This window comes from Monodelphis domestica, chromosome 2, assembly GCF_027887165.1.
Source record: "Monodelphis domestica isolate mMonDom1 chromosome 2, mMonDom1.pri, whole genome shotgun sequence".
Classification (NCBI taxonomy): Eukaryota; Metazoa; Chordata; class Mammalia; order Didelphimorphia; family Didelphidae; genus Monodelphis; species Monodelphis domestica.
Genome location: NC_077228.1, coordinates 461,176,486 through 461,248,574, shown reverse-complemented (window position 1 = coordinate 461,248,574; position 72,089 = coordinate 461,176,486). Strand labels below are relative to the sequence as shown.

The window sequence follows — 72,089 nt, the reverse complement described above, 5'->3', positions numbered from 1 at the left end:
AGAATGCATTGTTTTATGACCTTTTGGGAGAAATTCCAAATTGCTCTACAAAATGGATGTATTAGCTCACAACTCCAACAACTGTGTACTAGTGTTCCAGTTTCCCCATATCCCCTCTAATATTTATCATTTTACATTTTTATCATATAATCTAATCTTATAGGCTATATAATTCACAAATGTTTTTTTTTTTTCTGACCACTGTCTCCCTCAATTCACCTTCCATTTTGTCTATCCCTCCCTTCTTTTGTTACTCTTGCCACTCTTCTTTCCCATAGGCAGTTATGGTGAACCTTTTAGAGAACAAGTGCCCAAACTGTAATCCTCACACTGCATATGAACCCCCTGCCTTACCCTGGAGAGGAGAGGGAGGAAGTACTCCAATTGGTCTGCTTAAAAGAGGGGCAGATGATGTGAGAAATATCTCAGGCACACATGGAGAGGGGGAAGGGAGCAGCAATCTCCAGCATGGATGCCATCGGTTCACCAACACAGCTATAGGGTAAGACAGATTTCTATAGCAATATGTGTACATATTGCTGTACTGCTTTGGGCCAATTCTGATTTGAGTAAGTTGCCCTTTACCCCCTACCAATTTCTTCTCCATTGTACTGACTCTTATATTCCTCCTCATATAAGATAGTTTACTCCTCATTTGTCTCTCTTTTTCTCATCTCCTAGATTGTTCCTCTTTCTTACCCTTTAATTTTATTTTTCTGCATATCATCCCATAAAATTCAGCTTACTCCCCAAATTTTCTCTTTGAATACTCTATCTTTTTTCTTTTACTTTTTTTAAGAATATTTTTTATGGTTACATGATTCATGATTTTTCTCACCCCTCCCCACTCCCAGATCTGACAAGCAATTCTGCTGTGTTATATGTGTTTCATTGTTCAAAACCTATTTCCATGTTTTTTATATTTGGACTAGAGTGATCTTTTAATACCAAAATCTTAATCATATCCCCATCTATCCATGTGATCAATTATGTCTTTCTTCTTTGTTTCTACTCTCACAGTTCTTTTTCTGGATGTGGATAGTGTCCTTTCTCATAAGTTCCTTTGGATTGTCCTGGGTCTTTGCATTGCTGCTAATAGAGAAGTCCATTACATTCAATTGTGCCATTATGTATCATTCTCTGTGTACAATCTTCTTCTCCTGGTTCTGCTCTTCTTGTTCTGCAGCAATTACTGGAGATATTTCCAGTTCACATGGAATTCCTTTAATTCATTATTCTTTTCAGCACAATAATGTTCCATCACCATCAGATACAACAATTTGTTCAACCATTCTCCAATCGATGGACACCCCATCATTTTCCAATTTTTTGCCACTACAAAGATTGTAGCTATAAACATTTTTGTGCAGGCCTTTTTCCTTATTATCTCTTTGGAGAATAGACCCAGCAGTGGTATGGCTGAGTTTTGCATGCTCTTTCTACCTGTCTTATTATTGAAAATATTCTTAAGTATCAAATATTTTAATTACCTTAAACATCTCATAGTATAGATATCTTAAATATTCTAATTGTCACTTACCCATGTTGGAAAGTAATTAGTCTATCCAAATTGAGCCCTTTGAGTTTAATCTTTTCTGTTTATCTTTTTATGCTTCTCTTGAGTGTAGAATTTGATAATTGATTTTTTTTTCCTTTTCTGGTCCTTTCACTAGGAATGCCAGAAAGTCCTCTGTTTCATTAAATATCCTTTTCTTCTTAGTCTGGAGTATTATACTCTATTTTCCTTGTTAAATGATTCTTGGTTATAATCCTAGAGCCTTTACCTTGTGGAATATCATATTCCATACCTTCTAATATTTTAATGTAGGAGCTGTGAAGTCCTATGTAATTCTGACTATGGTTCTTCAATATTTGATTTTTTTTTGGCTGCTTAAAGGCTTTCCTCCTTGAACTGAGAGGTTTGGAATGACTATAATGGTGCTATAAGTTTTTTAGAATGTGATTGGTGGATTCCTTCAATTTCTATTTACCCTTTTCTTCTGAGAAAATCAGAGGAATTTCCCTAATGATTTTTTGCCTGTGGTGACCATGATGTCAAACCCAAAATGAACCCTGGAAGAGCTCCAAAAGAGGATAGAAAAACAAATAATAAGAAACTTAGAAAAATAGAAAGATAGAAAAAATAGAAAAAATTAGAAAAATGATAGAAAAAATTAATATCTTAGAACAAAAGCTTACTGAAGAAAAGAGTTTCCTAAAAAAGGAAATATAATACCTCAAGCAGGAAAACAACTCCCTAAGAAAGGAAGTTAAAAAAAAAACTCAAGGAAGAAAATGGTTCTCTAATGATTAGAAATGGAAAAACAGAAACCATTTACTTCATGAAACAGCAGAAAATTCCAAAAAAAATTCAAAAGAATGAAAAAAAAAAGAAAATTTGAAAACTCTTATTGGAAAAACAACTGACCTAGAAAATAGATCCAGGAGAGATAATCTAAGAATCATTGGATTGCCTGAAGGTCATTTTAAAAAGGACCTAAATACCATGTTGAAAGAAACTATCAGGGAAAATTTCCCTCCTGTTCTTGAAGAAGAGGGGGAAATACATTGGTCAATTAAGTGAATGGTTTTCCTAATATTGAACCATCCTTGCATTCCTGGCATAAATCCCACTTGATCATGATGAATAACCCTCATGATCACTTGCTGGAGTCTTTTTGTTAGTATTCTATTTAAAATTTTTGCATCTATGTTCATTAAAGAGATGGGTCTATAATTTTCTTTCTCTGTTTTTGACCTACCTGGCTTTGGAATCAGTACTATATTTATGTAACAAAAGGAATTTGGTAGAACTCCCTCTTTGCTTATTATGTCAAATAGTTTGTATAGTACTGGGATTAGTTCTTTGAATGTTTGATAAAATTCGCTTGTGAATCCATCAGGCCCTGGGGATTTTTTCTTAGGGAGTCCTTTGATGGCTTGTTCAATTTCTTTCTCTGATATGGAATTGTTTACGTATTCATTTTCTTCTTCTGTTAATCTAGACAACTTATATTTTTGTAAATATTCATCCATATCACCTAGATTGCCATATTTATTACCATATAATTGGGCAAAATAGTGTTTAATGATTTCCTTAATTTCCTCTTCATTAGAGATGAGGTCTCCCTTTTCATCTTTGATACTGTTGCTTGTTTTTTTTTTTTTAATCCTTACCATCCATCTTGGAATCAATACTGTGTATTGGTTTCAAGGCAAAAGGATGGTAAGGGCCAGGCAATGGGGACCAAGTGGCTTGCCCAGGCTCACACAGCTGGGAAGTGTCTGAGGCCAGATTTGAACCTAAGACCTCCTGTCTCTATGTCTGGCTCTCAATCCACTGAGCTATCCAGATGCCCCCTTTGATACTGTTAATTTGATTTTCTTCTTTCCTTTTTTCTAAATTATATTGACCAGTACTTTGTCTATTTTATTTGTTTTTTTTTCAAAATACCAGTTTCTAGTCTCATTTATCAATTCAATAGATCTTTTACTTTTGATTTTATTAATTTATGCTTTAATTTTTAGGATCTCTAATTAGTTTTCCTCTGGGGATTTTTAATTTGTTCACTTTCAAGTTTTTTTTAATTTGCATTCCCAATTCATTGACCTGACCTCTGCCCTCCCTAATTTTTATACATTTGTTAATATATGAACTCAAGGATATAAATTTCCTCCTGAGTACTATTTTGTATGCATTCTATAGATTTTTAAAGTATGTCTCATCATTGTCATTTTCTTCAATGAAATTATTAATCATTTCAATGATTTGTTCTTAACTAACTGATTTTGGAGAATCATATTATTAATTTCCAATTAATTTTTGATTTGCCTCTCCATGTACTCTTACTAACTATTATTTTTATTCCATTATGATCTGGAAAAGGTTGCATTTATTATTTCTGCTCTTTTGCACTTATTTGCCATATTTTTATACTCTAGTACATGGTCAATCTTTGTGAATATGCCATGTGCTGCTGAAAAGAAGGTGTATTCCTTTTTGTCCCTATTTATTTTTCTCCACATATCTATTAACTCTAATTTTTCTAAGATTTCATTCACATCTCTTACCTCTTTCTTAATTATTTTTTGGTTTGATTTATCTAGATCTGATAGAGGAAGGTTTGGTACTACCACTAGTATAGTTTTAATATCCATTTTCTCCTTCAACTCCACTAGTCTTTTCTTTAGAAATCTGGAAATAAGTTTTGCATGATCACAAATGTATAACCTAGACCAAATTGCTTACCATCACATGGAGGGGATGGTTAAATGGGTAAAGGGAAATAAACTGCCTCTTAAAATTTCTTAAAATGTATGTTGAAAATATTGTGATTTGTAATTTGGAAAATAAGGTACTTTTTAAAAAAGATTATTAGGTGAACATTTAAGAAATCAATGCACAGAGACTGATATACTGTGGTATAATCAAATGTAATGGACTTCTCTATTCATAGCAATGCAATGATCCAGAACAATTCAGAGGGATTTATGTGAAAGACCACTATCTACATTCAGAGGAAAATGACACAGAAAAAAAAAAACAGCTGATTGATCACATGGGTTGTTGGGGATATGATTGGGGATATAGACTCTAAATGATCACCCTAGTGCAAACATCAATAATATGGAAATAGGTTTTGATCAAGGACATGTAAATCAGTGGAATTGCACATTGTCTATGGGAGGAGGTGGGGCAAGGGGAGGAAAAGAACATGATTCTTGTAACCAAGGAAAAATATTCTAAATTGACTAAATAAATTTTTCAAAAAAAAGAAATCAATGATATAAATACCCAAGACAATTTCATCAAGATGAAGATACACCAAAAGGATCTAACTTCATCTGAATTACTTAATGAATTGATGTTATGGATATAGTTGCCAAATTTTAGTAAAGTTTTTGATAAAGTTTCTTGTGATCTTGGGGAGAAGAGGGAAGGCTAAGGTTGCCACAAAAATTTAGAATTTGAATTGTTTGGGATGTCAGACTTTATGAGTAGTAGCTAACAATTTAATAATGTCAGTGTAGCAAGAAGTGTCCAATGAAGTGTTCTAGGGATCCATGCACTCCTGTAGACCATTTAACAGCTGGAGAGCATCCAGATGAGGGGAAATGTGAAATAGGATAGTGAAAGTCCTTGAGCCTATGTGATATAAGGCTCAATCAAAGGAAGTGAGGACATTTTACATGGAAAAGAGAAGACAGAGGATGAGTGTGGGGATAGGTGAATTATAGCTATGTTAAAATATTTGAAGAACTATCATATCAAAGAGAAAATAAAGGTTCCACTCTAGACTCCAAGGATTTTTTCCCCCTCTATTCTCCAAGCTTCACTCTTTCTCATTTCAGGTATATTTGTTGTCTTCCCCCATGAAAATATGTAAGCTCCTTTAGGGCAGGGACTGCCTGCTTGTATTTATATTCTCAGCTTAGCACAGTGTTTGACATATAAGTGCTTAACATATATACTTGTTGATTTATTTTTCCCCAGAGAACAAAACCAGTAGGAATGACTGGAAATTGTAAAGAGATCAATTTAGGCTTCATGTCAGGAAAAAGATCCCTATGATTAAAGTTGTCTGTGAATGTAAGAGACCTCCTCAAGTGGTAACAGCTTTCCCCTCCATGAAGGATCTAGTAGAGTCTAGATGATCAACTATCAGTTATCCTATAATGGGGTCTTCTTTCATTTAGGGCTTAGATCAAATTGCTGAAAAGGTTCCTTTTAGCTTTCAGTTTCTTCAGTTCTGTGAAGAATGAAATTAGCCCCAAATCAGACACAATTTATTAGCTATTATGCTTTGATAGAGAGACCATTCTATCATATACCTGGATACTTGAAATCCCTCATCACTTGTGTATGATGCCTCTGGGCTAGGTTTTATTCTTTTTTTATGAACTCCTTCTATATTTCCTCCTCCTGTTGAGGAAGTCTGCATTAAACTTCCCAATCAATAATGTTTCTGTCTCCCTCCATTGACTTTTTCTGTTTGTCCTACACTATGTTTCAACAACTAAGATATTTGATTTCATTGGATGACTATCAATGAATAAATGAAAAATGCATTTTCTAAGTTGCTAATAATGGAAAGTAAAAATGGAATTACCAAAAAGAAAACAAGATAGCCTCTACTCTCAATGAAGAGGAAGTTAGATGGTACAATGGATATACTGCTGAGTTTGGAGTCAAGAAGACTCATCTTCTTGAGTTCAAATCTGGCCTCAGACATTTACAAGCTGTGTGACCCTGAGTAAATCAGTTAAATCCCTTTGCCTGATTTCTTCATCTGTGAAATGAGCTGGAGAAGTAAATGACAAATCACTCCAGGATCGCTGCGAAGAATACCCCAAATGGGTCAACAAAGGGTCAGATAAGACTAAAATAGCAAAATATTCTCAAAGAACTCACACTCTAATAGGAAGTGACAGCACATGCAGGCAGTTTCAACAGCTTAGGGTGTAGCAGCAAAGCAAATCTAGTCATGTATCTTCTATCATAGGATCCTGTACAATTGATGCCCTCTTTGGTAGTCTGTCCTTTTTAAATAAGGCATTTCCATCCAGAACCATATTCATATAATAATCTCATCCTTCTAAATCACATTTGCCTACTTGCATTACATCTAATTACCCACTAGTTGTGCCTTGTCATACAGAGGTAGGATGCCATTGGTTTTATTGCCAGCTCCCTTCTTATACTTTGTTTCCAGAGAATGATTAGCTTCTTTAGTGATAGTCTTCCTATACTCTAGCTAATACCTTCTGTGGTATCTGTTTTGGCAGATATAGGTAATTTCCACTCATACAAACCCTCCTCCTTCTCCCTCTTTTCATTTTAAAGATCTCTTGAAAAAATATGTGTGTGTGTGCATCTATTGGTATACATGCACAAGCATATCTACACATGCATTATATACATAATATTATACATAATGTACGTGCGAGTTAATTATTTAGGGGACTTGAATCTCCCAGGCACCCTAGTGGCAGGGCATAGGAGTCACAGAGTTGTGTGGCATGTCTGATGGCAAGACTTCTGTGTCCTCCAGCAGCATGCCAGAGCCAGCAGAACTTTGCCTGGGAGGAAGGAGAAAGTTTAGTTTAAAACCAGGATGGGAAGGGGAGTCATTCTCTTTGCTTCTGCACCAGTCTCTTGGCTGGTGTTTTCCTCTGAGCTCTCACCTTATCTCATGATCTTTGGAAAGCAGAAAACAGGCTGAAATAGAGGATTGGATTTTCCCCCTAAAGTTAGAAAGGCTGAAAAATCTCTCTCTATCTCTCTTTACTAATAGACTCCAGATTAATTTTATTTGTAATATGTATGTTACATACATTATCTACAACATACATTTTAGAAAGGAACAAGCATATATTATGTGTCTCCTTTGTGCCAGGCACTGTCTTAAGTGCTTTTTCAAATATTATCTTATTTTTATCCTCACAACCATCCTGGGAAATACATGTTATTATCTCCTTTTTACAGATGAGGAAACTGAGGCAAATAGAAAAAAATTTTTTGTAACTTCACAGAGTCACAAAGAATCTCAAACTACATTTTCACTCTGTTCTTCCTGATTCCAAGCCCAGATCCCTATCCATTAGCAAGGGATCTACCTAGCTGCCTGTAACATATACTCCTCAGATGACAGTCATGTTGTTATTTTTCAGGGATATAGTTTAAGCCTCTCCAGCTTAAGGGGACCTACCAAGGCTTGCAATGTGCCAAGATAACCTTTGAAAATTCAGAATCACTTTTATGCCATGGAAAGACACTAGTGAAGAAATTTGGAGGAAGCATTCGAATTGGCATATAGTGAAAGCAGGTAGGACTGTGATCTCACTGATACAGGGAATATCCAAATGAGGAAACTCTACCAAGACAAGTTCACCCCTTCTCTGCAATTTATAGGCTTAAAAGTTTGCCTAGAGAACTAAGAGGTTAAATGATTTGCCAAAACAAAAACAAAAACAAAAAACCAACAACCCCAAAACACTGGTATATAAAAGGCAGAACTTGAAAGTCACTATCTCCAAGACCAAATCTCTGTCCACCAAACCATCATTGCATTTCGATCAATATTAAGAATAATATGAAAAAGAGAGACACATTCAGGAGATGGACTTGCCATGTGGGTGTCCTATAACTGGTCAAAATAAAAAAGAATCATCTCTATAGATGGTGAATTTCTCCTGCTGCATTTGTTTCTGGGTGGCATTGTACTTATTACCATAAGCCCCAGGACCTTATAGGGACTATTCAGTGAGACAAGCGGTGACTAAAAAATCAGTTTAACTATCTATCCAGAATAATTAAATGGCTGAAGGATAAATATTCCTCAAAATAGGAATCCCACTTAGTCGGTCCATTGTCAGTCCACATATGTGTGTATATGTATGTGTGCGTGTGTGTGTGTAGACACACATATGCCAATTAATATAGAGGTAGATACAGATGGCACTGCAGATGGAAAATGAAGCCAGAATCAGAGGAGAATAGGTTTGAATACTTTTGGAAAACTGCTCATGAAGTGTTCCCAAACTGCCACAAAACCCCATATTAAGTCCAATATTCTCCCAGTTATTTACTTTGACTAAGATTAAATTGCCAACACAAACTTAGAAGAGTGAAAATTGCAGGCAAACCAAATGGCAATGGAAATACCCAAGGTCAGTGCAGGTAGACTATGGCATATTACCAGTGATTACTGGTATATAGATTTAGAATGAAAACAGAAAATGTTAAAAGAAAAAAATAGAGGAAAATTTTTCAGAATTATAGTGAAGCTATTGATTGAGAATTTATAGAAAGATTATAATATCATAGATCCAAAGATAGAAGGGACCTTACAGGTCATTTCATCCCACTCCCTGATTTTATAGAAACTGGGTCCTAGTAAGTTAAATGATTAACTCAAAGGTCATACATCTAGTAATAGGGTTAAGAGTTGCAATAAGGTGTGTGTGTGTGTGTGTGTGTGTGTGTGTGTTGGGGGTGTACAATACACACAAATCAAGGGGATATAGAAAATAATGTGATCAAAAATCCATCAAGGAATTTAATATAGCTGTTGTGGGAGTGGGAGTGGGGCTTCAGATGAGGTCCTGGATTTGGAATGGGTACCCTCTGCAAGAATGCAAGACTCCATAATTTAGAAATAAAAAGAGAAATTTATTAATTTGGTATTCATGTTGATATGGCTAGGAGGACAGCGTAGGTAGAGCACTGTCTCCTAAAGGAGATGGATTCTGGGCTTTATATATTCTTTTGACAACAGGGGCTCTGTGACCAGGGATGAGGGAATGGAATGAGATTAGGCAGGAGTGGGGGATGTTTGTTATCTGATCTGGGTTTGTGTCCCGAAGACACAGGGGGTGACTTTATAGTTATGAGCCAATAGTATCAAAGCATAGTCAGAAGGTGTATTTCTGTGTCCATCTCAAAATCTAGGGGAGAAGCCAAAGTGAACATTTCTCTTAGAGGTCTTGCCTTATTGTGAGTCTCTGATGTCCAGAATCATCTTTTTCTTCTCAGCATTACAAAAATGCAAGGAAGGAAAGGAATTTTCCTGCTATTCTGTTCCAACTGAAATACCTCTAGGATCTTGAGTGTCCAAAGGGAAGCCCACGGTCCCATGCCAAAACTACTAGCTTGAGCATAGAATATAGTTAAGAGGTCCAGTGGATTCAGTACTGGGTCAAAGGTATGACTCCAGGAAAGTCACTTAATCTGTTTGCAGTTTCCTCACATATAAAATGGGAATAATAATTATAATACCTACCTCCCAGGGTCATTGTAAGAATCAAATGAGATACTAATTATAAAGAACTTAATCACAGTTCCTGACATATAATAATATATCAGTGTTGCCATTATTATTATTAATGTACATTTACATTAAGGTAGCTTGGAGATAGGAATGTAGTGATTCAAAAAGCATGACAAGTGTAGCTCCTTTCATAGTCATAGCCATATAATTTCTTTTGTTTGTTTTCTAGAATATTCTAATTCCTATATTTATTAGAATATTTTATAAAAAATTGTATAAAGTACTCAAGCTTTTCTTTTAAAAAAAAAGTTTTGCTGATATCTTCTGTTGCTTACAACCTCTTCTTATCCATCCCTTACATCTTAAATCTGACAATTCATCACCCATTCATCACTTTCAGTCTCTCTACCTTTCTATTAAGAAGAAAGCATGTTTCATCTTCTGTCTTCTAAGACTAAAACTGGATAGGTTGCTTAATATAAAATCAGCTGCCTTTTAGTGATGTTTTCAGCTACATTATTACAGTAATTTCATTTATTATTCAATTTCTTTTCATTTCTTTATGTCAATTCATATATCTCTCCATGTATCTCTCAAATCTTTATATTCTCTGCCTTATGATCATCTAATATTCCTTTATGTCCATATACCATAATTTGTTCAGTGATGCTCCAATTTATTGTTACCTATATCCTTCTAATGTTTGAGTACCATAAAAATTAAAACTATATAAAATAATGAAAATAATATAAGCAGAACTAGGAGAGTTGAAACAGGAGGGATTTAAGAATGAATAACTGGACTTGTTAGTACATTATCTCAGAGTTAGGAATTCATTTCACAATATTATCACCAGTCCCTGATTAAAGGCTTCCAAAGGTGGGAAATTTGCTACCTTCCAGAATAGCCCATTCCATTTTTGGATAATTCTAAGGAAGATTTTCTTATCTCAAGTCTTAATCTCCCTCTATGTAACTGCCACCCATTATACCTGGTTCTACCCTCTTCAGGGCAAAAAAAAATGGTTCTAATTTTCCTTCCCAATTAGAGTTCTTAAAATTCTCAAAGATAATTATTAGGTTGGTATCCTTCTCCAAACTTCTTTTTTCTAAGCTAAAGATACTCAGTTCCTTCAACTGAGCTCTATATATACATTCCAAGTCCTTCACCATTGTCATAATCCACTTCTGGACACATACTAGCTTGTTGATATCCCTTTCAAAGCTTAGTGTTCAAGAATAAGCAAAATGCTCTGAGCAAAATAATAATTTTCCCAAGATTTCACAACCAGTAAGTGTCAGAGGCAGGTCTTGAATTTGTTTCCTTAGCTCTAAAGCTAGTTCTTTATCCACTTCATCATGACTACCAAGGCTAAAATGAAATAATCCCTACCCTCAAGGAAGTTATATTCTGTGAGAATGAAAATAAACTGGTACATAAATATGAATATATATATATATAATATATATGTATACATTCAATAAATGCAATCACAGTTAAGGAAATCACAAAAAGTCTCATGAAGAAAGAGGTTAGACTAAGCTTAAAAGGAAACTAGAGATTCTAAACCATGGAATCAGAAAATATGAGTTTGGACAGACTTTGGGAGAGACTGGAGGATAGAAGGACCTAGCCTACTATGATCCATGGGGTCCCAAAGAGTCAGACAAGACTCAACAACTAAACAACAACAAGGAATTCTAACACCTAAAGCAAATAAAAGGGGGCTTGGAAGAACTCTCATTTAGAAAACAAGCTATGCTATTGTCAGCAATAGGGAGTTAATTAAGAAATGTGTTAGCAATGATACTGAGAAAACTGACACATTTTCCCTCCAGACTGATGGCTACAAGACTCAGGTATAAGCTTGTTCAGTGGCACTGACGTGGATCATGGATATTGTGAGAAATTTGTTGAAGAATTGTGTAATCACTGTGTCAAATAGCAAGAAAAAATACTCCATTTTCTAATATGTGTATTAAGGGTATAAGGTTATTAATGTAAAGAGATCTCTGAAGACATTGCTTCATTATATAGACTTTGAATTTCTATGCTTATTTTTGAAGGATATAAAAGATCAAATGACAAAAATTCCTGTGATATGTATGATGTCCTTAAGTTTTCAACATATTTACAAATCTACCATTTCATTTGACTTTAATCCAATAAGGTTGGTCAAGCATTTTACTGATAAAATAATTATAATAAAAAGAATAGTAAGGAAAATTATTCACATTCATGAGATTCTTTTCAGCTTTACTCACAAAAACTCAGTGAGGAGGCAATCTTATATGTTATCCCTATTTTAAGATAATGAAACTGAGATTCAGTGACTTGAAGAATTGTCAAGCCATGATGATAATAATAAGAAAAATAAAGCTATCATGTTTTTCTAAATTGAACTAAATGTGAATCCAAAATTAAATGAAGATTGAAATCAAATTATCTTATTAATCAGTTTTCATGTGAATGGATGAAATTAGGTTCATTAGTGGAATCCTATGAACCTGATTTCATAATAACTCCATCATGTAGAATCTTTCTCTGGTGATATCAAAATGTTATTTGGACTCAAATGAAAATTCTTGATATATAGAAAGGAAAGATAAAGACTGAAAGCTTCAATTTGGATTTAGATATCATTTTGAATCAGTGAATGAAACTAATACCCACAAATACTTTGGTCTCATCCAGACAAAACACACAAAGCATATAGATAACAAGTAAGAGATAATGCATGGGTCATGTGAATAATAATATGATGGAACAGACATTTTCTCTGATCTTCACAAACTCTTAAAAGTCTCCCAAGTAATAATTATTCTCAAGTAATAAAGTAATTGTTCTCATGTAGTAAAGTCTTTGTCTCTACAAAAACAAAACATGAAAAAGTCAAACAAAAGCCTAATGAATTAACAAGAAGAATAATCACTAGTCTCTTCATATGGTACCCCCTTTTCCACTAGTCCCCACATTCTGGCAGGACTATTTAACCTGACCCACAGACTTGTTCTCTGAGACCCATTTTTTTTCTTGCTGCTTCAGTCTATGCCAGCTCACATAGCTTCTCACAGAAGAGGGGGAAGATATAAGAAAATGGAATAGAGTTCTTTGTCCTTCCATAATGCTTAGCTAGAAAAATGAAGAGCAGAGAGAACTGAAACATGGAATCAATAGCTCTGTGGAGATGCACATGGGCTGAAGAAAAGGAGGCTAGAATTCAACTAGGAAGCAAATCTGTCTGCCTCCAAAGTCACTTAGAGAAGGGAGTGAGGTCAATGAAAAGTTAATTCCCTGTTGCAAAAAGAGATTGACACAGTTTTGAGATCCATACCTTAGAAGACTTACCATCAAAGCGAAGAGTTAGAAAATGAGCAATAGAAAAAATGGGAAGAGGTAAAAATTATCAAAGTCTTTGAAAGGAAGAAAACTCATTTTAAATTTTTTGACCAAAAGGAAACTACTAATTCAAAAAAGGAAGATGGACACTAAGACATGTAAATGAGGCCAAATGGAATTGAACCAACAAAAGGAAGAAACTTTTAAATTTCTAAGAGCACATGTAAACACAGTGGAATGTTCCCAAGTGGTTTAAGAGAGATCTAGACCATAGAAAATAGCTATTTGTCCCTGGGTAAGTTACTTGACCTTCTCTGCCTCAGTTTCCTCATCTATAAAATGAGCTGGAGAAGGAAATGCAAACTACTCTAGTATCTTTACCAAGAATGACCTCAAACTGTATAGCACTGCCAAAAACCATCAAAGAACTCTTTAATTTTATGGAAACTTTCTCCAGTGATATTAGAATGTCATTTGGACTCATTAAGCATAACATTCCTAACATACACTAAGAAACTGAAGACTTCACATATGAATCTTGAGGTTATATTGGAAAGCAAAAAAGCCCCAGTTTTCTAAGATCTCACAATCCAATGAAAAAGACAACCATATAGGAGGTCTTGCAGTTAATCACAATGAAAGGTTTAAGGTAGAGCAGTAAAGCAGATGATAGTGCATTTTCTTAATGTAATTTCAAAAGCTAAAACAGCATCTGCCTTTTAGGTAAGCCATTTCATGGTGAAAAGAACATTGGACCTGGTCATTGTAAGCCCAGAATTTGGTTGGGGAAGGGGTGGAGAAATCTGAGCCATCGATTATATAAAAATCACTTTCTCCATTTTTCACTCTTGTTTTTATCAACAAGTAAAACTTTCTTCTTTGAAGCAAAGTTGCTATTTGTTATTTTCTTTTGGTTTTGTGAGTCTTCTTCCTATTGGCAAAAGTTGTGAGAATGTCTTGAGACAAGTAACTTTTTAGGCTTTCAGAAGACATTTATATGGAAAAGAAGAGGGCACTTAACCCAGTAATAAGCTGTTCCACTCACAAGAAGTAATATGAAATAAGATGCAAAGGGTAGAGTGGGAGAAGGAGACAATTGAAGCATCTAGAGAAGGTAGGGAGAGTAGAGGAAAGAGTGGAAATGAAAGAGAGGCACACGGGGATTCTTCAATGTCTTCAAATGTTTAAGTTCTCAAGTAAATTTCAGGGAACAAAGTTGGAATTTCATAACATAAAAAAGACAAATCTTTGGGAAGAGTAGAAACAGGCAAAGATGGCCACACATATTCTTTTGTTGAGACCAGGGGGAAAAAAGGTAAGGGAAAATCAGGTTTTTAACACATTGGTAAATTGCTACAAAAACTACTCTGGGTTATGCCATCCTAAAATTCACTGTGCATAGAATGTCAGGAAATTTTAGGAACATAAGATTACTGGAAGATTCGGAGGTAGAAGAAATCTTAAAGTCACATAATTGGGCCAATTGGGCTGATTTTCACAGAGGTTTTGATCCTATGCCCTCGCCCCCCTTAAGCAGCTTACCATATTGGTGCCAAACAGTGTGATTTAGTTCTGCTTTAGTCCCATAATATCGCTGAACTTCCAGATTCAAGTGATCCACCATCCTTGGCCTAACCCATAAGCAGGAATTTTATAAATATGGTACCCATGCCTTGTTTGGACATTTTTAAAATTGGGAATTTGTAATTGTATCTTGGAAGCTGTAACTTGTTCATAAATGTAGTCATTTTATCTCTCTGAATTAGAATATGAATTTGAGAACTTTGAATTGATTTATTTACAGTATTTGGTTTTTAAAGAAAATATTCATCAAATACATATTTCTGGAGAGTTTTTATTATGAAATGAATTTGTTTCATCTTTATTGTTATCATTAAAAATAACTTGTAATTCCTTCTCTTTTATCAAACACTCTTGAATGTAATTTTGGCTCGAGAAATCTAGCTTGCTTAATAACAAAACAAAAGTTCCCTATGCTCTGTCTCCATATCATTACAGAATTTTGAAAGTCTTAGTGGATGACTTTTTTAATCTGATTGTTCATATAACAACTGGAAGAATTATATATAGCTTCTCACTCATATTTCTGGTTATGCTTGATTAAGTGTAGACCCATGCATGTAATGTATCCAAATTGCATGGAGTCATTTTTTAACTCGTGGTCAAAGATCTGCATTTCTTCCTCATATAAATTGATTCCAAAGTCCAGACTCCAACCATGTTCCAAATTTTAGAGGCAGCATGGCATATTCTTTAGAGTACTGGAATTTTAATTTAAACTGAATTGTCTTAAATCTTATATTGAGTTTAATTGTTTGGTATATGGAATCTCTTTATTTTCTGTCTCTGCTTTACAGTCTTTGATTTTTCCTCTCAATTTATTAATTTTTGGCAATCTTTTAAAAAATAACTTAGAATTCCAACTTCTCTCCCTCCCACCCCTATCCACCCATTGAAAGGAAAAGAAATATGATATCAATTATACATGTTAATTATGCAAAATATTTCCATGTTGCTCACTTTGCAAAAAAAAAGCAATAAAAATAAAGTAAAAAATTATGTTTTAATAAACACTCAGACACTATTAGTTTTCTCTCTGTAACTGGATAGATAGCATTTTTCACCTTAATTCCTTCAGGATTACCTTGGAACATTGTATTCATGAATAAGATAAATCATTCAGAGTTGATTATCATACAATATTGCTGTTATTATTACTGTCTTTCCATGTTTATCTGAAATCCTCCTGCTCATCATTTTCTTATAGCATAATGATATCCTATCACAATCAAATAGCACAAACTGTTCAATCATTCCTCAATTGATGGGCATCCCCTCAGTTTCCAATTTTTTGCCACCACAGAGTTGACATAACTACTTTTACATAAATCAGTTCTTTTCCTTTTTCTTTGACTTCTTTCAGATATAGAACAGATATTGCTGGATCAAAAGGCATGTAAAATTTAATGTCTTTTGGGTATAGTTGTAAATTGTTCTCCAGAACAGTTGGACCAGCTTGCAACTCCACAAAAACGTACATCCGTGTCCCAATTTTTCCATATCTTCACCAACATTTATTATTTTCCTTTTCTATCATGTTATCCATTCTGGTAGGTTGTTTTAATCTGTATTTCTCTAACAAATAAATTTTTTGTTTTTCATGGATTACATTGATTTTCATGACAATTTTTTCTTCTAGCTGAATTTTGTTATTATTTTTTCTATATCTATAAAATAAATATTGATGGTTATGATTGGGATGGCACTAACTAAGTAATTTAATTTAAGGAGAATTGTCATCTTATTATTTTGGCTCATCCTACTAATGAGAAATAAATATTTTCCAGTTGTTTAGACCTGGCTTTATTTATGTGAAAAATGTTTTATACTTGTGTTCATATAATCCCTAGGTTTGTCTGTTAAATCTTGTGTGATCTTGAATGTAGTTCCATAATATTCAAATTATTTCCTTCTGGTAGGTTTTCCTCCTTACCTTGTAGCTCTGAAATTAGGCTACAATATTTCAGCGAAGTTTTCACTTTTAGTTCTCTTTTAGAAAATGATTAGTGGATTTTTTTTTATTTCTATTTTATCCTGTGATTGTAGGATATTGGGGCAGTTTTCTTGAAATATGATGTCTGTCCACTTCATAGCTTTCAGGTAGATTCATAATTCTTAAATGATCTCTTTACAATATATATTCCAGTTCAGTTGTTTTTCAATAAGATAATTCACATTCTTTATTTCTTCATTCTTTTTACTTGGTATTAATTTTTAAATGTCTTATGGAGTCAGTAGCTTCCATTTGCCCACTTCTAATTTTTTTAGAAATTATTTTTTCAATGACTTTTGGACCTTCTTTTTCCATTAGAACAATTTTGCTTTTTTAGAAGTTCTTTTCTTCAGATAATTTTTGAACTTCTTTTATGTCATTTAACCAAATCTGTCAGAGGGGAGGTTTTTTAGTTTAGTTTAGTTTTTTTTTTTTTAGTATTTTGTGTATCTCTTTTATGAAACTGTTGGTGCTTTTCATTATTTCCTTGCATCACTCTCATTTCTCTTCCCAACTTTTCCACCACTTCTCCTATTTGAAGCCTTTTTTGAATTCTTTCAGGAATTCTTGTTGACTTTTGCTCAATCCACATTTTTTCTTTAAGACTTTGTATCTCTTTTAACATTAATGCCTTCTTCTGAGTATATGGCTTGTTCTTTTCTGCCATCATAATATATTTTTATGGTCAGGTTCTTCTGTTGTTATTTGCTCACTTCCCAAACCTATTTCTTGACTTTTAACTTTTTTCCAGAGTTGGACTCTACTCCCTAAGTGGAAGAAACACTGTCTCAAGCTTCAAGGTTTTTTGTGACTGTTTTCAAAGTTTTGGGGGTACTTAAGTTTTTGGTATTTCCAAAGTGGTATGATCCTTGGAGAAGTGTTGTCACTGCTCTCCTGGTCTGTGATCTGGTCTTTACCTAAGAAAATTCCTTGATCTCCTACAGCCAAAAAATTCAGCACTGCTCTTGGTCCTGGAACTATGACCAGGTCCCCTGACTACCTGCACCTGAAAGTGCTACTGCTCCTTTCTGCCTTGGACTAAGAACCCTATTTCTTTGAAAACAACAACAAGCACTGTTGTATTCTGAAACTATGAAAATATCTTCATGTCTGTGACCAAAAGCATTGGTGCTCCTCTTTGCCCTGCTTTGCGCTGAGAAAGGTTTATAGGCATTAAAACAGGGTCCTGTGGCCAGAACCAGCAAAGGGTCCCCTGTAATCTCTTTCTGGTCAGTTGTCAGATGCCTTTATTATCTCTGAACAGAGAGTTCCTGAAGCTGCTGTTACTACTATCATAGCCACCTCTAAGACCTCTTGCTGGTATTGACAACATGTGTGCTCCAGGCTGCCTCAATCCCTTGTCACAAACCTCTCTGACTGACCTCCAAAGTTACCTTGGGCTTGAAAAATGTCTCATCTGACTCTTTTTGGCTCTGTCATTTCAGAATCAATTTGAGGCATTATTTTAAGTTGTTTTGAGCAGAATAGTTCTTCCCTGTGTCTAATTTTTAAAGATGAAACAATATCTATTCATTATGAGTAAATTCATTTGACTTGATAAGAAAATCCAGTGAAGCAATTGAACTTAATTAGGAACTCCTAAGTACAAATCTCACCTCAAAGACTTACTAACTTTAGGACCCTAAGCAAGTCATGTAACATCTCTATATCTTAATTTCTTTATCTATAAAGTGAAAAAAATTAGACTATATCATCTCTAAGCTCTTTTTCAACACAAAATCTCTGATTCAATGGTCATTTTCATTTTTTAAAAAGTCTACCAATTATCCTGAACATTTATCTTGATATGACATTGTCATGAATATATTTGTAAATTTTAAAACCATTAATGTGCTCCAACAATAAATTGTGCACATACATGTATGTTTTAGACATATGTTTGTTTCACACATTGTTAGATGAGTATTTCTAACTAAAATTCATTAAATGCAAGACAAAATATGAAGACTTCAGTCCCTCAATTCATTGATCACAAAGGTCATCAGGCATACATTATCTACAAATAGGATCATTCAAATCTGTCTTGCAAGCAGCAGTTCTATGATAACAATAGTTATAGGCAATATCAGCATTTGAAGTCATTAACTTTTAAAAAAATTGTTCTGGCTAATTAAAAACATCTAATTTCTCAGGAAAAAGTATTTTGTTTTGCCAATGTATTTTTCATGTACACTTTCAAGATATCACTTCAATTTATAAGACTTTGTGGTTTTACCATATGAACTACTTATACAAAGCAAATACAATGGATTTTCCTCTATCAATAACAGTACTTATTTATTTTCAATGAAAAATATTTTAAAGTTCTTACTGTGCCAATGTAAGAATTTAAATTTAAGTTTTATGGTAAATATGAGAATTCTAAAGTAATATTGTGGTCCCTGATTTAGAAATATTACAACTTGAGTCAAACTGACTTTTATCAGCTTCATTTACAAAGAAGTAGAAAGAATGAAAGTGGAAAAATATAGATAAAGAGACAGAAAGTGCTAACTAGCTACAAATACCCTGAGTTTAATCCTAATGTCTCCAGACCACAAATGAAAATCTCAAAGTGAATCTCACCAGAATTGAAAGTCCTAATTAGGAAGCCAAAATCCTAAGAGCTAGGAGATGTGGAAGAATCCACCAAGAACCTTCAGTGCACAGGAGTGCCAAGCCATTCTTGGCTGAGTGCTAAGAATCTCACCAGAACTCACACTGAAGGGAGTGTCCCAACAAAGCACCAACAAGCAGAGAGGGTCTCCTCACCAAAGAACCAAGGAAGGAATCTCTCCTCTCACCACTACAAGCCCATGCAGTATCCAGAGAAAGAGTCTCCTCCTCCAGTCTGGTTCACCCATGCATAGAGAATGACTAAGCACTAAATAGGGGTACTTAAATTTTTGATTGATTAACTTAAAAGTTTCTGATTGATAGACAAAGAGAGTTTGATTCACTCATCACACTAGGTATTCTACTAAGACAGTAATACAAAAACAAAGTAGTGTACAACTTTAATATTATATTCTAATAGAATTGACAACACATTAAGGGAGTGATGATCAGAGGAGGTAGTTATGGTCTGGGAAGTCACATAGTCATTGAAATTGCAGAGCAGATCACTGGCATGACCTTTCTAGAGGCAATGATAGGGTTTATTTGATTATTACCACTCAGAGAAAGTGGTGAAAAGAAGTGAGAGAAGGAGGAAATTAATAGCCTGGGAAGCATGGTCCCAAATGGTCCAAATGAGAGTGACTTGTGTCCTTTCAGGGGTGGTTACTGATGGTTCAGTATGGAATATAGAGCAAGAACAAAGACTTTTTACTCTGTATATCTGTATTTCTATGACTTAAACTACCTCATATTACTTTGTAGAGTATTCTTTTCAGTTTTCCCATGTGAATTTTTCCTTCAAACCAGTTATATGTTGAAACATTGAAAAGGGAAATTATTTTACTTTTTAAAATTGGAGATAATATAAGGCAATTCAATTTAAATTTGATCATGGGAAATTTTTAAATAATTAAAATAATTATTAATTTATTATGATTATTAATTTAAATAATTATCTATGACTATTCTTTGCTGTGGGGTGGGCCAGCCTCCCACAGGGGATGGGGTCTTGGAGGTGGGATGGTGTCGGCAGAATGATGAATGGGACACAACTTTTGCATTCAACCTGCAGCACAGGTTTCACAGGATTAACTGCACCACCTTGGCTGAAGTCTGGATTTATTTTATATACTCATGATCACACATCTACTCGACACACAATTTCATTCTGAACATACATGTCTCCATGGAACCTAACAACAGATAGGAAGCCTAGGGAGATCGATAACAAAACATTGTTGCTAAGGGCAGGATCAGTGTGTAGAATCAACATGACCCAGATATAGGTTAGGAAATTCAGAGCACAGATTTACCAGAAGTTTTTATGCCTAGAAAAGAGGGTCCTATCTAAGTGGGTATATAAGAATCCTTAGGTTTAATTTTGTAAGTGGGCTTTCCTGGTAATGTCCTGTGGGAACAGAGTGGGACATCTGTATTAACCCTCCAAGCATGTTGCTCTCATCTATTTTTCCTGGGGCTAAGTAAGAATAATAATCATTGCAATTCCAATAATAAGGGGATGTAAATAAGGAAAGTCACTTGGGGGGTTTTCAGTGGGTGTTTCCATCCTTCCTGGGGGCTGCTTTGCAGTCCCTTGTTTCCACGTGGACCATCAAACAGCGAGGTCTTGATGGCTCCTGGCAGTTCTTGACATTTTGATTTAGATTTAGAAAAAAATTGAAACGGTTTGTTTTTGTTCTTGTTTTTGTTTTGGCAAAATAAATGACACTGAGAAACACATCAGGTATTATTTTCTACACAAAGATTATTTCATTTCAAGATCACATAGTTCACATTCAAAAAACTATGCAACAACACATGTATATTATGAGCCTATACCAACTGATTGTAACAATGGCAGTTTGCTCTCAGGTTAAGAATCGAGCACAAACTGTTTTAATTTAAATTTATTTGCATATACTGCTATATTAAGTTATCACTATAATGCATTTATTGTCAATGGGAGTAAACTTATCACTATAATTTTGCTTTTGTTTGATTTCAAATTTTTATTGAAAGGGGTACATATGTTGGTTTGAGAACTGTAACAAAAGATATCAAATAATTTTGGCTATTGCTTCACTACACATATGCATGTATATGCATGCACACACTTCTTGGTAGTCCCAGAGTATTTTGTTTCCTTTCAAAAAATAAGGCATATCCACACTTTGAAAATTTCTGCTTTAATTGATAAAAACCTTGACATGTTTTGCTGGCTAATTTCTCTAAATGGTTAGAGGTATCTTGGATGATCAGGGATTCTTAAATTTTTGTGTCATGGATCTCTTTTATCAATCTGGGGAAGTATGAGCTACTTAGAATAATGTTTTGGAATGCATAAAATGAAATACATGTGACTACAAAGGACAATTACATTAAAATATTATCATAAGAATTTTTTTTAATTTTATGGACTCCAGGTTAAGAACCTTTGTACTAGCTCATTTTGAGGTTCCTTTAAATTCTTAATTTTTAAGATTCCATTTCTTCTCCAGACACTCTATCTTGTCTCAGTTGGTGATTTCATCTGTTCACATGGATTCAATTGCCTTGTCTATGAAGATGATTATTAGATCTCTTATATCCAGTCCTAGGAACTCTTGAGTTCTAGTCTTGTATCATGAATGTTCTTTTGGATTAGATGTCTAAAACCTAATAAAGTCAAAATAGGACAAGTTACTATTACCTCCAAACATTTCTCTCTCCCAAATTTTCCTGTTGCTGCCAAAAGTAGCACAATCTCTGTCATCCTCAACCCTTGTATTCCACTCACCCCATATAGGAAGTATGTTGCCAAGTCTTGTCATATATGTCTTATTTTCTCAATCCACAAAGCCACCACCCTGGTGCAGGACCTCATCCATAACCTCAAGCCTGGAACATTGAAAAAGATTTTTAGTTGGTTTCCTGCTTCAAGTCTCTTTTCATCTATTCATTCCATCTTTCATTTAGTTGGTAAAATGATTTTCCTAAAGAATAAGCCTGATCATGTGAAATTCTCTACTAATAAACTACAATAGCTCCTCATTAACTAATGGACCAAATATTAAACCATCAGCAATTTAAAACCTTTCACAGTCTGACCAATCCCCTACCTTTCTAGTATTCTTATTCCAAATTCATACCCCTTTCATACTCTACAATCTAGCAAAATAGGTCTTTATACTCTTGCTCAGAAATGACTGACTCTCCTGACTCAGTGTCTTTACACTGACTTATCATAGATTTGAACCTAAAGCAATTTGACTTTCTTGTCTGACATCACTACTGTTGATTCATATGGAACTGGAAGTCAACAACAGCAACAATAACAGCTCTTTTTCAGACAAACTAGCTATAACTCCCCATACTGCCTTTGAAAAGGTGAAATTGGTACTAAAGAACAAGAATTTGAATTTATTACAATTAAATTTCATCTTTTACTATTTAAATAATAGGTCATGAAACATTATAACTTGCATGGAAGGTAGTATAATATTATCTAGGTCTTTCTCAAGATTGGTCCTCTCTTCATCATGCTAAGCTGCTCATCGTCATCATTATCAATAGCAATAGTAATAGCCTCTTATATTTGATGGAGTCCAGTTATAAATGACTTGTGAAAAGTTGCCAAAATCTTATTATTAAAGTCTTTTTAAAAATTTGTTTAGAATATTTTCCATGGCTACATGATTCATGATTTCCTCCATTCCTTTTCACTCCCCCTTCCCAGAAGGAGGGATTGAATTCAAGACTCAAAAAAATTAGTAAAAATTTGTTTTGCATGTAATTACGTGAAGAAGATAAAATATCAAAAAAGAGAATAAAGACCTGAGTTCAAGTCATCCCCCCCAAAAGAATACAGGTGCATATTTGTACACAAATAACAAATATAAACTTAGTAACATGGGGGAATTGGGAGAGGACCAACAAGAAAAAAATCAGAAAAAGTCTCATTTAGGAGGTGGTAACTGAGCTGATTCTTGAATGGGGCTGGGTATTCCAGAGTTAGAAGACAGAAGATGAGGGAGAGCACTACAGGCATATAAACAGGCAATAAAATGCCCTATAAGGGGAACAGTAAGTAGTCCAATGTAATAAATATAGAATTTTTGAGGAAGAGTAATATGCAATCAGTCTGGATTTTTGAGTTGTGACTATATTGGTCTTTAAACACCAGAAGTAGAGGTCTTTTCTCCTCCTCCTTCTTTTTTCCCTCTCCTCCTCATCTTCCTACCATTGAATTGCAGGCACTTTTTCATGAGTAAAGGAAATTGAAGCAGCATTGAAATAGGCATCTACAAGTTCAAATAGAATAAAATTGAAGCTCCTTGAGGCAAGGACTATTTAATCCTTGTCTTCATATCCTCAGAATTAGCATAATGCCTGGTACATAATAGCCATTTAATCAGTGGTGCTGATAAATTGATTCTTCAAGAGTTTTTGTTGTTGAAGTCTTTTTTTTTTGCCTCATCCCCTTGCCACATCATGTGGAAGTTTGTACATGAATGAGTCAGCCTGCACATTCTCAAACCAGCTCTCAGCAATAATAGCTGCACAGGGATCACTTTCCAGGTGGAAAGAGCAATGGACTCAGAGGAGTGAGATTATAGGCCTGGATGTATGAGATAATAAGAATATGTGGCTAACTATAGTGCTGTGTTGATATCAGAAAGTCATCATGACAATCCTATCCCTGTGCTTCAGGGTAGTGTGGAGATGACTGATTTTACAAAGGCTATCTTAGCAGAGTACAGACTTAGATGAAACTGTCAAACTGGAAATGGCTTGGAATTTGGGCACTCTAATGAACTGGTTTCAGGGAACCAACCCAGTATATTTCAGAGAAGTTAATTTAAAAGTTGGCCAAAAAGCAACAAGTTTTTCAGCCCCAGCAACTCCTAAAATTCATCTACTAAGGCACTAAAAGAATTCAATCTGCTTCCATAAAGGGAACAACCACACTGATGAAAGCAGAGCTCCTAGAGGTACTCAAGAAACTTGTCAGTCTAATACAGACAAGATCAATGAGACCTTCAACATGACAGGTCCCTGAAGTTTCTCTGAATGATTCTCAACCTCTAAATTACATTAGGCATAAAACTACACCAAGAATACCATCATTGTGGCAAGAATCACTATAGTTATCCTCTAGCATATATAAACTAGAGTGGAGTAAGATCATTTTAGCCTTCTGGATTTAGGAAGACCAAGTTAAAGAAGGAAGAGGTGGCATGGGAATGGACTAAATGTGCAATAGAATAAAAAAAAAAAAAACAAGAGTGAGCATTAGAGTTTTTAACAAAGAGGAAGGCATAGGACTGCCAGCAAATGCCTGGACACAAGCAGGGAAGAAATTCAGTAATGAAAAAAAAATCTTTTGAAGATGGGAATGAGAAGAGAAACCATCAATCAGTCATACTTTAAGGTATTGATGAAACTGTCATAAAACTTCAGAGTCCTCAGTGAACCACCTTTGTCACTCAGAGCCAATAATTCCTAGGAGAAAAAAAATACCAAATCATAAGGTGAAAGAAAACACAGAAAAAAGTGGATACCTGTCTGCCAGCCCCAAAGGTACAGTGAAAATGCAAATCTCTGGCTTGATGGGAAGCGATAATATCACTAATCTGAAATGTCAATTAAGAATGCTTCATTAAAGAAACTGCTTTACACACACACACACACACACACACACACACACACACACACACACACATGCACACACACACTCCCTTATTGCCACTGGGTAAGTTTTGAACTGCAGAAATTAATGAAAGGAAATAAAAGAAATGATAAAAAGTGACAATGTTATCATGCCTACCTGTTGCTTTTGGGTGATGGATGATGTAATGATGTCAATTAAGGAAGAGATCTTTATTCAGGCTCTAAACCTCTGTTCCTAAAGTGTTCTGACTTTTTCTCAATATCATTCATCCACTGCATACCTGTATCTTGACAGTTGCCATTGGTGGCATCATTTGAAATTTTTAACAATTAGAAAAGAAAAACTTCAAAATTCTTCCTTTGTCCTCATTGACCAAATGATGCTGAAATCTTGTCAAAATCTAGTCTTAGATTATTCCCACTGCCAAAAAGAGAAAGAAGAAATCAGGAATGACTGATGTCATTCCATGGATCATGTTTGGAGATGGGTTGTTTTCCTGATCATTTCTAGTGGATCGCATATGGTCCACTGGACCAAGAAAGTCTGTTACAAATGTATATAATCTTATCTCACAAGGCTCTTTTTCCCCCAGATGATTTTCTGTACATCTAACTACAACATTCTTGCAAACCTCTCCTCCAGTCTCCTTCAGATTATCTTTTGCCTTTTCTCTTAGCTCAAGTGCTTGCCTTACAGAGAAAGACAATTCACTATAAATTCTCTTTTCTGTTTTTAATTTAAAATATTTTTCCATGTTTACATGATTCATGATCCCCGCCCTTGTTTTTCCCCTCCCAGAGCTGACAAAATTCCACTGAGTTATTCATGTATCATTGTTCAAAACCTAATCCATGTTATTCATATTTGCAATAGTGATCTTTTAACATTAAAACCTTAATCATATCCCCATCGAACCACATGATTAATCATATGTTTTTCTTCTTTGTTTCTACTGCCACAATTCTTTCTCTGGATGTGGATTGGATAGCATTCTTTCTCATAATTTCCTCTGTTTTGTCCTGGGTCATTGCATTGCTGCTAGCAGAAAAGTCCATTACATTTGATTGTGCTACAGTATATCAGTCTCTGTGTACAATGTTGTCCTGGTTCTACTCCTTTCACTCTGCATCACTTCCTAGAGGTGGTTCCAGTTCACATGGAATTCCTCTAGTTCATTATTCATTTCAGCACAATAGTATTCCATAACCAGTAGATACCACATTTTGTTCAACTATTCCCTAATCGATGGTCACCCCTCATTTTCCAATGTTTTGCCACCACAGAGAGCATGACTATAAATATTTTTGTACAAGTCTTTTTCCTTATTATCTCTTTGAGGTACAAACCCAGCAGTGGTGTGGCTGGATCAAATGGCAGACAGTCTTTTAAAGTCCTTTATGCATAGTTCTGAATTGCCCTCCAGAATGGTTGGACCAATTCACAACTACCAGTAGTGTATTAGTGTCCCAATTTTGCCACATCCCTTCCAATATTTATCACTTTCCTTTGCTGCCATATTGGCCAATCTGCTAGGTGTAAGATGGTATCTGTGAAGATTGCATTTCTCTAATCAGGAGGGATTTATAACACTTTTTCATGTGATTACTGATAGTTTTGATTTCATCATGTGAAAACTGTCTTATAAATTCTCTTTTCTCTTCTCCCACAGCCATTAATATTAGCCCTCATTCTCTCCTTCTTTATTCTAAACTGATGAAAAAGTGACCTTTATTCTTGCCAAGGCCAATCCTTCTACTTGTATACTTAATCCCATCTCTTTCTATATTCTCCAGTAGATTACTCCCACAATCATCCCCTCTCTCTGTGTGTCTTTCTCTCTAATCTTCAAGCTCTCCCAATTTACTGGATCCTTCCCTACTGCCCACAAACATTATACATCTTCCCCCATCCTGAAAAAAAATTCTCACAAGATCTTAATCCAACCCTCTCATTCAATTAATTATCTATTTTTCTTCTCCCTTTCATAACCAACTATTACAAAAATCTGTAATTACAGAAAGCTACTTAGTGTCTTAATGTCACTTTTTCACTCATTTCTCTACTCTTCTTAATCTGGCTTCTCATCTCACCACTCAACTGAAACACCTCTTCAGATTTACTAATGCCCTCTTAGCTGCCAAATCTGTCAACCTATTCTCATTCCTCATCCTTTTTGTGCTATCTGTTACATTTAATATTGCTGACTACCTTGACTACACCTTCCTCATGATTATGCTGGCTTTCTGCAACACTACGCTCGCTCTTGGTTTTCTTTTCACCTGTTTGAGTTGTCATTTCTATTTCCTCTGATTGTTTATTATTAACATCATCTATATTAAGACAGGAACTATGAACATCTCCCAAAGTTCTATTCTGGACCCTCTTGCATTTTCCCTTTTCCCTCTCTTGATTACCTAATGTGAAAGTACATATTTAAAACAGAACTCATTATCTTTCCTGCCAACCCCTCTCCAAGCCTCTAAATATCTTTATTTCTGTTGCAAAACATTTTTTCAGTTTTCTAGGCTCTCAACCTTGAATTTAATCTTTACTCTTTACTTTCAGTTATCTCACATATAATCTATTAACAAATGATACCAATTCTGTCTCCATGATATCTCATAAATGTTCCCTTCTCTCTACTAATACAACCTCCACTCCAGCTCAGATCTCCTTATTGGTCTCCCTGCTTTAATCTCTCTTTTGCAATCCATCCTCCAGTGTTGTCAAAATGACACTCCTGAAGTGTAAATCCAACCAGGTTATTCCCTTACTCAATAAATTATGAAGTCTCCCTAATGCCCAAGGTTCAAATCTAAGCATTTATGCTTAGCTGGGTAAAATAAAAAATATTAATTTCTTTTGTTTCTTATATCACTTATTTAGGTTAGGAGTGTCCTCATCCAAATCCAACCTGATTCTTATAATTTCATTTCATTTATTTTTGGTTCTTTACTATGATATTGTTCTTTCCATTTATATTATTGTAGTTATTTTCTTTGTTCTGCTGACTTCACTCTTCATTATACACATCTTTTCTAGTATTCTAATAAAAATATGTACCACCATTTGTTTAGCTGTTTCCCAAATAATATATATCTATCTTGTTTCCATTCCTTAGCTACCACAAAATGTGCTGCTATAGATACTGGGCAATATATTGGAACTTTTTTCTTATTGATGGCTCCCTTGGAATATAAGTTCAATGGTGGAGTCTCTGGTTCAAAGGGTATAAATACTATAGTTGGTTTATTTACATGATTGTCAATTGTTTCCCAAAATGGTTGTATCACTTCAGGCTTTACTAATAATGACTTATCTTTCTATAGCTTCTTCAATATTGATTGTTGCTTTTTTTTTCATTTGTACTCATTTGCCCAGTACAAGATCTATATTTAGCTTTTAAAGTCCATTCATAACCTCTCTTCAACCTATATTTTCCCACATTATTATATACTATTCTTCTTCCTACAACATCTGATTTGGTTATACTAACTTTCTTTATATTTCTTATACATGACACTCTAATTCCCCTCTTCATGCCTTTATCCTGGTCATTTTCCATAACTGGAATGCTCTCCTTCTTCATCTCTGCCTTCTGACTTCCCTAGGTTCCTTCAAATCCCAATTAAAATCTCACCTTTTACAGGAAGCCTTTCCCAAGCCCTCCTAATTCTAGTGCTTTCCTTCTGTTAATTATTTCCTTTTTTCCTGTGTATTTGTATGTGTATCAATTGTGAACTCCTTGAGAACAGAGGTTAACCTTTAGCTCTTCCTTATACATCCAACACTTAGCACAGAGTCTGACACATTAGACATGCTAAATAAATGTTGATTGACTGACAGCATGAGCTAGGAATAGAGACTGGACTTGTGATTTCATTGGTATAGTAAATTGAGGAAACTGACTGTCAGTGCAAGTCAGTATCCACTTTGGAACTTAATGAACGTAATATTCTTAAAGTCCAGATCTGATCCATCTGTGTCTCTGTATCTACTCTGCCTTGATACTTCTTGTTGATTGATTGATTCCCTTAACCTTGAATGACAACAAAATAAACACTGAATTCTCCGTTTTAGAATATAAACCTAGACATTACCTAATCCAAATCTCTCCCTTTACAGATGAGAAACCTAAAGCCTAAAGATATGTCACTTGTCCCAAATCATAGGAGAGCAGGCAACAGAGATAACATTCACACCCAGGTTTTCTGACATCATTGAGGACAGTGACCCCTCCTTCTTTGATTGATGCTCATCATTCCACCTACTCTCTCACATGTAGGAGAGCTTTGGTTGCTACTGACTGATATTTGCCTGCTGTCCTTGGTATTTACAGCAAGAGGCCAAATTCATAAGGGCAACGGGTAAGACAAATGAGATTGAAGATGAAAAGAAGCCAGTTGCTCTGTAGCTATTTTTTTTCCTACTTAACATTCAGTTTAGAGCCACATCACTTGCTGTTAGTCCTTGGAGAGCAATCAAAACAAAACCACTTGCTGAACTCAAATGCTACCACATGCCCAGGGAACAGCCAAGTCACCTGATGAAACCTCATGCCCTGTCCTGAAGGTCAGGTCCAATAGTGTATGATCTTTATGGGAAAGATACTTCAGAGGAACACTACTTTTTTGTCATTTCAATAGTAGAGATATTATGATTAATACTTATAAAACTAGGAAAGGTATAGGCAATTCAATTATATATACATACATTAATTTATATATATATATATATATATATATATATATATATATATATATATGATCCCAAGAAGTTTATATTTTACTTGGGAGGAGAAAGAGAAAAGAAGGAAGAAAAGGAAGGAAGGAAGGAAGGAAGGAAGGAAGGAAGGAAGGAAGGAAGGAAGGAAGGAAGGAAGGAAGGAAGGAAGCAAAGAAGCAAAGAAGCAAGGATGGAAGGATGGAAGGAAGCAAAGAAGGAAGGAAGGAAGGAAGGAAGCAACGAATGAAGGAAGGAAGAAAGGAAGGAAGGAAGGAAGGAAGGAAGGAAGGAAGGAAGGAAGGAAGGAAGGAAGGAAGGAAAAAGGACGTTTTTGTGTTTTGAGTGAAGCAAGGAATTGGAGTCAGCATGTGTTGGGAGGAAGTTCACTGTAAGTATAAGGGTCCATTTATAAATGAAGAGAAAGTAGAAAAGAAGGAAAGAAAAGAAGGTAGGCTATTGTTTATGGGGAATAGATAACAGACCAGTTCATATAAAAATGATTGTGAAAGAAAGAACACAGATAGACTGATCCATCAAATTCCAAAAATTTAGAATGAGAGACTTCTTAGGAACTGGTCCTGAGGTCTAATACCTTTGTATAGACCCTTTATGATGAGCTCATGGGAGGACATGATCCAGAGCATCCTTTTCTGTCCTTCCAGTTCATGCTCTCTCCCTCTTGAAATGACTTTGTATATACTTAGTATCTACTTTTCTATGTACATGTATACATTCATATAACTTTTTTATGTGTTGTTTTCCCCAATAAGTGTATGAGCTGCTTGAGAGCAAGCTAGGCAGGTATAGATGAGATTTTAATCTGTATTATTGGAGGAAACATCAAAAAGAAAGACCATAAATTCACTTGAGCATGTGAGTAATTGAGAACAAGGAGACTGAGCTTGAAAATTTGAAAGTGCTAAGTTTGGAAGAAATATAAAGAAGCATGACTTCACACAGTAAGTAGTAAGCATATGAAACTAGTTACTGCAAGAAATGGTGCCAACTAAAAATGTGAAAAAATTCCAAAAATGATTAGAGAAAAATCATCCATTCAACAGCCAGCTACTAAGTGCCTATTATATACAGGGTCTTCATTAATGTTCTATTCCAATGACTTAGCTTGGTCTAGTGGAAACCCTTGGCTCTCAAAAACTATGCCAAATCAGACTGGTTGTAGAGGTTGGAAAGACTTTGAATATAATCCTGCAACATACTTGAGGGTCTTTTGACAGAATCATAGAATTTCAGCCAACCCCTTTTTGTCTTTTCCTTCCTCTCTCTGAACTCCCCACAGGACAAACCTGAGCACTTGGCCTTTTGGGTACTATGAAGATTGGATTTGGCTCTACCCTGATTGTAACAGTGAAGGTACTTAGCTCTTCCCTGATTGTGAAGATTTAAATTATAACATGTCGGTTTTTAGATTTTAATCCCCATAAGTGTAAACATCCTACTTAAAAGTTAAGCATGGAGACCTGTCTATTTTTACATTCAATCACAAAAAGTGCAAACATCGTACTTAAAAGTTAAGTATGAAGATCTGCCCATTTAAATTTAATCACCAAAAGTGCAACTATCCCACTTAATTGTGAAATGGGAGGTCTGTGAACCATGTGTGAGATAGTGGATGACGAATCAGAATCGACTGACTGCCTTCTGGACAGTCCTAGAGCAGAGCGTCAATTGTGATTGGTAGATGTAGAATTAGGGGAAGACACAGGAAGTGACTCAAGAGAAAATATCTTTAAAAGGAGCTGTTACTTCCTATGAGAATTAAATTCTTCATGCTTTCAAGTTGATGCTGGTGAAGAGGAGCAGAAGGATCTGCTAACTGGACTGACATGTGGTGAGTAAAAAAGCTGACTCTTAACTGCTGGCTTTTTTCTGAAGAGAGCGACCTCAAGAAAGAAAGACCTATCCTCTTGAGAAACACTTAAACTAATTCTCCTTGCCCAGATGGGTTGGGAGTAAATTACTTAGTGCCTAGGCTAGATATCTTATTCTCTCTCTGATTTTCTTCTTTAGTCTTTCTATATTCTGTCTATAAAGAGATCTATAAATCTCTTTGGAATTAATTAAATTCCTAGAGAACATTCTTAAATATTCAAGTCCAACCCTTCAAAAAATAACCCCCTTTTCCCCTTTTACAGTACCATGGTCTGGTCCAACTCCTTAGCTTTTGGCATCATAAGAATTTGACTTCAAAGCAATTGATCCTTCCTCAACAACTCACTTCCCCTAAAAATTCAGAGATAGGGAAAATTGTCAAGCGAAATGTAATCAAAACTACTTTAGAAATTTCCGGGTAATCATGGCTGCAATCTAGGCGCCACACGCTTCCTCTCCCCGGCACCAAACGAAATAGACTACATCAAAGGAGCATAAAAATCACATTTGGAGGAACAGAAGGACTCCCCAGTACTCCCCAGTACACCACAGAGGCAAAGGTACGTGGAGTTTGAACATTTCCACACTATAATAAGAAGGAGAAAAAGCTTACACAAAAATGTGAACTGAGCCGCCCTTCCCCCCCCCACCTCCCCCACCAAACCAGAGTGAGCTACTGGAGCACTCACTGGGACAGCGAGTGAGTGGGGAATGTCTCTGTCTGGGGGGGGGGGGCACTCCAGGGTCCTTGAGATCTGGGGACTGCCAGGAAAAAACGTCTCAGGGCGGTTTCATTAGAGAATCCTGCACTGAGCAGAGGGGATCCTGGGAGCTGTACTCGGTCGGTTGCACTGAGCATCTGGGCAGCGCTAAACACCAGGGGCGGACCACCACTGATTATCTGGGAGGAGCTGAACACCTGGGTGGTTGGGCTGTGATCAGGAGCCCCGCACTCTAAGAAACCTCGGAGGCTGGGAAGAACTAGTCTGAGGCAACCTAAATTCACAGAAAACCCGCCCATATCACCCAGACCCCAGACCAAAAAGGAAAGGGAAATAAAACCACCAAAGAGATGGCTTACATGGCCCAAAATCAAGCCTCCAGGAAGAAGGGAAAAAGGTGACTATTGAAAACTTTTATTGTGGAAGTACCCAAGGAAAAGAAGAAAATGAGGATGAAATCCAAAAAAAATCAGAACATGCCTCCCAAAATGGAAACTATCAACAAGCTCTGGAAGATCTCAAACTGGAACTTACCCAAAAGATGGAAACCTGGAAAGAAAAATGGGAGAAAGAGATCAGCAGTCTGACAGATAAGCTGCTCAATTGGAAAAAGAGCTCGAAGCATCCAATAGAAGGGCAGACAAAGCTGAAAAGCAAAACCAGTCCCTAAAGACCAGAATTAAACAACTCGAAGAAAGTGAGATCATAAAACAGCAAGAATCAATAAAGCAAACCCAAAAAATTAATGAATTAGAAGAAAACATAAAATATCTTACTGAAAAGGTCACAGACTTGGAAAACAGAGAAGAGACAACCTCCGAATTATGGGTCTCCCAGAAAAACCAGAGATAAACAATAAACTCGATATTATTCTACAGGAGATTATAAAAGAAAATTGCGCTCACGTTCTGGAGCAAGGGGGCAAAATAGAAATAGAAAGGATTCCTAGAACACACTCTATACTAAATCCCCAAAAGACCAGCCCTAGGAATGTAATTGCCAAATTCAAGAGCTTCCAAGAAAAGGAGAAAATCCAACAAGAAGCCAAGAAGAGGAGCTACAGATATAAGGGGGCTCCCATAAGGATCACACACGACCTAGTGGCTAACACACTAAGAGCATGGAACACAATATTTAGAAAGAGCAAAGCATGGAACAAGATATTTAGAAAGGCAAGAGAGCTGGGTCTCCAACCAAGAATCAACTACCCAGCAAAACTGACTATATACTTCCAGGGGAAAGTATGGGCATTCAACAAAATAGAAGATTTCCAAGCATTTGCTAAGAAAAGACCAGAACTTAGTGGAAAATTTGATATCCAAGCACAGAAAGCAAGAGAAACATGAAAAGGTAAACATGAAAGAAAGGGAAAAGGAGATAAATCTTATTTTTTCTTTAAGTCAAACTCTCTTCTATAAGGACTACATTTACATCAAATTATATGTATTAATATGTGGGGAAAATGTTTTGTGTAACTGTCAAAAATTGTATGCATCATAAGAGTAGTTAGAAGAAACATGCATAGGGAAAGATTGGGGCATTAAGATTTGGGGAAAGTGGGGACAAAGAAAGGAAAAGGGAGGGGGAACCATCGATAACACTAAGATTTACTTCAAGAAATAGGGGGGGACTTAATAGAATAATCTTTCCCATATAAAGATACACATGGGAAGGGGAGGGGAAGAACTCTCATATGAGCAGGAGAGGAAGAGAGTGTGAAGTGGAATTACTTAAACCTTACTATCAGTGAAATCAAATCTGAGAGGGAAGAACATCTAGATCCAGTGGGATCCTGAATTCTATCTTATCCATTAGGGAAAGAAAGAAAGGAAAATTAAGGAGGGGGAGGGAGTATAAAAAGGGAGGGAAGGAGAGGGGGGAGGGGAAGGGAGCATAAAAAGGCAGGGGCTAGAAAGGGAAGCATCTCAAGGGAGGGGACTAGGGGGACTGACCTAAAGTAAATCACTGGTGCAAAAGGAGATAGCTAAATAAGAAAGGTCAGAACGAGGGGAAGATATCAAAATGCCAGTGAACCACAAATGACAATCATAACTTTGAACATGAATGGGAAGAACTCACCCATAAAAAGTAGACAAATAGCAGATTGGATTAGAACCCAAAATCCTACCATTTGTTGTCTTCAAGAAACACATATGAGGCGGGTTGACACTCACAAGGTTAGAATTAAAGGTTGGAGTAAGACCTTTTGGGCCTCAACCGATAGAAAGAAGGCAGGAGTTGCAATCATGATATCTGACAAAGCCAAAGCAAAAATAGACCTGATCAAAAGGGATAGGGAAGGAAAATATATTCTGTTAAAAGGGAGTATAGACAATGAGGAAATATCACTAATCAACATGTATGCACCAAATAATATAGCACCCAAATTTTTAATAGAGAAAGTAGGAGAATTGAAGGAGGAAATAGACAGTAAAACCATATTAGTGGGAGACTTGAACCAACCACTATCAAATTTAGATAAATCAAACCAAAAAATAAACAAGAAAGAGGTAAAAGAGGTGAATGAAATCTTAGAAAAATTAGAGTTAATAGACATATGGAGAAAAATAAATAGGGACAAAAAGGAATATACCTTCTTTTCAGCACCACATGGCACATTCACAAAAAGTAGATCATACACTAGGTCACAGAAACATGGCACTCAAATGCAGAAAAGCAGAAATAATAAATGCAGCCTTTTCAGATCACAAGACAATAAAAATATTGATCGGCAAGGGTACTTGGAGAGCCAAATAAAAAATTAATTGGAAATTAAATAATATGATACTCCAATATCGGTTAGTTAGAGAAGAAATCATAGAAACAATTAATAATTTCATTGAGGAAAATGACAACGGCGAGACATCCTTTCAAACCTTATGGGATGCAGCCAAGGCAGTACTTAGAGGAAAATTCATATCCCTGAGTGCATATATTAACAAATTAGGGAGGACAGAGACCAAGGAATTGGAAATGCAAATCAAAAAACTTGAGAATGAACAAATTAAAAACCCCCAGAAGAAAACCAAACTAGAGATCTTAAAAATTAAGGGAGAAATTAATAAAATCGAAAGTGACAGAACTATTGAGCTAATAAACAAGACTAGAAGCTGGTACTTTGAAAAAACAGACAACATAGACAAAGTACTGGTCAATCTAATTAAAAAAAGGAAAGAAGAAAGGCAAATTAACAGCATCAAGGATGAAAAGGGGGATCTCACCTCCAATGAAGAGAAAATTAAGGCAATCATTAAAAACTACTTTGCCCAACTATATGGCAATAAATATACCAACCTAGGTGATATGGATGAATATTTACAAAAATATAAATTGCCTAGACTAACAGAAGAAGAAATAGATTTCTTAAATAGTCCCATATCAGAAAAAGAAATCCAACAGGCCATCAAAGAACTTCCTAAGAAAAAATCCCCAGGGCCTGACAGATTCACCAGTGAATTCTATCAAACATTCAAAGAACACATAAACAAACTATTTGACATAATAAGCAAAGAGGGAGTTCTACCAAAATCCTTTTATGACACAAACATGGTACTAATTCCAAAGCCAGGCAGGCCAAAAACAGAGAAAGAAAATTATAGACCATTCTCCCTAATGAATATAGATGCCAAAATCTTAAATAGGATGCTAGCAAAAAGATTCCAGCAAGTGATCAGAAGGGTCATCCACCATGATCAAGTAGGATTTATACCAGGGATGCAGGGCTGGTTCAATATTAGGAAAACTATCCACATAATTGACCATATCAACAAGCAAACCAACAAGAACCATATGATTATCTCAATAGATGCAGAAAAAGCCTTTGATAAAATACAACACCCATTCCTACTAAAAACAATAAAAAGCATAGGAATAGAAGGGTCGTTCCTAAAAATAATAAAAAGTATATATCTAAAACCATCAACTAATATCATCTGCAATGGGGATAAACTAAATCCATTCCCATTAAGATCAGGAATGAAACAAGGATGCCCATTATCACCTCTATTATTTGACATTGTACTAGAAACACTAGCAGTAACAATTAGAGAAGAAAAAGAAATTGAAGGCATTAAAATAGGCAAGGAGGAGACCAAATTATCGCTCTTTGCAGATGATATGATGGTCTACTTAAAGAATCCTAGAGATTAAACCAAAAAGCTAATCGAAATAATCAACAACTTTAGCAAAGTTGCAGGATACAAAATAAACCCACATAAATCATCAGCTTTTCTATATATCTCCAACACAGCCCAGCAGCAAAAACTAGAAAGAAAAATCCCATTCAAAATCACCTTAGACAAAATAAAATACCTAGGAATCTACCTCCTGAGACAAACACAGGAACTATATGAACACAACTACAAAACACTCTCCACACAACTATAACTAGCCTTGAGCAATTGGAAAAACATTATCTGCTCATGGGTAGGATGAGCCAATATAATAAAAATGACCATCCTACCCAAACTCATCTATCTATTTAGTGCCATACCCATGGAACTTCCAAAAATATTTTTTACTGATTTAGAAAAAACCATAACAAAGTTCATTTGGAAGAACAAAAGATCAAGGATATCCAGCGAAATAATGAAAAAAAAAAAATACAAAGGAAGGGGGCCTTGCAGTTCCAGATCTCAGACTATATTATAAAGCAGTGGTCATCAAAACAATTTGGTACTGGCTAAGAGACAGAAAGGAGGATCAGTGGAATAGACTGGGGGCAAGGGACCTCAGCAAGACAGTATATGACAAACCCAAAGATCCCAGCTTTTGGGACAAAAATCCACTATTTCATAAAAACTGCTGGGAAAATTGGAGGACAGTGTGGGAAAGATTAGGTTTAGACCAACACCTCACACCCTACACCAAGATAAATTCAAAATGGGTGAATGACTTGAACATAAAGAAGGAAACTATAAGAAAATTAGGCGAACACAGAATAGTATACATGTCAGACCTTTGGGAAGGGAAATACTTCAAAACCAAGCAAGACTTAGAAAGAGTTACAAAATGCAAAATAAATAATCTGGAATACATCAAATTAAAAAGGGTTTGTACAAACAAAACCAATGTAACCAAAATTAGAAGGGTAGCAACAAATTGGGAAAAAATCTTCATAAAAACCTCTGACAAAGGTTTAATTACTCAAATTTACAAAGAACTAAATCAATTGAACAAAAAATCAATCCATTCTCTAATTGATAAATGAGCAAGGGACATGAACAGGCAGTTCTCAGCCAAAGAAATCAAAACTATTAATAAGCACATGAAAAAGTGCTCTACATCTCTTATAATCAGAGAGATGCAATTCAAAACAACTCTGAGGTATCACCTCACACCTAGCAGATTGGCTAACATGACAGCTATGGAAAGTAATGAATGCTGGAGGGGATGTGGCAAAGTGGGGACACTAATTCATTGCTGGTGGACTTGTGAATTGATCCAACCATTCTGGAGGGCAATTTAGAACTATGCCCAAAGGGTGATAAAAGACTGTCTGCCCTTTGATACAGCTATAGCACTGCTGGGTTTGTACCCCAAAAAAATAATAAGGAAAAAGACTTGTACAAGAATATTCATAGCTGCGCTCCTTGTGGTGGCCAAAAATTGGAAAACAAGGGGATGCCCTTCAATTGGGGAATGGCGGAACAAATTGTGGTATATGTTGGTGATGGAATACTATTGTGCTAAAAGGAATAATAAAATGGAGGAATTCCATGGAGACTGGAACAACCTCCAGGAAGTTATACAGAGTGAGAGGAGCAGAACCAGGAAAACATTGTACACAGAGACTGATACATTGTGGTACAATCGAAGGTGATGGACTTCTCCATTAGTGTCAATGCAATGTCCCTGAACAATCTGTAGGGATCTAAAAAACACTATCCACAAGCAGAGGATAAACTGTGGGAGTAAAAACACCGATGAAAAGCAACTGTTTGACTACAGGGGTTGAGGGGATATGACTGAGGAGAGACTCTAAATGAACACTATAATGCAAATACCAACAACAGGGAAATAGGTTCAAGTCAAGAACACATGTGATAACCAGTGGAATCGAGCGTCGGCTATGGGAGAGGGAAAGTTGGTGGGAGGGGGCGCAGGGAGGAAAAGAAAATGATCTTTGTTTCCAGTGAATGATGTTTGGAAATGAACAAATAAAATAATGTTTAAAATTTTTTAAAAAGTACTTTAGATTTTGATTTTTACAAGCATTCACATCCTACTGCTTTCATGTCAGGGTATCACATTTGATTCATTGATTAATAGATTGATTGATTGATTGTGTGTGTGTGTGTGTTTGTGTAGGATAAATCAGACAAACCTGAGCTGATCCATGAGAACCAGAGATGTTAGTTAAAAGGGAAAAATTATAGTAAGAGCTCACATGAACACACCCCTTTAAGGTTTGGCAAGCTTTTATAAACATTTTATTGACTATTTGTTAAACAAATTATCTCACTTTAGCCTCATAAAATGATAGTCCTGTGAGGTAAGTATTTTTTATCTCTAATTGACAGATGAAAAAATAATGAAAGAGGGAGTAGAGCATAGTGGAGAGAGTGTTAAAAGATATAAATTCAAATTCTGCCCATGAAAAATTCATTAAACTGTCCATTTTCTTTGACCCAGAGATCCCACTGCTAGACATATGTCCACAAGAGATTATAGACAGGGATATTAGACCCAAAGCTGCAAAATATTCACAGTAGCATTGTTTTTTCTGGTGTATAAACTGAAAATCAAGTGGGTGTCCATGGATTGAGGAATTGCTTAGCAGATGATGGTAATGGATGAAAATGATGAATTCAGAGGAAATAGAAAGTGAAGATTATCTTAAATCTCAAATTAGAAAAGACCTTAGGCTCATCTAGTCCAACTCCCTCACTTTATATATGAGATTAATTGAAGCCTGAGGGCAGGCAAGTGACACAGAGTACCTGGCCTGGAGTCAGGAAGACCTGCGTTAAAATCTGGCTATGGATATTTACTAGCTGTGTGGCCCTGGACATTCTGATTGCCTCAGTTTCCTCATCTATAAAATAAGCAGGAGAAGGAAATGGAAAAAGAATCCAGGATCTTTGCCAAGAAGACTAAATAGAGACTCAAAGGGTACAGTATTACTGAAACAAGCAACAATTAAAAAAAAAAAACAAATAAATCTAGGCCAAAGGAGGTTGTATGACTTGCCCAGGTCACACAGATAGAAAGCAGCACAGCAGGGATTTGGAATCAGGTCTTTGACTCAAAGGCCAGTGCTTTAATTTTACTGCCTACTCTATTGACTACACCATGGATATGTACTCCTTATAATAATGTAAATGAAAGAGTTACCAAAATGAAGTCCTACTTCATGTAACTGTGATGGCATCTTGGTCTTAGAGATTAGGAAATTTACCACCCTCTTTTCCTTGGGAGTTTGAATTTGCTATAGGCTTGCCATTTACAAATTGGCAGAAACTACAAATTTATTTTATATATAAAAACTATGCTTTAAAAAAATTTTAATGGCATTAGCAATAACTGTTGCCCAGTAATTTCCATTCCTTTTAGTTTTACTTTTTAACCCTTGCTCTCCAGATTTGAGTCTTGTTCTTCATTCAGTTGATTCATACCTCTGACTATGCTACTTAGCCCATTAACCCATAACTGATATACATTCCTGCTCATGTCTACAGCTGTGTATTCTCAATACAATTACCAATATTTTCCATTTTGGTAACATCCATTAATGATACTATTTCAACATCACCGTTCTTTATACTGACTGGCAAGCAACATCCTAGATTTCTGTTGGTGTGGCTCCCTCATCTTTCAGAAATCTTTGATACCTGATACCTTCAGCTACTATGGAAATGAGTCAACCTTTCAATCTCTATCACCTAATGATGGGATAGGACATTGAGTTCCAGATAAGTCTTTGTTTTTCCAATAGCACCAGGTAGATACTAAATATTTGTTGAATGAATAAATGAGAGAGGGAAATAGAGTCCAGAGAAGTTAATTAACTTGCTCAAGTTCATGGAGCTAGTATATGTTGGAAATAAGACTAGAAACCAGATTTCCTAAACTCTACTCTAAGCCCAGTTCTGATACATCAAAAATTGATCAAAGAAATTATTTAAATATAGAAAAAGGAGTTGCTAAAGGTACATACTATCAACTGGAAATCTGGAGATCTCTAGTCTACCCAATGACCCCTGTAGGGTCCTGAGATGACTATCTTCCTTTGATCGTCCTCTAGATTTAAGATGAACAGAAAGATGCACCTTCAGGCTACACCTTAATCCTATCAGACATCTATTTGTTCCCTAAAACTAAGGAATCTTTATGTCCTTAGGCAGACACCAGTATGATCACCCTACCTCATGCCTGAGTGACCAACCCTTTCTGTTGTAAAAAGTATAAAATCCCCAGAACTGATGTTGTCTGGGGGAACAGCCTTCTATTCATGCTATCCTCTCAAAGAACTGCTCCCTATCTTGCTGTTCCTTCTTGCTATCCTGCTGGCCATTCTCAACATTACCTCCTAAATTAATAAATTTCTCTTTTTGTTTTTAAGCTAAGTTTTGGAGTCTTGCATTCTTGCAAAAGGTATCCTTCCCAAACCCCAGGGGTACACATCTGAATCCCCATAACAGGTACTATAAAATGCTTATTTCCTTTTCCTTTCGCTTCAAGAATAGTTTTAATAATAGTAGCAATAATAATAATATCTATCATTTACATAGCTTAAAGATTTGCAAAGTTTTTTGTATATTTTATTTCATTTCATAATTAATAAATTATTAATAAGCAAAGTTCTATTTCTATTTATTGTGTCCCAAATGTACTAAAGACACAGCACACTGGAGAGAGAAGAGTGTTGAATTTAACCAGAAGTCTTGGGTTTTAATTTCAACTTTGCCACTGATTACATGTGTGACTTTAGGAAAGTCATAAGCTTTCTATACTCAATTTCCTCATCAGTCCAATGAAGAGATTGGAACACATGACTCCTACATTTCCTTCCAGCTCTAAGTCTAAATCTATAATCCTGTTATGTAGCAAGTAGTCATTTGAACATCTGTTCAGCATCAAATTATACATGAGAAGAGAAAAAAAAAAAACCAGTTTACACCAGAGATTCTTAACCTGGTTTCTATGAACTTATTTTTTTAAAAAATATTTTTAAACTATATTTTAATAGAATTAATTTCTTTGGTAATACTGTATATTTATTTTTTTTCATGGAAAAACATTATTCTGAGAAGGGGTTTTAAGGTTTCTTTAAGGTTTCTGACTGCCAATGGGGTCCATGTTCCCAGAAAAAAAAAATTGATGGTGAACTACTGGCACAGGTCAGTGTGTTACAATGAAATTGATGGTGAACTACTGGCACAGGTCAGTGTGTTACAATGAAAAGAATGCTGGGCTTACAGTTAAAGGACCTGTCTATAAATCCATATTGAATCTGTTGCTTACTCTGTTTTTCATTTACTTAGCAAGTCACTTAGCCTCTCTAGTTTCACTCTCTTCATCTACAAATTGAAGAGGTTGGATAAGATGATCTCTTTCCTCTTTCAACCCTCCAAATGTTGGGCAGATAACTACTAGCAACATTAGATCATTCTTTTTTTTTTTTGGTCCTAACCCAGCCTCTCCAGAAAGTATTAGCAAGCTACAGAATTTATCAAAAGCAAGTAGATGCAGAGAGAGCAGTCTCCAGGCAGACCATTGCTGATGGAGAGTAAACAACTTGAAAAGAGCCAGAATGGAAGTAGATAGAGCAATGGAGACATGTCCTTCTAGAGGGTTTTTGGGGACAAAGTGCTCCTGATAAGAGACAATGCAATGACCTCCTTAAATAATATTTTAGCTATACCCATCCCAAATAGTGCTAATACAGTCAAGCATGTTACTGTTGCTCTGTTTCTCAGTCATTTTCCTGATTTCTGATTTTTCTCCAGTTACTCCCCAAAGTAATTTGGCAAAAAAACTCTGCCAAAATAAAGCACCATCACCAATTGGTATTTAATATGTAAATATGGCCTGCTCTCAACTTCCCTTCCACATGAATACTTTCTTCTGCTTTATTACAAATGAATTACCCAGTTCAACAAAATTATTTGAAAAGGAAGGCACAAATAAGGGAATAGTTATTGTTTGCTGGTTGAGGAGATAAGCAGTTAAACATCTAGAGGTGAAGTGGAGGACAATTAACATCCCAGCCCACTCAATTATCATACAATGCCCACTTCTGGGGAATTAGCACTGTTATAATCTGCTCCTATGAATAAATGAGTATTTTAACTCTCCTAGGGTAATACAATAGTCTTGAAAACAATCTTTTTTTTTATGAGATTGTGACTTTATCCATTAGAGTTTACAGTCAGGATAAACAGTGGCTGGGTATCTCATCCTAATGACTGCTGGAGGGGGCTTGCATTTGGGTTCCCATATTATTAAGTTTGCTACTCTGCCCTTCCTACCTAATATACTTTGCCAGATCTGTCATGGCCAAGAGCTCTCGGCTTACTTTAAATCCGTTTCCTTAGTGAATTTCAGCTGCAGAGAAATTAAGCTGTAAAGATAAAAACAACAACAACAACCACAAAAGAGACTATTGCCTGAAGAGTTGTGATTCAACATCCTTTTCCCTTATAAAAGGAGACTCAGGGCACTGGAGTCTCTGTCACTCTTAGCAGTGCTGAAAACACCTAAGAAGGACTCAAGCACAGCTCCAAGGAGAAAGATAAACAAAGGAGGATTTTGTGGGTCTGACTGTAGGCCTGTTAGATTCATACAATCAAGAAGGGCATTTGTTTGTTTATAGTGTTTAACAAAAATTTCCTTCTTGGGACATTTTGACCCAATTCTTTGAATCTTTATCAATCAGGTTGTACATTTCTCCCACAGCTGCCAAAAGTTCCAAGTTCCATTGTCATCTTCGCCAGTGACAAAAGCAAACCTAAATATCTGGTCATTTTAGAGAAGACTGATTACAAAAGAAAGCCTTAGAGAACCCAGATAGTGGACCATATGTGAAATCAAATGGGCAAGCCATTAGCATCAGCTGTGAACATATTGTACCAACTGGGAATGAAAATAAAACATTCAACAACCAACTGTTATAATCTGTAAATACTCAAACTAATTCCTGTGGGTTCCAAAAATACATGAAAAGGGCTTCTCATCTGGGCCCCATTGTCCTGTTCCCAGGTAATATGGCCATTTGTTTCTTGAATAACTTGCAGAGTTAGTGAGATTGGACACAAAAGTCTATCTTTCAAATTTAAAGGACTCTGGGGATTCCTGGAACTGTATCCAAAGATTACCAACCATGGATATTGAAATTGTAGTGAATACTTTAATGTAACTTTTCTATGTGCACATGTTGGCTACTTAAAATTCCCATCTCCACACTAAACCCCAAATGCATCAACTTCAAAAATTTATTGGTGCTGTGATCTCATTGATGTGGATAAAACCTCTAAGGATTCAGATCACAACCGACACATACCTGCCTATTCTCTTTGACTATTTTCAATATACTACCATAAATTTATTAAGATTTTTTTTTTATCCACTGTAGGCTAGAAGCCTTCCCTAATATCCCTTGACTTTGCATGGAGACCAGTGGAATACAAGGGCTATCTTTTGTATTCTCCTCACTCTTGCTATGCAATAACCTTATTTTTTTTTTCTTGTCATATATTCCTTTCTTCATATGCTTTGGGCTACTTTTGTTTTGCATAATTCCATATCTGCAATCTGTTGTGGCTTACTCATATCCACTATGCAGTGGTAGACCAATTCTTCACTTCAACCATTTGGAAACTGTGGTAATACATGAGTCATATCTGTACAGAACCAACAGAAGAATGTTGGTGTTAAAAAGATGAGTTTGTATTTCAGAAAGAAACTTGAGTTCCTTACAAGGATTATTACAGCTGCCCAAAGGTATTCATTCTTTCTTCCTCCTCTTATACAGTTCTGAGTCCAACTCGTGGTTTAAATGCAGTCTTTGTCTAAAATATATGCACTGATCTACCAGCTCTATGACCTCAACATCCTACTTCTTTAAGCCATAGTTTACAAAATAGTCAGTTTCCAAACCATTTTCCCCTATGGGAATAGTTAGAATGAACTCTTTTGGGTAATTATGAATCTTATTTAGGAAGCTCTCTGCCATTCTCAGGCATGGTGCTTTTGGCACCAAGGCATCCAGAAACAGGAACATTTGGAGCACCTATTTATCTATAGGGATTCCCTCTTCCACTTGAATTTTTCCCTGGACTCCCTCCATGATAGCAAAAACTACCTGTAAAAGTATACAAAATATGTTCCTTGTCTCATATGCCACATGAAAATAATAATGAGTCCTAAAACAAAGTATCAAATTACTGAGAATTTGGTTCATAGTTGGCAAGCACATCCCTAACATGAGCTGCTTTCCATCTAATCATGTATAGTAGGAATAGAGATGATGAATAAGATTCCCAATAGCCTGAATAACAAATAGAAGCTGAACTCTATGGTTGTAACATGTTTAGTTCTCTATTAAATCCATTATTTCATTGGTATGGTTTTTCCCATTTACTAATATGTCCCTAATTCTCATCATTCTATTCTTGTTTAAATCCCTCCATAAATTAATATTAAATACCTTTCTCTGTTTCTTTCAATAACTCAGGAATACTGATATTTCTTGGGATGGAGCCAAAATAGAGGAATAGGCTGAGATTTTCCAACATTTTCCTCCAAATAACTTTAAAATAATACTTCAAATCAAATTCTGGAGTGGTAAAAAAGGTCAGAGTGAAACATTATTCTAACCTAAGACAACATTAGAAGTTAGAAAGTGAAATCTGTGACATAGGAATTGAGGATGACTTGGAACCCATGTGGATAAAACACCATTGGTGGAACTAGGTATTGGTGACAGCAACTTTGGGATCTCTCAAGCCAGATATGGTAAGAGGACTTGGCAATTGATCAAAAAGAGATTATAGGGTACCCCTGTGCTAGCTCTGGATATAAGACTATATGCTATTTGACAACAACATTGTCCCCATCCACTTTTGAGTCAGAGTTAAAGGGCTGAAAGGAGCACTTTTCATGAAGGAGGAATAGAAGTCCTGAGGGGCATTATAATTTCAGATCCTAAGGGACCAAGGACCCTGAGGAACAATATTGTTTTTAGTCTCAAGGGAGAAGTGTTCCTGAGAGGCAGAACTGATTAAAATTCCAAGGTATCAGGGGCCATTCCTGGTTAAGACTAGAGTGCAGTCCAAGAGAGCAATGACCACACCTCTCACTAGATAATAACACCTTGGAAATACTAAAAATTTACAAACCACCAGAACTACCTCTGAAAATAGCAGTGAAAAAAATCTGAAGCTTGAAATCATGACCCTCCCCAACTTGTTCTAAAACAGAGCTCAACATTAATATAAAATTCCAAAATAAGAGTGGAAAAATGAACAAACAATAAAAAATCTTAACTATAAAAAGTATTATGGTGACAGAAAAGATCAAAGCACAAATTCAGACAACAAAATCAAAAGAATTATATGAAACCTCAAAGTAAAAAAAATGTGAATTAGATATGAACCGAACAAGAATTCCTCAAACAGTTAAAAAAATTAATTTAAATATCAAGTAAGAGTGGTAGAGGAAACAGGTAAAAAATGAAAAGGAAAGGAAAAAATATGAAAATATGATTAACAGCTTGGTTAGAGTCACCAAAAATATTGAAGAAAATAACACTTCCCCAAAAAATGGACAAATGGAAAAAATGATATAAAAGCTCACTGAAGAAAACAATTCCTCAGATATTAGGATTAGGCAAGGGGAAGCTAATAACTCAATGTGACATCAAAACATTAAAACAAAGTCAAAACAATGAAAAATGGAAGAAAATATGAAGTATCTCATTGTTAAGAGAACTTAACTGGAAAACAGATCCAGAAAAGAGAATTTAAGAATTATTTAATTGCCTGAAAGCCAATGTCAAAGAAGAATGAAACATAACATTTCAAAAAATTAAGGAAAACTGCCTCAATATCCTAAAGATAGATGGTAAAATAGAAATTGAAAGAATTCACTGATCACCACTTGAATTAACTTCCAAAAGAACACTCCCAGAAATATTAAAGCTAAATTCCAGAGCTCCCAGGTCAAAGGGAAAATATTTCATGTAAACAGAAAAAATAACATTCAAATACCAGGGAGCCACAATCAGAATCATGCAAGAATAATCTACCTAGTAAAATCAATATATGCTTCAGGGGAAAAATTGATATTTAATGAAATAGAGTACTTTAAAGCATTTCAGATGAAAAACAGAACAGAAATGATAACTTTCAAATACAAGCCTCAAGAAAAGCATAGAAAGGTAAACATGAAAGAGAAATCATAAGGTTTATAACTGTGTTCCTTTCTATAGGGGAAGATAATATATACATCTTTTAATCTTATCATTACTAGGGTCAGAAGTATTCTACATAGAAAGTGGGTGTGGGTGTGAGTAGATAATGTTGGAATGATATAAAACAAATGGATTGGCAAGAAAGAGGGGTACCCTGTGAGAAGAGAAAGAAATAATGGTGGAAATTATCTTACATAAAAGAGGCATGCAAAAAGAGGTTTTACAGTGGAAGAGGAAGCAGGGGTACAGGGATGAACACTGAAACTTCACCCTGATGTAAATTTATTCAAAGAGGGAGAATATATAGGTACTCAATTGGTAATAGAAATGTGTTTGGCCTCATTGGGAAGAAGGAGGAGAAGTGGATAACGGCAAGAAAGGGTGATAAAATAGAGGCCAGATAAGAAAAAGCAGTGGTCAAAAGCAAAAGTTGACTTTAAACAAGGGACAGGATTAAAAAGAGAGAGGAAGGGATAAAACAAGGAAAATAGGATAGAGGGAAATGCAAAGTTGGTTATCATAACTGTGAATGTAAATGGGATGAACTAACACATAAAATGGAAAATAATAGTGAAATGTATTAGAAATTATTTAAAAGAAATACACCTGAAACAGAGAGACACACAAAGTTAAAATAAAGGGGAGGACTAAGATCTATTATGCTTCAGCTAAAGTTAAAAAAGACAGAGTTAGAAATGATGATCTCAGACCAAGCAAAAAGAAAAATCAACCTAATTAAAAAGGATAAGCAGGGGAAACCATCTTGCTATAAAAGAACCATAGACAATGAAGTAATATAAATACTAATGCTCCAAACGGCATAGCATCTGAATTTTTAAGGGAAAACTTCAATGAATTATAGGAAGAAGTACACAGTAAAACACAACTAGTGGGGCTGTCAACTTTCTCCTCTCAAAGCTAGCTAAATCTAACCATAAAATAAATAATAAAAGAGTTGATCTGGAGAAAACTGAATGAGACTAGAAAGGAGTATTGTCTTTCTCATAGCTGTACCTGCCTCCTTCACAAAAATTGACCAGGTAATAAAATAATAATAATAATAATAAATTTCACACAAAATGCAGAAAAGAAGAAATATTAAATGTACCCTTTCCAAACCATGGTGCCATAAAAATTATATTCAATAAATGGCCCTGAAAGCACAGATTAAAAGTTAATTGGAAACTAAATAATCTAATCCTAAGAATGAATGAATCAAAGAGCAAATCATAGAAACAATAATTTCATCGAGCATAATGACAACAATGACACAAAATTCCAAAATTTGGAGGACACAGTCAAAGTAGTTCTTAGGGGAAATTTTATATCTCCAAATGAGTGTATCAATTAAAGAAAGAAAGAGAAAATCAATGAATTGGGCAGTCAACTAAGAAATCTAGAAAAAGAACAAACTAAAAATCCTCAACTTAATACCAAACTGCAAATCCTGAAAACCAAAAGAGAAATTAAATAAAACTGAAAGTAAAAACAAAAACAAATTGGTCTAATAAATCAAAGGAGAAGCTGCTTTTATGAGGAAGAAATAAAATAGATTATTAATTTGATTTTTTTAAAAAGAAAAAAATCATTAGTATCAAAAATGAAAAGGAAGAATTCACCATCAATGAAGATGAAATTAAAGCATTTATTGTAATTGGTAAAGAACTGGCGCGATATAACATCAACATCACAGCCTTAAGTGAAACACGCTTACCAGAAGAGGGATCACTCAGCGAACCCACCACTGGATACACCTTCTTCTGGAAAGGTAGAGCCTCAAATGAAGACAGAATCCACAGTGTTGGCCTGGCTATTAAGACCAGTTTGCTCAAACAGCTGCCAGACTTGCCTGTGGGCATCAGCGAGAGGCTCATGAAGATCCATTTGCCTCTCAGCAAAGACCGGTATGCCACAATCATCAGCGCATATGCCCCAACACTGACCAGCACAGAGGAGACCATCGAGCAGTTCTACTCTGACCTGAGTGCTGTCCTGCACTCAGTGCCCACCAATGACAAGCTGATACTACTGGGAGACTTCAACGCCCGCGTTGGCCAGGACCATGAAAGATGGAAGGGAGTGCTCGGCAAACACGGCGTGGGCAAAATGAACAACAACGGCCTACTGCTACTCAGCAAATGCTCAGAGTTCGAACTCACCATCACAAACACTGTGTTCAGAATGGCGAACAAATTTAAACAACGTGGATGCACCCAACATCAAAACAGTGGCATCTCATTGACTACATCATTGTACGCTGGCGCGACATCCAGGATGTAAAGATCACCAGAGCCATGAGAGGAGCTGAATGCTGGACAGACCACCGATTGGTTAGAGCGACTCTTCAAATGCGCATTGCGCCTCGCCATCCAAGTATTATGAGTAATGGTAATAAATTTTAAGCCTTCTCAATAAGATCAGAGAAGAAGCAACAATATCCACTACCATAACTGCTATTCTGTAAAGCACAGGTGTTATCCCCTAAACAAGGCATTAAATAATTCTTTTAGTTATTAGTACTCTTTCTGTTTCCTCTTATAATTACTTTGCATTGTTTCTTGTGTCCTTGGTATTTATTTATTTAGCAATATGTTATATCCCCTTCCACTAGAATATCAGTTTTGTGAAGAACTTGTCTTTGTATTCCCATGAAGCAGCAAATTGCTTTGCATATCGTATGCACTCATTGTTTACCAAACTGAATCAAATCTCTCTCCTAGTCTTCTAGTAGCTTTCCCCTGTGCTTCATGTATTTTGTATGTACCTTTTCTTTAAATGTACTCTTCCCCACTAAAATGGAAGTTCTTTGAGGGCAAGAATTTTGTTTTTCCTTTCTTTGTTCCACCATCATTTAGTACAATGCTTCATTCTTCTCTAGTGTAAGAATTAAAATTATGATACTGGCCATAAACTAATAATTGTATTAATCCAAGATAGCAGGGAAAAAAGAAAGATGGAAAAATAAGAGAGATAAAGGAACTTTCCTTATTGCTTCACTTAGCTGGAGATTCTATGGCCACCATTTTGGGTTCCCTTACCACACTAACAGGGAAGATCAGTTAGCTCCAAAACACAAAAGCAAAGAGAGCAAAATGCTCTCTTGCCTCAGTTTATCAAACCTATTCTCACACATGGCATTTCAGGAGCCAACCATGGCTCTCTATTTTGCCTGTGCCACCCAGTGAGACAATCCAGTGAGTATTACAGGGAAGATTACTCGGCCCTCCCTGGACTTGTGACCTCTTGATTCCACTGCCACATTTTTTTGGCTGTTATTCTATCCTAAAATAGAATAAATAAATTTACCCAATGATTTCCTTCACAGTCCTCACTTCCAAAGTTGAAACACATGCCATGTACATGGATCTTTGGGTTTGTTAACCACTATGCTATTTTGGCCATTTACTACTGAGTATTGAGTGCCTAATTTATTCCATTGATCCACTGCTCTATTTCTTATACCATACCAGATTGTTTTAATGATTAATGTTTTATAATACATTTGAGGTCAAGTATAACTAAACTACCTTCCTTTATGCTTCTTTAAATTAATCCCATTGATATTCTTGGTGTTTTGTTCTTCCATATTGTAGGATTTAAATTAATGTCCAATACTTCAAGTATTATTTTTATAAAGTTTATTATCTGACAAAGTAGAATTATGTGACCAAGTTTTTCTACCTGCTCAAAAATCCCCACTCCACCAAAACCAAGACAGGTAGGAAAGAGAGCTAGAGACAGAAATGCACCCAAGTTATATCCTGTCTACATCAGCACTTACCTACATGAAGTGAGTAGGGTGCTGGGAATTGTAGTTTTACTGGAGATCTTAGTTTTTAGAGTAACAGATTCAAATTATACAATATGAACATATTATTTTTTCTAGCTCTACCAGATAATTTTTAGAAAGTTTGAATGTTATGGCACTGAATAGATAAATTAATTTAGGTAGAATTGTCATTTTTATTATATTGATTCAGTCTATCCATGAGTAATTAATAGTTTTTCCAATTGCTTGGATCTAACTTTATTTGTATGGAAAGTATTTTACAATTGGGATCATATAGTTTCCTATGTTTGTCTTTGTAGGTAGACTGCCATGTATATTAAATTGTCTATAGTTATTTTAGATGGGATTTCTCTTTTTATCTCTTACCTTTGGACTTTATTAGTAGTATAAAGAAATGTTTATGGTTTATATGGGTTTGTTTTATATCCTGCAACTTTGCCAAAGTTGTAAATTATTTCTAATGGTTTTTTGGTTGATTCTCTAAATGTATCATCATCTTGAAAGAATGAAAGCTTTATTTCCTAATTGTCTCTTCTACTTCCTTCCACTTCTCAGTACTTTAGCATTTCTAGTACAGTATTGAATAGTAGTGGTGATAATAAGCATCCTTGCTTCACCCCTGATCTTATTGAAATAACTTTTAGTTTATTCCCATTGCAGATAATGTCTGCTGATGGTTTTTAATAGATGCTATTTGTCATTTAAGGTATACTTAATTTACTCCAACATTCTCTAATGTATTTAATAGGAATAGGTGTTGAATTTTATTGAAAGCTTTTTCTTTATCTATTGAGAAAACAATAATTTCCTTTCATTTTGTTATTGATATGGTCAATTATGCTGATGATATACCTAATATTGAGCTAACTCTGCATTCCTGGTATAAAACTCACCTGGTCAGAGTGAATGATCTTTGTAATACATTGCTATAATCTCCTTGCTAGTATTTTATTTAAAAATTTGTTGACCTACAGTTTTCTTCCTCTGTTTTTCCTCTTTCTGGTATCAGCATCATAAAAGTAAGTGGGTAGAACTCCTTTCTCAGAATTTTTCCAAATAGTTTATACAATATTGGGATTAATTGTTTTTTAAATGTTTCTTAAAGTTCACTTGTGAATCTATCTGGTCCTGGGGAATTTTTCTTAGATAGTTCATTGATGGCTTGTTGGATTTCATTTTCTGATATGGGCTTAATCAAGTATTTGATTTCCTCTTCTTAATCTGAACAGTTTGTAGCTTTGTAATATTCATCCATTTCACTTTATAATCAGGTAAAATAACTCCTAATAATTGATCTAATTTCCTCGTCATTGGTTGTGAATTCACCTCTTTCATTTTTCATACTGTGGAAAGGAAACAAGACTGACAGTTTGTGGAGGAAGGGGCCAACTGGGAGTGCAGTTGGATCTTATGACTAGCACTTCCTTCCTACCAGGAGGGGACTTACTTCCGGGTGGTGGAGGAGTTAGGAGCTTATTCAGCCCTGTCTGGAGTGGCATGCTCTTCTTGGTTCAGCCGGAAGACACAGGCTTGTGCAGGTTAGACCGGTTCTTGTTTGCTTTCTGTCTATTGCTACGATTCTGTATTAGACAAAGAAGGACTTATATAGAGTAGACAGGAGTTGGAGAACCCTCCGCCAGCCTCGGGGCCTGGCCTCAATTCTGAAGCAGAGGAAAAACTCCAATCCCAACTGGTTATTAACTTTATATTATTTGAATTCGCAGTCAGATAAATGGACTATCTTTTCTGGTCATAGAGGGAGCTGAACTTCAGTTTCAGTCATTCCAGGACAAACAGGCCTTATTGGACCCCTGCTGCTTCCTCTCAGCAGAGGGCATCTCCCTCCTTTGCTTCACCAAGCAATATTCCCTCTCTCCCCTCTGTCCTTCATACCCTGCTACAAACCTCCCATTTATCCCCATTTTTCCAATCCCATTTCATTTCCCAATAAATATTACAATACTAATAATTTGACTTTCTTCTCTCTTTTTTTAAATCAAATTAACCAAAGGTTTTTCATTGTTTTTTACAATAAAATCAGCTCTTTATATTTTTTATTAGTTCAATGGTTTTTGTTTATTTCCAGATCTATTAATCTCTCTTTGTATTTTCAAGGTTTCCAATTTGGTGTACAACTGGTAGTTTTTAATTTGTTCTTTTTCTAGGTTTTTTTTTTCAAGTTGGATGTGAAATTCATTGGCCTGCTCTTTCTCTCTTTTATTGATGTAATCATTTAGAAAAATAAATTTCCCCCTAAGTACTACTCTGACTGCATCTCAAAAATTTTGTTGTCTCCTTATTATCATTCTCTTTCATGAAATTGTTGATTGTTTCTGATTTGTTCTTTGAACTACTTATTCTTTAGGATAAGGCTACTTAGTTTTCAATTAACATTAGTCTATTTTTTCTATCAAATTTAGTGAGTATAATTTTCATATCATTATGGTCTGGAAAGGATGCATTTAATAGTTCTCCTTTTCTGCTTTTGGTTGTGAGGTTTTTATGTCCTATTATATGATCAATTTTTGTGAAGGTGCCATGTATACCTTTCCATTCCCATTCAGTTTTCTCCAAAGGTCTATCGAACCTATATTTTCTAAAATTCTATTCACTTCTTTATGTTCTGTCTTGTTTGTTTTTCATTTGATTTATCTAATTCTGAGAGGGGATGGTTAATGTCATTTATTAATATAATTTTATTATTTATTTCCCCTTGCAACCCACATACCTTCTTTAAAATTTTGGATGCTATGCCATTTGGTGCATACATGTTTAGTCTTGATATCACTTTATTGCCTATTGAATCTTTTATCAAGATGTAATATCCTTCCTTATCTCTTTTCATTAGCTTATGTTTGACTCCTAAGACTTTCTATAACTTGATTCCTTCCTAGCTTAGTAGAATTTTTGTTTCTTCTACCACAACCACTCCCAACCATGTACTCCATGATCCAGCGGCACCAGTTTCCTTTTGTTCCTTACATTACTTACTCCATCTCCTGACTCTTAGAATTTTCACTTGCTTTTCTCCATTCCTAGGACTCTAACCCACCTCATCTTTTCTCTCTAACTTCTCTAGCTTCATTTATAGCTCAGCTAACAGTTTATTTTCTGTGAGAAGTCTTTTTTGATCCTTCTTAATGCTATTGCCTTTTCTCTGCTTATTATTTCTCATTTATCCTACATTTATCTTGTTTGTCCATAGTTGTTTAAATGTTATTTTCCCCAAATATTATAAGCTCCTTGAGAGCATGCTTGTTGGTGTTATTTATTAAACACTTACTGAATTCCAGATACCATATTAAGCAATGGGGAAACAAATGCAAGCCAGTAAGAGAATTCCTGCCTAAATTAAACTTATATTCTAAAATAGGAAGACAAAATATAAAGGGGAGCTAGAAAGAGGAAGGGAATGTAATTGATTAGGAAGGTTATTCAATAACACTGTGTGAATATGACTGTAAAGAGTCAATGAGGCCCAGGTCTAGGATCTTATGAGAGCTTAGAATCCCAAGCTCAGATTCTAAGATTGCAGAAGTGGGTAGGAATGATGATGATGGTTCTAGTGCAAATAGTATGATAGGAAGTGATTAGGAGGCCTGAAGCAGTCTATGTATAACTAGATTTGTAAGTCAGTGATTTAGTAAACCAAGCATTTAAGAAATGTTTACTAACTTAGTCAGTCTACAAGTATTAAACACTATCTGTAAGACACTGTGCCAACTATTTGGAATATGAATGCAGTACAAAGGAAGATCAAAATAACTCTTATTCTCAAAGAACTTACAATCTAATGAGAGAAGACAATATAAAAAGGGAAGTCAAAAAGCATAGTTACAAGCAAATCCATTGGGTTGTACATGTATCATTGTTAAAAACCTATTTATATATTATTCATATTTGCAATAGAGTGATTTTTTAACTCCAAAACCCCAATCATATCCCCGTTGAACCATGCAATTGATCATGTTTTTCTTCTGTATTTCTATTCCCACAGTTCTTTCCATAAACTAAAATTACTTACAAGTAGAGATTGTGTTATTTTTTGTAGTTTTATCCCCAGAATCTGCATCATAGTAGGAACTTAATATATACTTTTTTAAATGATTGACTGAGGAAGGGAGATAGGTATGCACATCTGGGATAGTAAAAATACTTGGCAATCAGAATTGCAGGATCCTGACAGAACTCATATTCAGCAATGACTTCTTTGTTAGATACCACGATGTCACGTCATAACTACTGCATAATCAAAATATTTTGTTTTTTAAATATATGCTTAATTACTGAACCAGTCTAGTTTCTGAGACTCTAATCCTGAATGTGAGCCTTGTACTAAGGCTTTGGTCAAGGTTTCAGTGGCAAGAAGCCTATAATTTGTGGGCTCTGGGGTTCTGGAGGGCTGAAGAAGAGTTATTACCTCATTCTTCCAAGCTCTAATTATAGGTAAAGACAATTTTTAACATTATTTGGGTTTTTTTTTTTAATTTGAGCTCTAAGATTCCCTTCCCCTTCCTTGAGAAGGTAAGTAATATATTTTAGAGGGAAGATAAATGTATATGAAACCTATAAACATGGAAAGCACCAAAGACTATATGAGATGGTATAACTGGACGAGGCTTTCTGGAGCAGGAGGAGTTCAGGCTGTCTTGAACAAAGTCAGGGATTCTAAGACTTGCTAAGGATGAGGGAGGCATATTCTAGGCATGGTAAGGTTCATTATTGCAAAGGGATAGAGTTTCTTGTGTGAAAGACAGCAAGTAGTCCAGTATGGCTGGACTGTAGAGAAAGTGAAGGGTAATATATTAAAAGAAGTGAAAAAATAGGGTCAAGGAATGATCTGGAAACATCTCAGTACCAGAGTGGCCAAGGCCACAGCTAGTAATGAAGACTAAGTGGGCACCTCAGTAAACATAGGATGTAGTTCTATTAAAGAAAAAAGAAAATAGTCATCCATAGCTCAGTTAAGTTGTTATGCCCCTTTCCTCCCAGAGTATCTTTTTTATAATGCTCACCTTTAGACTTCTGTAAATTTAAATAAAATAGAATCACTTTCTATCCGGTACTTAGAACTTCAAAAATATATATTTAACACAACTGACATTTACAAAGCGATGTAGGAGACCTTTATCATTGTAGAATTCCCTTAATGAAGTGCATTTCTTAGCCTTTGCTAAAGTAAGAATATAAAAATAAGTCATCTTGGATTTTTTTCTCCTATTGTCTCGGCAAGGGGCTCATTCAATTCTCATCTATGACCTGCAGTCATGAGACTGTACTCTCAAAGATCTCATTTATTTCAGGTTTAAGAAAGGCAAGGAAGCTGACCTAGATAGTATATTCTTGCAGAGAAGCTACTGGAGAACTGCCTCTCACAAAAGGGACTTTGATTAAGCATTTCTTGGGAAAAGTAATGTCCACAGAAATTCACTTCAAAGGGGCCAAAAATGAAGACAAAGGCTAAGATCCAACCTGAGTCACAGACGCTGCTTTGGCTTCAATGGCAGTCCTTTATGTAAAAAAATGTCCTTTCTTAAAAACAATCCTTCAGCAGTAAATTCAGGTGCCAGACCTTCCAATTCCTTCTCTCCAGTCTGGCTCAGTTATGCCCAGCAATTACTTCTTATGCTTACAAAAGTTGAGTGAATTAATTGGGCTAATGGAGGGCAAGAGTGGTGGTCATAATTCCAAATGGTGAACTATTCAGAAATAATTTCTATTTGGTCTTAAAATGCAAACATTTGAGTTCAACTTGGGGGATTTATGTAGCATCTGAAGGTCAAATATACAGAACGGACTACACAGGACTTTCAGTTAAAGAGCAGAGGTGTTTGGATCAATAGGAACTTGAAAGCTAGATTTTTTTCCCTCACATATAAATATAGATATAGAGATAGATATGTAGGGGGGGCTTTTGTTTTCTATTTTTTAAAGAATGTTACCTCTTATCCCATCTGCTATACACAACAACTCGATGAAGTGTATAATGCAGAGATATAACCAGGGATTTTCTAGACCCAGGTCAAACCTGCTCACAAGAGCTGATTGTCAAATGTTTCAATGTTAGCAAATGCATGTTGGAAATTTGCCAACAACTACATATCAGAATTTTATTTTTATTTTCTTGACTTAAGAAAGTGATGGAGAACTGCTAATAATGCAGAATAAACTTTAAAGTGTGCCATAAGTATTTTTTTCTTTCAGAGATCTAGTTATTGAATATTTGCATATACTACATTCCATCCATAATGCATCATTGGCAGGAGCATAAATATAGAGGTTCTGCTGGTACTAGAAGTCACCAAGTCAATTCAGTTCAATTCATTTCAACAAGTATTTATAAAGTGACTATTCCATGCCAGTTTGCTAATTGCTGGGAATACAAATGCAAAATGAAAATATTCTCTGTCTTCAAGGAGTTTATATTCTACTGATGAATCTAGAAAGGATCTTAAAGATCATTAGTCCAACTCACTCAATTTACATTTCAGGAAACTAAGGTTCAGAGAGTTTAAGTGGCTTGTCCTGGTAAAAGAGGTACCTAAAATGGCAATCCCTCTGACTCCAGTTCCCTTGCTCTCTCCACTGTCAAAAATGCCCTTTAGATGTTTTTCCAGTTTACTCCTGTATTCAAGGATATAATTCTCACCAGTCTACTAATCACCACTGTGATGATAGAAGTCACTCCATAAGTTTGTCCTATCCCGAACTCCATATTGTGTGTGTGTGTGTGTGTGTGTGTGTGTGTGTGTGTGTGTGTGTGTGTGTGTACTGAAAATAAAAGATGTGGGGCAGAGCTTTCTTCCCCTCTCTCCCTCCCCCCTCTCTCCCTCTGCCCCTTCTCTCCCTCCCTCTCTCCCTCCTCTCTCCTCCCTCTCTGATTCTCCCTCTCTCTCCTACTCCCTCTCTCTCTCCTCTCTTCCTCTCCCTCTGTCTCTTTCTCCCTCTCTCCCCTTCTCCTCTTTCTCTCCCTCCTCTCTCCCTTTCTCTCTCCCTCCCTCTCTCCCTCCTCTCTCCTTCTCCCTCTCTGATTCTCCCTCTCTCTCCTACTCCCTCTCTCTCTCCTCTCTTCCTCTCCCTGTCTCTTTCTCCCTCTCTCACCCTCTCCTCTCTCTCTCCCTCCTCTCTCCCTTTCTCTCTCCCTCTTCTCTCCCTCTTACTTTCTTTCTCTCTCCCTCTCTCTCCCTCTCCCCTCTCTCCTTCCCTCCTCCTTCTATCTCCCCCTCTTTTAGAAATAGGTGTATTTCTAAATAAGTGAGATTTCTGTCCCCTTCCTTCATTTCCCTTTTTCATATATCTCCATTTTTATTAAAAGTACATTAAGAGCTACTAATGGACTCCTGACTTGGGAGTAAATTTTATAACAGTGACCACAATATTTTATTAACATTATATTTAATAAATTTATTTTCATTTATTACACCACTGAGCAAAAGCTAATCATTATTTTATTTATAGCAGCTCCCTTTATGGTGGTAAAGAACTAAAAATAAATTGGGTGTACATTGATTGAAGAGTGACTGAACAAAGAGTAGTATAATGATTTAACCATGTAGTAAGAAATGATGAATGTGAGGAATTCTGAGAATGTAAAACTTTGCTATGAACTAATGCAAAGTGCAAAAAGCATAATTTAAAAAAAAACAATATGCCCAATGTCTACAAGGAATACAAATGGAAAGTCCCTAAAAGAAAGCCAACTTTGAGTATTTGAAGTCAATAATGGTCCAAGAGAACAAATAATAATATCATTCACTCTTCGTCTTTAACTGGATAACTTTCTCAACTCCTTTTAATTCCTGTCCTTCCCTCAGTTGATTATTTCCTATTTATCTTATATACAGCTTATTTACCATATATTTATTTATGTTGTCTTCCATTAGATTGTAAACTTTTTGAGCACAGGGATTATTCTTCTCTTCTTTTAGCATCCCCAGTGCTTAATACAGTGCCTAGCACATTAGTTGGTACTTAATAGAGGTTAATAGGTACAAAGATTCATGGAAGAGAGACAGGGAACTACTGGATGTTTTAGCTACACATTAGCACATATGGTCACTGTAGTGGGTAATGGCCATTTCTGATTAACTGTTTGTTTTTATTTCAAGGGAGAGACTAAATATGAATTGAGATGGAAAGGGAGATTATTGCCAAAAAAAAAGGCTATGATGACTTTTTGTTAAAGAATAATCTAGGGGCATCCATCAAGGTGGTTCAGTGGACTGACTAGTCAGGACTAGAGACAGGAGGTCCTGGTTTAAAATATGACCTCAAACATTTTCTAGCTGTGTGACTCCAAGCAAGTTGTTTAACCCCCATTTCCTAGCCCTCACTCCTCTTTCTGCCTTAGAACAAATACTATCTAAAAAAAAAAAGTAAAGATGAAAAAAAAAGAAGAATCTCCCTTTTAACAGAAAACCTAGCCCTTCCCACCCACCCACTTTCCTCTTCAAGACTAGAGATTGCTTTTTTTAAAAAATTCTTTCATTTGATTCCACAAATCACTTAAAGTTGAATTACCAGTTTCACCTTTGCACTAAATAAATATTCACTTGTCGTCTCCACTCTTTCCCTTTTTTAAAAATTTTCCTGCCTTTCCCCTCTCATTAGATATCTCCTATAACCAGGATCAGGGAATATTAAAGCTATTTCTTTGTATGGCCTCCTGTGTCTGTTTCCCCAACTTGTCTTCCCTGCTGCCCTAAACCTGTACTTCTTGAAAGAAACAGCTTTGGCACAAATGTCTAGTCACTGTTCCCAAAAGTTCAATTTTGTCCAGCAGGAGAGAGCCGAGCATCATGTAGAATCCAAGGAGAGATCTCATTTAATACTTAGAAACAATTGCAAATAAAAAAAAAATGTCAGCCAGAAAGAGAAACTGGATGGGAAAAAGAAGTTAGATGGGAAAAGGGAAGGAAATTGTAAAGATGCCAAAGGGAGGATGTGGGCAAGTGACTTAACCTTTCTTAGTTGCCTCAGTTGTAAAATGAACCCATTAGACCCAATGTCCTCCAAGCCCTCTCCTCCTTTCCTTCTCTATGTGTCTGATCCTCTGATAATAACTTGAACAAAAATGAAAGATCAAAGAAGAAAGATGAAGGAGAAAAGAAGTGAGGGATATGCATGTGAATAGGACTATGTGAGAGTATGTGTGTGAGTATGAGAGTGCATGCGATTGTGTGTATGAAAGAAAATTGCATATGTGAGTGTGTGAATGTAAGAAAGTATGAGTTCAGAGTTTGTATGTGTGTGCATTTGGTGAAGGGGAAGATTTTGAAAGCTGTTTTTTCTCAAGGCAAAGTTGTTTTTTTTTTTAATTCTGGAAATGACTTTTCACCAAGTGTATATTTCATATACAGTACCAAGTTACCATCTGTTTATACCTCCAGAAAGGAAAAAAAAATGACCGAGTAATTAAACCAACAAATTCTTGGTTGAGTGTTTACTACCAAGATGATTGAGTGTCTGATAAGGACTGCTTCTGTACTTCATCTCAGCAAGAACGGGAGAAAATGAGCAGAGAAACAGCTCTGAGAGTTTATAACCTGTAGACTAATGTGCATTACCGACACAGAGAAAAGAGGAAAATTAATTGAGAGACATGAAAATGAGAGACTTCATTGCAAATAAGCTTCATTAAGATAATGTCATCTCTGCTCTTTTCTTTTATTCTCTGTCGTAATGCCCTATAAACATTGCCAGTGCATATTTACACTCTGGGGCATGTTTGGAACAGACATTTCACATGGACAGCCTTAGCAACGGCGGCTGTTTGAGGCCATGGGAAGGAAATAGTTGCCCAGGAGCAGAATCAGTTATGGGAGCAATGTAAGGGGCCTGGCAGGCTTTTTCAAAGACAGCCTGATGTCCCTCCCTTGTAAGCCTTCCCCTGGAGCTTCAACATTTTATCATGTGCAAAAGAGTCCGAGACTAAATGCTGGGAGGGACTTCTTGGCGAAAGGAATTACCAATGTAAAGGTTAAGTTTCCTTTTCTGGAAGATTTTGAAAAACTGGGACAGAATCCTATCTTAGACTGTGTCTGCAGACACAGCTGATAATATTCACACAGTTGAGTCATCAAAGAAGGTGCTACTTTAGGCAAGCTAGCAGTGAAATCAGTCTAGGAATGAGTTTGGCTGATTCTTATACTATGTGACAATGTGTTATAATGGGAAAAGTGCTGGACTTGAAAACAAGTGACTTTACACGAGTCACTAAATCTGTGGATCTCAGTTTCTCCATCTAACAAATGGGATAATAATATTACCATCAAGTGTTACCTTGAGGTTCAAATGAGATGGTATAAGTTAGGTATTTTGCAAATTTTAGCATCCGATAGAAATATTAGTTACTATTTTTCCATTGAGTTCCTTCAAATAATGGCTAGACCAGTAGTGTAGATAGGCACGGCTAACATTGGTAGGATAGATATAGTTTTGCATGAAAGCAGAAGAATTAATTCTATTTGATTCAACATATACCAAGTGCCTCTATATGTAGACATTTGTGAAAGGCATCATATTCGGTGCTAAATGATTACAAGAAAGAATTTTGTCCTGTGACTCTATCATCTCCTTCCCTCGAACACTGCAAACACATAGAAACCTAAACCTTCATTTGAGAGAGCCCTGTGCTAGACATCGCCAAATGAGCCACCTCTTTGAATATAATGGTCTAATGGAGTGAGATTGGTGTTCTAATGGAAGACAGTTAAATGTTCCAAAGGATAGAATGCTGATCTTGGAGGCAGTAAGAAGGGAGTTCAAATCTGGCTGCAGACACTTATTATTTGCATGACCCTAGGCAATTTACTTCACTTCTGTTTGCCTCAGTTTCCCCATTTATAAAATTGGGATCATTAGAGTGCCTACCTCCCAGAGTTGCTGTAAATACAATATGAGTTAATGTTTTAAAAGTACTTAGCCCAGAACCTGGCACACAATAGGTCCTCTATAAAGGCTAGCTATTCTTTATCATTATTATTATTAGCAAAAATCATGAAGCACCCTTCTATAACCCTTCTATAATGTCTCTTCTACAAAATTATTTGATATTCTTTATCAAAGAAAAATTAACCAAGCTATAGAGACCAAACCATCCCAGCCAAAGGGGATTAACTAATATCCATTCATGGAGACCAAAATTTTCTTCTGTAATCTATTACAGTCTTCTTTTTCTACCATTGTTGTTTAGCAATTGTATGGACATCTGAGATCTTACTAACAATTAAAAACAATAGAAGGGGGAAGTTAGGTGTTTGAGTGGATTAAGAGCTAGGTCTAGAGAGAAGAGACACTGGGCTCAAATCTGGTCTTAGACACTTCCTACCTGAGTGATCCTGGTCAATCCACTTTGTTTAGCCCCATTGCTTAGCCTTTATCATTCTTCTGCCTTAAAACCAGTTCACAGTATTGATTCTAAGATGGAGGGTGAGGGTATTAAAAAACAAAAAAGGCAATAGAGAAACAACAGTAGAGAAAGAGAAGTTCAAGATTTAGAGAGGTGGAAAAATACTTATGGGAAGCAATCTCACTTTAAAAGATGAGAAGGAATGGTTTCAAGGGATCCTGTTAGAGAGGTGTAGACAGGGCTGTTCTTGGCAATAAAAAGGACCACCTTGCTATCAGAAATAGTAGGAAAATGGTGGATACTGGTGACCAGTGTCAAGTGGTTTTGAGATGAAAAGAAGCAGAGAGATAGAGCTCACAGGAAATAGTTTCATGTATTGTATTTCTAACAACCATGTTGCATTTTCTAGATCCCTTTGCCCACTCCTAGAAGTAGCCAAGGTGGACCTAAAATAATGGAAGTGGATATTTTATTCAGGATATCCAAAAAAGCCTCAGTGCAGTTTTGAACTATTTAGGCTATTAAAGTATAAAACTGCACTAAGACTTTGGGGATACCCTGTATTACTCCTGCATATAAAGTTTGTTTCTATATTCATTGAAGAGTGGCCTGCAGTCGTTTAACTATGCAGTAGATGCCCTGGATTTATTTTTTATTCCTTTCATTTATTCTTTATCAAATTAAAGTTAAATACTGTATACAGTATACAAACATGCCTGCCTGTTCCCATTGGGGGCTAACTCCAGTATGTCAAAGACATGTCAGACTCCAATTCAGTGAAATAAACCAATTGTAATGGGAAGAGGGATCTGGTAGCTAGGGGATAAAGAACTAATTTTTATTTTTTAAACCCAAACACAACAATGAGATGAATGATACAAGTATGGCCACTGAAGGATAAATGGAGCTAAGAAACAGGTCAAATGTGCTCTGATAGATGCAGAGAGTTTGTCATACGCAATGAACTCTCTGGATCAGAGACTTCCCAGAGTCTGGTCCTTTTGGATGAATGGGGTAGGATCAGAGCTAGCCATTCTGCCTGGTGATGAAAGGACCAAGCTCAAAATGTTTCATTTGGGAAAAGTAGTCATTCCCATTTCCATAAGAGTTTATAGACTCATGGGTCTAACGTCTACACCTAGCAAACTATTGGAGTCCTTAACAAAATGTGACACCATTACCATTTTAGGTAGATAAAACCTATGAAGAAAGTGTTTCATCTTGGGAAGGGTAATAATGGGAGAAAGAGTGGCGTGGCAGCTGCTGCTAAGGTCCATGAGGATAACTGGGCCAAGCCAGCACTGGGATGACCACACCTGTATCATTGGGCAGTATTTGAGACCAAATAAATTAAAAAAAAACAAAAACAACTTCTTTAAGAATGCAGAATGAGAGAATGAGCAGTAATATCTACCCATGGGAGTTTCCATGACAGTTGGAAGGTGGATTATACTGAAGGTTCAATCTCTCTCCTCCAGAGTGTGAGTTTTAGAAAAGATTGCTTCCCAAATACTCCTGTGTGGAACAGAGGGGGGAAAATCATATTTATCAAAGAATAGGTTAAAACGATTTCCCTATTATTTTGCTACTTATTTGGGTCTTGATTACATTTTTTTGCTACTTCAATATGTGGTCCAGGCCTGGTCTGTTAGCATGGTGAAAACTGAATATAGTTGACCTTAGAAGTTCACAGTCAGACTGGATGGGGGAATAATATGAGCCACGGCAGGCAATTTGCCAGTTGAGGTAAATTACATAATTGTTAATACTAACACGAACTGAACTCTAATAAATATGAATATCAGAATGAGTGGAAAGCAGGTTACCTGTGAAATGAGAAAGTTGGATTTTATGACACTAACACTATATGATTCAATTTGAATTCAATTCCGACAGTGTGGTAAGAGCTGGAGAAGGCTAGCAAAAACCAAAAACATTAAACCTATGTCAGGATTTTCAGCCTCGGACAGATTCATTATTCTCCTTCTTTTAGAGGTATTTAGATGGCTCACTAGATCGGGTGCTGGGCTCGGAGTCAGAAAGATCAGAGTTTAAATTCAGTTTCAGATACTCACTAGCTTCATGATTCTGGACAAGTCACTTCACTTGTGTTTGCCTTAATCCCCTGGAGAAGGAGAAGGAAATAGCAAACCATTATATACATATACATATATATATGTATATGTATATGTATATATATGTATATGTATATAATGGTTTGCTATTTATATTTATATATATATATTTATTATTATATCATATCATATCATATCATCAAATCATATAATATCTTATTATATTATATTATATTATTTTATTTTATTATATATATATTTATATATATATATATATATATGGAAACAGAGGGAAAAAGAAGCCAAGCAATTTATCCAGGCTTATACAGCTAGTAAATATCTGAGGCAAGATTCAAACTCACATCTTCCTGTATCAAACGCCAGCATTCTACTCACTATGCTTCCTACTGTAAAAAATAGACTCGAATACAGGACTACAATCCCCACGAGCCTTTGCTCCACTTCCCCAGAATGCCTTGTGATCTCACCTGGGCCGAGATTGAGAAGGTATTTAAGCTGATTCAAAGGCTTTTGAAGGTCTCTCTCTCGGCTCTTTTTGGACTTCCGTTTTGCAGCAGGCGTGTCTCTTGCGTGATGTGAGGTTATTTTGTCTAGGCCTCTGGCCTAGGCACATGTTTCTTACTTGTATATTCTTTAATCTTTAACCTTTAACAAACCTCTAAAAAATATAATACTTCTTGCAGAGAGAAACTAATTTCTACCTGCCTCAGTCTCCCCGTCTCCCCTAAATTTTAATCTTTACACTACCTACTTAGAAAGTATGTTATTTTTCATCTATATTTGTGAAAAAAAATAATTTAATCTGTGTGCATTACAGTAATTTGTTTATTACAGCATCTACCTTAATGTCTTCAGGCTTTTTTTTTGTTTTTAAACCCTTACTGTCCATCTTGGAGTCATTACTGTGTATTGGCTCCAAGGCAGAAGAGTGATAAGGGCTAGGCAATGGGGGTCAAGTGACTTGCCCAGGGTCACACAGCTGGGAAGTGTCTGATACCAGATTTGAACCCAGAACCTCCTGTCTCTAAGCTTGAATCTCAATCCACTGAGCCACCCAGCTGCCCCCAGTCTTCAGTCTTAAAAGCAAAGCCACTTGAGGACAAGGACCCATTTTCTCCTTGTAGAACTTCCACAGAGGATTCTCAAAGTGACCAAAGATGAATGTAGGGGATGATCAATTATATTAATGATAACTATGCCTGCCTTTTAGTATTATAGTCGATTAGAGGCTATTGCTGGAAGTCAACTCATCAACCCCATAGAGCTTCTGCTGGCCCCATGGCAGGAGTCCAATAAATGCTTTGTGACGTGCCTGGCTGACATTTAGGAAGACATTACAGGAAGACAAAACCTTATTATTAGATTTCATGGTCATTCGTTTATCTAATGTTATATACAAGGACATGACGTGCACCCCTTGCCTCCAAGTGAATAGCTAGAAAGATAAGTAGACGGTACAAGACCCCGGCTTGGCCAAGCCAACCAGGGACGTGGGAGAAATGCAGGCAGCAAAGCTATCTCAAACATTTTTCTCATCTCTTGTACTTATTCCCCTAAACTTCCTGTCATTCTCTTTCTGCTGCTTGCGACACAGGAGTGAGATGATCCAGATACTCAATGAAAGGAAATCAATAAGCAGGTAAAGTGAACTGGAATCCAAGAGCTGAAGGGAGAAAATGGAGTTTTTGAAAGGTAATATTCAGACTAGATACTGTCTTAATACAATATTTCAGCTCGGTCGCTCTTTCAGAGATGGCGCCAGCTTCCCAGGTCTTGTAGGAAGGCTAGAATAAGGTTTGGTAATATTTACTTTTAAACATTTCCTGACACTTCACGGTAACAAACTGTTCTCTGAGCATTGCTGGGGAAGTCATTGCTTCACCTTGCAAATCTTTCAAGGACTTAAATCATGGTCACATTTCACACAGAAGGAACCTCTGAGGCTATTTGGCTTAGTTCAAAGGTAATACCTGTTGGAAAAGTCCAGTATTTAAAATGAATGTCGGACGTATCATCTATTTCCCCGGAGGAGCTCACAGCCAAGCACTCATGGGCTCTCATTTGCCCTCTGGGGCAGGAGTCAATAGCCCCATTTTCTAGAAGCTGCCCATTCAACCTAATTGACTTTCCCTGCGTCACAGTTTGTGACAGACTCGAGTCTTGGAACTCGGGCTCTTGACTGGAAGTCCAGTGGCCTTTCTATGAGATGCTGCCGGCTGTGTGTGGTTTTGAACATTTATATCTGGAAATCTGTCAGGGAAATTGCTCAGAACATTGGACTACTTAGACCCCGTCTCCACTGCTGTACTTAATGACTCTCTCTGCCCCACTCTCTTCTCCTGCTGCCTTTTTGCTTCTCATCTATCTTTAAGCCTTCTCCTTTGAAACTTAAATACACTATACTATACTCTGCTCCCCAAGTGAAACTTTTCTTCTCCTTGGTCTCTTGTTATATTTTTTATGCAGTGACCAGATTGTCGGACTCCGAGTCAGAAAGACCTAAATTCAAATTCTGCTTCCAACACTTGCTAGCTATGCAACTCCAAGCTGCAGTTTCTTCATCTGTAAAATGGACGTAATCATAATACTTGTAATGCCTAATTCCCAATGTTAGAGGCATAAATGAAATCATGTATATAAAGTGATTTATGCATGTTTAAACACTATTTAGATCTAGGCTATTATAATTAATATTGAGAAAACATCTAGTTTTCAGTGAGAAAGTTTCTCTTTTTCCCATTAAAATGAAAGCTTTACTCCTTCCTTTGGCCATTACTGGATCTCATCATCCAATTGCTATTGAACTTTAGCTGAAGAAGAAAGAAGACATAAGCTAAGGAAAAGAAACTATATATTCTAAACATTCTATGCAGCTCTTTTTATGGTGGCAAAACCTAGAAAATGAAAGGATTTTCATAATGGGATGTTGACGTGCCATAAGAAATGACAAATAACATAATCACAAAGAAACCTGGAAAGACTTATATGAAGTGATGCAAAATGAAGTGAGCAGAACCAGGAGAATGTTGTACACAGAAACAACAATAATGTATGATGATCAGCTGTGAATGATTTAGCTGTTATCAACAAGGCAAGTATTGTAAAAACGGAGACTTGAATCCAGGACTTCAATTCCCAGAGGTCCTTGCTCCACTTCCCCAGAATGCTTTGTAATCTCACTGAATTCTCACTTGGGCCGAGAGCAAATTATGATTTAAAGGGTCTTCCCCATAGGCTTGCGCTCTTCTCTTCTTGTCTCGCTGGTAAGCAGATGTCTCTCATGATGTGAGTGAAATTGAATTGGGCCTTTCGGCCCACCTAGCACGTGCCTTTCTTACTTGTATTTTCTTTAAATTCTCAACCTTAAATAAGCCTCTAAAAATATAATACTCCTTGCAGAGAGAAACTAATTTCTACCTGCCCTCAGTTCCCCCAAATTTTAATCTTTACAGTATCCAGGACAACTCCAAGGGACTCATGACAAAAAGGCTATCCACTGCCATAGAATGAACAGAAAATGTCTGACTAAAGATGAAAACATATCATTTTTCACTTTATTTCTTCCATGAATTTTTTTCTCTAGTGTAAGCAATATGTCTTGTTTCACGACATGATGAATAGGGAAAATGAGTTACATGATAATATATATACATCCCATATTATATTACCTGCCTTCTTGGGAAGGGGACAGAGGTGGGAGGGCCTGAGGGGCAAAATGAGATATTTTTGGACATAATGTGAGAACTTATTTCTCTTAGATAAGCATATTTATTATAATTTATTATATATTTATAATTAATAATCTGCTATATTATTGTTATGTTATATATATATATTTTTTTTTTTAATTAATGGTAACAAAAAAAAAACGTGTACTTGAGGAAGAATGAAAGGGGAACAATGCTCACTGGCTCTTTTGCTTTAAGTAAAGGGAAAAAAAAATTAATCAAAAGTCATATCACCTGGTAAAGCTGCAAAAGCCAGGTTCCATAGAAATGTTGAGTATTAGTGAATAATAATAAATACACTTAAATAATATAAATAATACACTTAAAATTGGAAAGGACTTCAGAAAGACTGCATGGTAAAATGTAATGGAAGAGAACTATTCTTTGAGCCAGTTGGCTCTTAGTTCCAATCTTGTCTTTACTATCTGTGTGACCCTGGGTAAGACACTTAAACATTCTCAGATTCAGATACAATCTTGTAAAATGTGAATAATAATGGCACTTACTTTACAGAGTTGTTTTAAGGATTAAATGAGATAATGCATGTAAAATTCTTTAACACCTTAATGCCTATTTACATGCTGCACTATTATTCTTTTAAATGGGGTACCACCTCAACCACTCAATTAATCAATAAATATAATAAACTAAATAATAAGAAACCAATCATCTCATCACAGTGTGTAGATAAATCTTTAATTACTTTTAAAAGACCAAAGGATTTGAGGTCAAATTAGGATGCCAAGGAAGACACACTATGTGATTGGTTGAGATCAAGTCACACTTCTTGAGTTATGTTTAAAACAGCAAGTACAATTAGCAGTGGGTGAATGGTCAACAAGAGAACTAGAATGAAATCTCTTCAAGCAATCTTCCTTGTAGGGCAGGGATTCCTCTCTCTCCCTCCCTCCCTCTCTTCTTTCCTTTCTCTGTCTCTCTCTCTCTGTCTCTGTCTCTCTTTCTCTTTTCTTGAAAAGGATCCTGGGAAATTACTACATACATGGAAAGCCTATCAACTATTCCAGAAGCCTTTTTATAAGTTAATTTAAGGGGGTCTCAGAGATGGTGTTGGTTGTTAGAAACTCACCTAAGTATGGCAAAGCATGGGATTTTGATCAAGAGCTAGAAACTAGTAGCAACAATTTCTTTGGTAAAGCAGTTAAAATTTGTTTCTCTGCTAGAAATATTATATTTTTAGAGGTTTATTAAAGATTAAGAATTAAAAGAATACAAAATAAGAAAGCACGTGTCCAGAGAGCCCATTCACAACCACTCACATCTTGCCTACTAGGTAGAGAGCCATGTGTGCTTCAAAGCAGAAGTAGGAAGAAGAGACTCAGTAGGCTTTATAGCCAGTTTAAATAGAAATTTTGATCCTGTACAGGTGGGAACTCAGGTGAGACTAGAGGGCATCCTGGGAACTAGAGTAAGGACTTCTGGGGATTGAAGTCCAGGGTTTAAATCTCCATTTTTACATTGGTGAGAGATGACAGATCTCAGTGCTTATGGTAGAACATCAATTCTGAGATCCTGGAAGGGCTAAAGATTTGTTTCAATGAAAGAGGTCCGGGAGAGTAGTATGGGAGAAAGTAAATGGGTTCTAGACTAACTATGGAACACTGAAGGCAAATCTTAGAGGAACTGAGTCCAGAAATTTGTGTCCTATTGTTCCCTTACCCTCTAGATATACCAGCACACAATAAAAACGATGAGAGGCCATTACTCAAATTGTGCCTCAATATTTTTGAAGAATTGGATATCTACTCCAACCTTAATCAGTAAATCAACATGCATTTATTAAGTATGTGTTCTAGGCATTAGGCTAAGTGATGGGAATACAAAGTAAAAAAATGATTTTTGCAGTTGAGGAATTTACAATCTATTTAGGGAGACACAATGCATGTAGATTTGTGTGTGTGTGTATTTCTATATCTATATTCCTACATGTCTGCATATATATATGCAATTAAATATATTTATATACCTAAATAGTGTTAAGGGTAAAAATTAGGTTGTTGACTATTCAGTCATTATACTAGTGGTCACCAGGGATCAAAATTCAATCCCAATAAAATACTCAAGTCAGTTTGGGATTTTTATAGTGGTTTAATTACAATAGAGGGAAGAAATGAAGAAGGAGAAGGAGGAGGAGGAGGAGGAGGAGAAGGAGGAGGAGGAGGAGGGGAGAGAGAGAGAGAGAGAGAGAGAGAGAGAGAGAGAGAGAGAGAGAGAGAGAGAGAGAGAGAGAGAGAGAGAGAGAGAGAGAGAGAGAGAGAGAGAGAGAGAGAGAGAAGGGATTTGGATTGCTCTGGCAAGCCAGATAGGAGTTGGAGGTCAAGGAAAGGAGGGAAGAAGGAATCAGTCACCTCACCAAGGTTGCTCAGGGAAGACACCTCACCTAACCCACGCTCCAGAGCTTCTTCCAGTCACCTCAATGGCAAGCTACAAATGACAAAACCTGACAAGATCTGCAAGCACACCAAAATGCTGCCCAAAACTTTTTGGGTCCACATTCATATTATAGAAAGTACATATTATATATATATATATATATATATATATATATATATATATATATACACATATATATATTAAACTTATATTACTGCAGAATAAAAAATAATATTGATTGTATGTGCCTTAAGTACAAGAAATAAAAAAGGGGGGAAATCAAATATTTTAATCAAAATAAAAGAAAAGCAATAATAAAAATAAGGAAAATAATTCAGGGATTCAATGTGTTCCCAAAAAACAATATCCACTTCTCTATGGATTATTATCTCCAATGCATGGGATAGGATAAAATCAATCAGTCTCAATAGAAGATGATATGTGCTTCAATGCAAAAAATGAGAGAAAAAATCAAATACTGTATGGCACAAGTAAAGTGCAACAAAATAGTACAGATGCATCAATAGGGAAGAAAAATAAAAATGTTAAAAATGTGTATATTTCATAATCACAGGAGTACTCTATTTGAAAATCCATTTCTTCTTCCATCTTCCTTCTTTGCTACTACTTGGAGGGGAAACAAAACTGAAAAGGGCTAATATCTACAAAAACAATAGCATCTAAGAGGTACCACCTTCTGCCCCACGTGGAGGGGCAGTAGCACCCTAACTATTTCTTGGACAAACTCCACTTAAGTTATATTGTTGTGTAGTCATTTGGTTTGAGTTATCATTTTCCCAATAACTATTACTATAGTTATCATTCCTAAAGTTGTGGTTTCTGTTATTATTATAGTTATTTCTATAATTATTATTTCTGTAGTTGTTATTAAACTGCATATTATTTCTGATTGCCTTGAATAAATTTATATACTCTATCATTCTGTGGCCCTTCTTCTCACAGAATTGGCAGGTAACAGATCATTAGATTCTTGGAGAGGGGCAAGTGCCATTGGTTGTGTATCATGCCCTTTTTCCAGTTTATCAATCTTATCTCTTAAATATTTCAATTGTCTCTCCATTTTTTTCTATGAGATCATGAGTCTCCTCCTCTTTTTCTTTGTTTCTCTTTGGAACATATAGAGCAGTTTTTCTCAAATCATCAAGATCCATTTCAAGCCACCTTGGGCAATGAGTTTTAAAATAATCCCTGATCACTTTGCAAGAGTTATTGACAAAGTGCCTTCTAAGTTGTCTTATGTAATTTTCTTTAGAAAGGTCAAAATCTAGGTATCAACCCCCAAACTCAATTATTCTGTCCATGAATCTATCTGGAGAGTGACTCATCCTCATTTTGCTTAATTTTATCAAATTCTGTCCATTTATCTGTGCTCTCAGTTAAAATGGCCTTCCTATAATGATATAGTTGTAAATAATCCTCAGAGTTGTTATAATCCCATTCAGGATCCTGAGATGGCCATTGTGTTGCATTGCACCCCCAGATTTTATTGAAATGAGAAATTTTTTTTCTCACATTTAGTTAAGAAAGCCTGGAGGAAATTTTCAACATCTTTGTAAGACAGATTATGCTGAAAAAAAATGTCTTGTTGTCTTTTTCGTTACTATAAAGGGATCTTGTTCATATATGGGAACATTTCATGTTAATTCATTTATTTCTTGGGGAGTAAATGGTATATGGTGCCTTTGAGTCACCACATCCCCATTGCATCCTATTTTGGGTCCTTCTTTTAGAGGAAAAAAGGCCTCTATTTGAATATTGTACCTGTGAGTCAGTTTGACTAGAAAGAGTACCTTTAGAAGGATGAGATTTCCTTGGGGCTGGAATTGGGTTTTGGGTGGGAGAAGAAAAGTTTCACAGAGATTTGAGGGTACTCGTCACAACCTTTGTAGATTAGCCAGATTATTAAGGGTAAAAATTAGGGTTGTTGACTGAATATATTATATTAGTGGTCTCCAGGGATTAAAATTCAATCCCAATAAAATACTTGTCAGTTTGGGATTTTTATGGTGGT

The 72,089-nt window shown here is 35.9% G+C and overlaps 1 long non-coding RNA gene across 1 annotated transcript; it reads right to left on the bottom strand.

The window, feature by feature from the left end:
- Positions 1-20,355: 20,355 nt before the first annotated feature.
- LOC103103722 (uncharacterized) lies at positions 20,356-25,460 on the bottom strand. Its single transcript, XR_463237.3, has 4 exons — positions 25,109-25,460; positions 24,707-24,783; positions 22,079-22,179; positions 20,356-21,957 (listed from the first exon to the last, which is right to left on the bottom strand). It is a non-coding gene; the product is annotated as an uncharacterized LOC103103722 (long non-coding RNA).
- Positions 25,461-72,089: the final 46,629 nt, after the last annotated feature.